This window comes from Scardinius erythrophthalmus, assembly GCF_964197995.2.
Source record: "Scardinius erythrophthalmus genome assembly, chromosome: 1".
Classification (NCBI taxonomy): Eukaryota; Metazoa; Chordata; class Actinopteri; order Cypriniformes; family Leuciscidae; genus Scardinius; species Scardinius erythrophthalmus.
The window spans coordinates 19,066,915-19,139,003 of record NC_138221.1 but is presented as its reverse complement, the minus strand read 5'-3'; the positions used below and the strand labels follow the sequence as shown (position 1 = coordinate 19,139,003).

Sequence of the window (72,089 nt, the reverse complement as noted above, 5' to 3'; positions counted from 1 at the left end):
ATAGATTTGTAATTGGTATTTGTTGTGTAATTGGTAATACATTTGGTAATGTTTACATTTTTCATTCCCTAGCCCTCTGCCACAGCTGCTGATATCCAGAGAGAGACCCTACCAAGCACACCTTGCTTAATTGTACAAGGTATATTCTTCCCTAAATGAAAATTACCCCATGATTTACTTACCTCCAAGCCATTCTTTCAGACAAATACAATCTGAGTTAAATACAAGCTTTATAAGCTATATAATATGTTTGAAGCTCAAAAAAGTGCATCTATCCATCATAAAAGAGCTCCACGCGGCTCTGAGGGGTTAAAATAGGCCTCCTGAAGCGAAGAGTTTGTGTAAGAAAAATATCCATATTTAACACGTCACAAAGTAAAATTCTAGCTAACGACCATACGCAGTCTACTTGCATTCAAAGTGCAACTTACGCAACTTATGACGTCAGAAGCAGAGTTGTATAGTCCAGGGGTCAGAAAGTAGAAGTCCTGCCATAGTTTATTCCACCCATGAACTCAGTCAGCTGATTTCACTAATTAGTTCTCTCTCCTGTCTGAATTAGCAAATCCAGGTGATTGGAACAAAATACTGAGGAGGACTTTTACTTTCTGAACCTGGACTTTACACCTCTGACTACATGTCAGCCAAGAGTAAAGAAATAAACCAGAACTGGACCTTATCTGAGCCACAAAATCTGTGTATATTAAATATGGAGTAATTTCAGCCTTAATAAGTCTGTTAACAAGCAGAATCACTGAAGGAATGAAGAGAACAGAAAAAGAGACGAGCAGAAACACAAGACCTACAACTGACTTCAGCCACAGCCTCAGATCAAATCAACTGAAGAGAAAAGAAGACATTAAATCTGTGAAGATCTCAGCAGAGGAGGATTAAACAACTCCACAAACAGCATTACCAGCTTCACTTATTACTAACCAGACTGACTTTATTTCTGTCAGACGTCTACAAAAGTTTTATTGAGAATTAACAGGGGTTTAACTCTAATGTGTTTCATTTAAAGTCACCATAACAGTGATTAGTGCTTCCATTAGTTGGACTATTAACTCTGATTATATCTTTTGTCTTTTCTGGCAGTTGTGACGGTGTGTTTGTTAAACACATTTGCAACAGCAAAGAAAGCTAAAGTGAAATGATATCAGGTGATGATGGTTATCTGATAATGGTTTTATAATCATCATGAAGTATTCTGCTCCACTGACCCTTTTCAAATCTAACAATTGTGTTCCATTAATATTTGCACATCACAAACCCTGAGTTACTTCAGTAAGAGATACATCAGTACTATAAGAATCAGTAAGAAGAATTTTATAAACTTAAGCACTAAATGATCATTTTCTATGACAAACATCAATAATCAGCGTATTAATCTCAACAATGGTGACAATCAAAAGTACCTTGCTGCAATGCATGCTGGGTACCAGCATAGTCCAAAACTCCCAGCATGCATTGCAACATGAATAAATTATGCAGCTGAATTGTCCTATTATTTTGTATAATTTTAAATATTTGCTTTTATTTTTTGCTGTTGTTTTTGTAGTGACATTTAGTAGCTTTTTTGTAATGTTCAGAGTTGATCAGTTTATCTGAATATTTTTGATTGTCACCATTGTTGAGACACACATGTTGATTGTTGATAAGTGTGTGTGTCACAATTTAGGTAAAACTTTTATTCTCAATGTTGTTTAAAATTCTTTGTTAAAATATTTTAACTGATAGGTATAATACTGCTTGATCTCATGCTGCAGTAACACAGGGTTTCTGATGTTATTTGAACAAAACAATTTTATTATGCAAATTACATCAGTGATTCAGGCTACAAAAGCCATCAGCAGGTAACCATCATCACCTGCCCTGGCATGAACAAATTTAGCTTTCTTTGCTGCTGCAAATGTGTTTGACAAACACACTGTCACAGCAGCCAAAAAAGACTAATTAATATATTAAGAGTTAAGAGTCCAACTAATGGAAACGCTAATCACTGTTATGGTGACTTCAAATTAAACATCTCAATAAAGAGTTCTAACAGAAATAAAGTCAGTCTGGTTAGTAATAAGTGAAGCTGGTAATGCTGTTTGTGGAGTTGTTTAATCCTCCTCTGCTGAGATCTTCACAGATTTAATGTCTTCTTTTCTCTTCAGTTGATTTCATCTAAGGCTGTGGCTGAAGTCAGTTGTAGTTCTTGTGTTTCTGCTCGTCTCTTTTTCTGTTCTCTTCAGAGGTGTAAAGTCCAGGTTCAGAAAGTAAAAGTCCTGCTCAGAATTTTGTTCCAGTCACCTGGATTTGCTAATTAGCAGTTTTTCAGCCAGGAGAGATAACTAATTAGTGAAATCAGCTGACTGAGTTCATGGGTGGAATAAACATATGGCAGGACTTCTACTTTCTGACCCCTGGACTATACAACTCTGGTCAGAAGTAGTGTAGTGCGTCATGGCGTAGTGTAAATATCAGCAGTACGTTGCATAAGTTGCGGCGCTTTAGAGTAAAATCTGTATGTTATTGTTCTTTTGGTCGGAAGCTAGTAATTTTACTTCATGTAAGAAAAATATTAATATTTAAAACTTTACAAACTCATTGCTTTGCTTCAGAAGGCCTTTATTAACCCCTCAGAACTGTGTGAAGCACTTTTATGATGGATAGATGGACTTTTTTGAGCTTCAAACTGATGTTGCAATAATGGTCAAGAGCCCAACTAAAGCAAACACCCATCACCTTAATGGTAACTTACAATTTGTGATTTTCTCCTTCAGTGATTCTGCTTGTTAACATCAGGTATTTTCAATAATGCTCAATAGTCACTTAATTAATCACTTAATTATCTCATTACCTTTAACACTCTTGAGTGTGGACTCATATACACTCCCAGCCCCAGGAGTGTTAATTTAACACCGCTCCATCTGAAAGCAGGTGAAGGCGATTTACTACTAATCAAGGGAACCGGCTTTACTGACGAGATGCGCATAACAATATCGTGCGATATATCGCCCATCCCTACAATTAAACCTTTGTAATTTATATAGTTCTAGACACAATTTTCTATGAAATACATAGGCCTACACTTTATTGGCTGAATAACTGGCGCGAAGATGACACACGAGCTCAGTCTGCAGGTAGAGATGGAGGCGGCAAGAGAAAAGGTGAAGACTGGGGAGTGGAAGCTCCGCAAATACACAAATAGAAAGAGCAAAGTGTGGGAGACATTTGCCGAAATAATGAAAGATGATGACCAAAGTGCTGGCTTTGTCATGTGTACTTCTTGCGATGCTATTTACACATGTGATAGCCACAAAACTGGCACGACCAACCAGGCACGGTGCCAAGATTCCAGTTTTGGATGGGCCAGACCAATTGTGGGTGGGCCTTAAATTAAAAACGTTACATTAAAACAAAAAACATTATCCAATCACTGCTTAACCTAATAAAAAATATTGACTAATATAGCCTACACAGTAAATTCCACAGTGTTAAATCAATACTGCTCAGAGCAAATATGGTCCCACTCTACAGAGTGTTAAAGTAACACTAAAGCGGTGTTAAAGTTAATGAGATAATTAAGTGATTAATTGAGTGATGATTGAGCATTATTGAAGACACCTGATGTTAACAAGCAGAATCACTGAAGGAGAAAATCATAAATTGTAAGTTACCATTATGGTGATGGGTGTTTGCTTTAGTTGGGCTCTTGACCCTTATACATTTACTTTAAATTTTGTTTGGCTGTTGTATCTTATAACTGCCAGATGAACAAAGGAAAAAAAGTGATCTGATGGTATTGGTTATATTATGACATTCATCATTTGAACCTGATCACTGACCTCATTATGATCCTTCTTTCTGACTTTGATTTATGCTGTTGGTTGCAGAATAACTGTGATTCTGCATAAATATCCAGAATTTTTTATATAATATAAAGGATTTCTTAAAAGTTATTTAAAAACAAAAAAATCTTTCTTTTAGGCACACACCGACGTCAAGATTCAGACTATGCATCTCAACAATGGTGAGGAGCAGAATATTCAATTAGGAAAAGTAAATTACATAGACAATTCAAATCATAATTTATTCATACCGCAATGCATGATGGGAGCCATTAATGAGTTGTGATTGGTGGCAGCCACTGCAACATGTTTTATTATTGTCACCATTGTTGAGATTCACAGGCTGATTATTGATGTCTGTGTTTCTAAATTAATTAATTTGAAAGTCTTTTGATCAGAACAATGTTTATGAAATATTTTAGTACTGATAATCATATGCTATTAAAATCACAAAGCTGCTGGTAACAAGTTAAACCAAACTATCTCAAAAAGTTTCATTTTTCAGATCGCAGCATGATTATGTCAAAACATAACCAACACTATCAGATCACACTTTACTTTGTTCATTTAACTGTCATAAATCAATAGCAGCAGACAAACAACAGTAAAATTTAAAATAAACATATAAGGGTCAAGAGCCCAACTAAAGCAAACACCCATCACCATAATGGTAACTTACAATTTATGATTTTCTCCTTCAGTGATTCTGCTTGTTAACATCAGGTGTCTTCAATAATGCTCAATCATCACTCAATTAATCACTTAATTATCTCATTAACTTTAACACCGCTTTAGTGTTACTTTAACACTCTGTAGAGTGGGACCATATTTGCTCTGAGCAGTGTTGATTTAACACTGTGGAATTTACTGTGTACTGTTATATTATCTGTGCGTATATAATATTTTAATAGCTTGATGCTCTTTAAATATTTTGTTGCATTTTTAAAAGTTTCGGTGCATAGGACGGACCTATCCGCGATCGCTCTCCATGGTTCTGGCCAAAGAAGAGCGCTTTGGAATCTCCATTACGCATCATACGCATCATGCGCTACGAAGACTAAGGTATAATTTAACTAAAGGTATACTACCACTAAAGGTATATCATTGCTAGGCGTCTTCAGGGCTATCATCCACTCCCGAGGCAGAGGCGCTGAAAGGCAGAGGCGCTGGCGCCCTCCTAGCAACGGCGCTGTTTTTGGTAAAACATGATTTTGACCACTTGATTAAGTTTTGTTTTATAGAAAACTCTTTTTAAAAGATTTTCGTTTTGTATAAATTGTATCTTAATTTTGATCAATGTTTTATCAATCAATTGCCTGTATTTAATAAATAAGAAGCAAATAGCAGACAATGTAATAAGGCGCTGGCACGATCACTTGCATTGCATGTGAACTGGAGGGCGCCGAAACTCAGCTTGTGCCTCACAGATTTGAGAAATATAGGCTATAAATTACAGAAAGCTTGAAATGTCTACTTTTAAATGAAAATATTCAAACCAAAATAAATAGGCTACTCTCTGATTATAATCCATATGAAATGTGCATTTCTCTCTGGCGTTCATGGTGAGTCCGCATCGTCAACTTCATCTTTGCAGCGACACAGAAAACACCAGTTTATTACTAAACAATTAAATGTCTCCTTACTAATTTAGACAAATTCATAATCATTAGTTTAACCGGTTCTTTGTGGCAAGCTTTATGCGTGCGGTCATAACGCTTATTATCCTGTAGGCCAGGGATAGGCAACTCCGGTCCTGGAGGGCCACTGTCCTGCAGAGTTTAGCTCCAACCCTAATTAAACACACCTGAACAAGGCAATCAGTGTTTTCAGGATTACTAGATAGATACAGGCAGGTGAGTTTTTATCAGGGCTGAAGCTAAACTCTGCAGGACAGTGGCCCTCCAGGACCGGAGTTGCCTATCCCTGCTGTAGGCTATAGCCTATTTAAGTAATTAAATTAATATAAAAGGGCGATTTGTCCATGAATGGCTTAAATGAACAACTACTAGTCGACTAGGAAAAAAAAAAAAAAATTTGTCAGAGGCAGCCCTTATTCCACATATTTTCGAACCAGCAGGCCATTCTGGGTTGGGCGAGCGACCCTGCGGAATGAGTGAGCGGAGCGGAATATTCAGAGATGCGCTCTCTGCTCACGAGCTCTGATCGGAGCTCACACACCCCTGCACCCCTAGTTACTACGTCTATGGCCCAATGACGCTACGATGAGCATTTACTACTTTTAAAAAATGCGGGTCAGGAAGCGGGTCGGGTACAATATTTTCTTTTTCTTTTTTTGCGGTCCGAGTTGCGGGCGGGTTAGTTGAAAACGTTGGTCGGGTGCGGGTTGTTTATACATTGACCCGCGCATCACTGGTATCGACAGAGAAACTAAGAAAAGAAAATGTAATGCCAAATGGCTGACGGGTCGTGAATGGCTAGTGTTTGATCACAATAATGTCATCATGTATTGTCAGGATTGCCACATGTAGCCTACTCAAAAAAATATATATTTTGGATATTCTGATTGGCTGGTAACTTTAGAAAGTTACCAGCCACATTGGCTGGTGATCAAAAAAGTTAATTTAGAATCCTGGTTTACTTTAGATTTTGTTTGTCTGCTGTTATTGATTTATAACAGTCAGATGAACATAGAACTAATGTGATCTGATGGTGTTGGTTATGTTTAGACATAATCATGTTGTGATCTGAAAAACTAAACTTATTGAGAAAGTTTGGTTTAACTTGATAATTACAGCAGCTCTGTGATTCTACAGTATATGATTTTCAGTATTTTTAATATAATCCAAAAGAATTAATAAACATCGGTCTGATCAAAAGATTTTAAAATAAATTTATTTAGAAACACAGACATCAATAATCAGCCTGTGAATCTCAGCAATGGTAACAATAACTTTTCCTCTGGCTGCCACCAATCACAACTCATTAATGGCTCCCATCATGCATTGCGGTATGAATAAATTATGAACTGAATTGTCTTAGTAATTTCCTTTTCCTAATTGAATATTCTGCTCGTCACCATTGTTGAGATGCATAGACTGAATCTTGATGTCTGTGTGAGCCTAAAAGAAAGATTTTTTTTTTTTCAAAACAGAAATCCTTTGTACTATATCTAAAATTCTAGATATGTGGAATCACGGTTATGCTGTAATCAACAACATAAATTTAAGTCAGAAATAAGGGTCTCAATGAGTTCAGTGATCGAGTTCAAATGATGATTGTCATAACATAACCAACAGATCAATTTTTTTTTTCTTTGTTCATCTGACTGTTATAACTCACTAACAGCAGCCAAACAAAATCTAAAGTAAATATATAAGGGTCAAGAGCCCAACTAAAGCAAACACCCATCACCATAATGGTGGCTTACAATTTAAGATTTTCTCCTTCAGTGATTCTGTTTGTTAACATCAGGTGTCTTCAATAATGGTCAATCATCACTCAATTAATCACTTAATTATCTCATTACCTTTAACACTCTTGAGTGTTAATTTAACACTCATATTTTAACACTTTACACTCTTGAGTGTGGACTCATATAAACTCCCAGGAGTGTTAATTTAACACTGGAGTGTTTGCTGTGCACCTCTGTTCAAATGTCCTCCACTCTTTTGTTTTTGTATCTCTGTTTTGGAGATTATTTACATCACATTGATCTGGTGCCCCTTTTCTCCATTTGGCCAACTGTCCCTTCAAATATTTGAGAACAGCATTTGTTGGTCCTGCAAACATGTTTATTGAATATACAGTGGGTTCAGGGTGATGGATTACGAAATCTGTCCCGGAATGCATGTGGGCAACAGACAGAGGTGGGAAATCCAGGGGCCAAAGAGTAAAAGTCCTGCCATATGTTTATTCCACCCATAAACTCAGTCAGCTGATTTCACTAATTAGTTCTCTCTCCTGTCTGAATTAGCAAATCCAGGTGATTGGAACAAAATACTGAGGAGGACTTTTACTTTCTGAACCTGGACTTTACACCTCTGCATAGCAATGCCACATGTCAGCCAAGAGCAAAGAAATAAATCAGAACTGGACCTTATCGTAGCCACAAAATCTGTGTATATTAAATATGGAGTAATTTCAGCCACAGCCTCAGATGAAATCAACTGAAAAGAAAAGAAGACATTAAATCTGTGAAGATCTCAGCAGAGGAGGATTAAACAACTCCACAAACAGCATTACCAGCTTCACTTATTACTAACCAGACTGACTTTATTTCTGTCAGACGTCTACAGAAGTTTTTTATTGAGAATTAACAGAGGTTTAACTCTAATGCGTTTAATTTGAAGTCACCATAACAGTGATTAGTGTTTCCATTAGTTGGGCTCTTAACCCTCTCGGTACAGATTGGGCGGTATCGCCCAAAATGGCATACTTTAACAAATGTGTAATTATCTTAAAAACTATTAATGATAGAGAGATGTGGTCTTTTTTGCCGTTTTCCTCAGATTCCGCTGAAAACAATGGCATATGGTATACACACTTCCTTGTTGCGTAATACCACTGCGTATAAGGCCAATGTAATCGATGTTGTTTGGTATATTCCACGTGCAAAGACCAATGGAAAAATTGCTGCTGGGGGGAATATTTTTCTTACCCAATCAGAGGAAGGTTACCATGACATATTCTAGCTAATCAGAGGACTAAGTAGCCTTGCAAAGGGTGGTATTATAGTAAGTGATATGACCCTAAACAGCGTAGAGTGGAGAAGGAGACAGAGAGAGAACGGAGCGGAGTATTATACACCGAGATTTATATGAGAGAGAGACAGAACGATTATAATATTTATATATATATTAGCAATATTTAATATTTATAGCATATTAGCAATTATAGCATTGTTTTTTTATTGTTTTAGCACTTGTATGATGGCAAGTAGTAAAAGATTTACCTTAGAACAAGCTCTGGAACAATTATTGGAAAGTGACGAGGAGAAATCCGAAGCTGACAGCTTTTTGAAAAAACGCTGTATATAAAGTTCATTATTTCATTGTTCTTTACACTTTTGATTGAACAATTACAAATATCTGTCTAGCAAAGGGTTTGAAAAATATACTTTTAGTTCAAAAACTGTTCACTATTGTTGTGTGAGGTGTGAGTTTCAGTAATAAATGACTAAAATAAAACTTTCGTTTTTGAAATTCTCTAGTTTATTGTAAATTTTTTACTCATACTTCCTTTATAAACACATTCTATGCATTCTTATGTTAGCTTACACTGTAAAAAAGAATACATTGATTTTATTGATATCTAATTAATAAAAATGAGGCAACAGATTACAAGCAATATTATTAATTAAATTTAACAAATTAGAATTGAGTAATAATTAATCAAATGAATTCCTTAAAAGTTAACCATTTAAAATGAGTAAAATTTACAAAATATATTTTATTGCCAACATTGAAGACACCTGGTGTTAACAAGCAGAATCACTGAAGGAGAAAACCATAATTAAAGTCACCATTGTGGAGATCAGTGTGTGTTTTAGTTGGGCTCTTGACCTTAAATTATTAACTTTAAGTTTCTTTTGGCTGCTGTACATGAGTTATAACAGTCAGATGAACAAATAGAAAAGATGATCTGATGGTGTTGGTTGTGTTTGAACATAATCATCGTTTCACAATCATTAGATCTGAATCACTGAACTCATATAGAGTCCAATTTATAAGTTAGGTTTACTTTATTAATTATAGCAGCACTGGCCTTGTACGGCATAGTATTTTTAACTTATTTGTAAGGCAAATAATTTCAAAAAAGTTTCTCTTACATAAAAAGGAGACACTAATCAGCCTGTGAATCTCAACAATGGTGACATTTATAAAGCATGTTGCAGTGCATTCTGGGTTCCACCAATCAAAACTCATTCATGGCTCCCATCATGCATTGCTGCATGAATAAATAATGAGCTTATGTTCAGAAGTGATCTGTTCGTCACCATTGCTGAGATTCATACGCAAAATCTTGATGTGTGTTTGTGCCAAAAAAAAAAAAAACAAAAAAAAAAAAAACACCATACATACATATTTATTTATTTTTTATTATTGATTTGATCATTTGGATTTCATTGAAACGGCTAAAAATATTATACTGCTGTAATTAATAAAGTTAACTTAACTCATAAATTGGACTCTATATGAGGTTCAGTGATTCTGGTCTAATAATTGTGAAATAATGATTATGTTAAAACACAACCAACGCCATTACATCACCTTTTCTCTTTGTTCATCTGGCTGTTATAACTCATGTACAGCAGCCGAACAAAACTTAAAGGTGCATTGCGCAACTTTTCATGTTAAAAATACCCGTTTTCTAACCCATACATGCTTAAACAATTGCCTGATGGTCTGAATGAGCCCTTCTCTGATCACTGCGATTGCCTCTATAATCCTGTACAGTAAAATAAATAAGAGGGATTCGGGTCGGAATCTGAGACTGGGCGTGACGTCATGCGCGTTCACGGCACGCTCATATGTCTGGCAGGTTTGTGTATGCGCCGACGCCGCCATTCTCCGTAGAAAATGGATTCTAAGAGATTATAAGAGACCGGCTTGTAGTTCATTTCAAACACCAACGCAAACTCCACGTAAGATAAAAAAAGAGAACTTTTGTCTAGTGCAACCAAAAGGTCCAAATTGGAGTCAGACAGGCGTCGGGGTAAGACGAGAGTAAACATAGGGAAGGCTTTCAACAAATGGAGAGATCTCCGGTCTGCTCTAGGGCTCAAACGGGATCCTCAGTTGGCTTTTTTCTTGATAAAAAGGTAAGATATATCCCATTCTCTAATGTCTGATACGGCCAATAATGACAATAAATGACGATCCATAAAATGTGTAATGCTTTAGCGTAAGCTAGATAAATGTACAATCGGAATAGGTTTTACTAACTTACCATTGTCAGTGATCAGGTTCAGAATGATTGTGATATAAAATGCTGATATATAAGTTAGATACTTAGACACAAATTTTGAGCAAATTACTGCTTAATTACGATGTATTGCTATTGGAATATGCTACTTAGCTGATCAATAAAACAGGCTAAACCCCCGCAAATCTTCGGCGGATTAGCCTGTTTGGCTTTTATGGTAACGTCATAGTGCCACTTGATTGTTTATTACCTTGAGACATTTGGGTGTACTTTGTTGACCGACTGTGTATGGTATGGTATCATGATTACTATTTTGAGCTTTTACAAAGTAATAACTTATATTGTTCATGAACGTGTTTCCATAATAATAGTCATAAGTGGATAGGCTACAGTAAACACATAAGACAGTTCAACATGGAGATAGATGGGAATTTTCTACTACCCCCATTTTTTCCCTCACACATAAGTGTGTTATTTACTCAATTGCCTTTCCTTTCACATATTTTAAATTAGTTTGCAGATTTAAAACTTTATTACCTCTGAAGACATTATGATTGTAAACAAAAGATTTGTGCGGCTGATGCTCCTTGGGTTATGACCAGCTCGTGCTCGTGCGTGTGCGTGTGGTCCGTGAGCGTGCACACCTCTGGTTGCAGTTTCGCTTGCCGCCAGAGGGGGCGTAGTTCTGCGAAAACTCAGACTCTTGCGCAATGCACCTTTAAAGTAAACAATTTAAGGTCAAGAGCCCAACTAAAACACACACTGATCTCCACAATGGTGACTTTAATTATGGTTTTCTCCTTCAGTGATTCTGCTTGTTAACATCAGGTGTCTTCAATGTTGGCAATAAAAGATATTTTGTAAATTTTACTCATTTTAAATGGTTAACTTTTAAGGAATTAATTTGATTAATTATTACTCAATTCTAATTAGTTAAATTTAATTAATAATATTGCTTGTAATCTGTTGCCTCATTTTTATTAATTAGATATTAATAAAATCAATGTATTCTTTTTTACAGTGTAGGGTCTTCTGAATCCATAGATACCAAACACATGGTGTTCCATCTCCATTATATGGTTTATAACCCCAAATGTAAAAATAGAGAAAACGGACCAAAAAGGGCTTAGTCCCCAGAGGGTTAACTCTTATTATATCTATTGTGTTTTTTTGGCCGCTGTGACAACCCTTTGTAAAGAGTTTTTAAAGGTGTTTGTTAATGACTAATAACTAATTTAAAGATGCATTAAACTTAGTCAATGCAGTTAAAACTGCATAAAAAGGTTGACTTTAACAGAATACCTGCCAAATAGTAAGCCATTATTAACTTACATTTTATAAATGCTTAATACATTTATTTATTCACCCTTATTTTACTCAGAGCCTATGGACACCTTGAACTGCAAGATGGGAAAAAAACAAAAAACAAACATATTTTGTTATTTCGTGATATTGAGTCTTTCTTTTGACATTATATTTCTATTAATGCAATATACATTACATGTCAAAACAGCAAAGATCTTCTCCTGGACTGAAGCACAGGCTCTACTTTTCAGCACAACGGTGACCCAAAAAACATTGTTCCAGTATATACCTGTTTTATAACTTACAGTTTATTACTTTTAAAATACATTTCGTGGGTGTGTCTTTTTATCGTACACTGTTAACCCTTTCAACCCCACAGGAAAATCCACACTAAAGAGTAAAAAGTAACATTGACGCAGTGTTGCAGTGAGATAATTAAGGGAATATGTAAGTGATTGTTGAGCATTAGTGATGAACACCTGCTGTTAACAAGCAGAATCACTGAAGAAAAGAGAAACACAAGAACAGAAAATAGAGAAACACAAGAAATACTAGGGATGGGCGATATATCGCACGATATTGTTATGCGCATCTCGTCAGTAAAGCCGGTTACTTGATTAGTAGTAAATCTCCTTCACCTGCTTTCAGATGGAGTGGCATTTACTACAAAGAGCCGTAGTTAACTGACAAGCTGAGCCATATCGCATTAATATCGCGGACGTATCGGCAGCAATAATTAATGCGATATGGCTCAGGTTGTCAGTTAACTACGGCTCTTTGTACACAGCAAAAACTCCAGTGTTAAATTAACACTCCTGGGAGTGTATGAGTCCACACTCAAGAGTGTTTAAGTTAATGAGATAATTAAGTGATTAATTTAGTGATGATTGAACATTATTGAAGACACCTGATGTTAACAAGTAGAATCACTGAAGGAGAAAATCACAAATTGTAAGTTACCATTAAGGTGATGGGTGTTTGCTTTAGTTGGGTTCTTGACCATTATATGTTTGCTTTAGATTTTGTTTGGTTGTTGTATCTGAATTGTAACTCCCAGTTGAACAAAGGAAAGAGTTGTCTGATGATGTTGGTTATATTATAACATTCTTAATTTGAACTTGATCACTGAACTCATTAAGATCCTTCTTTCTGACTTCGATTTATGTTGTTGGTTAAATTGAGAATTTTTGATATAATATAAAGGATTTCTTTAAAGTTTTTTTTTTTTTTTTTTTAAATCATTCTTTTAGGCACACACAGATGTCAAGATTCAGTCAATGCATCTCAACAATGGTGATGAGCAGAATATTCAATTAGGAAAAGTAAATTACATAGACAATTCAGATCATAATTTATTCATACCGCAATGCATGATGGGAGCCATTAATGAGTTGTGATTGGTGGCAGCCACTGCATCATGCTTTATTATTGTCACCATTGTTGAGATTCACAGGCTGATTATTAATGTCTATGTTTTAAATGAAGTAATCTGAATATCTATTGATCAGAACAATGTTTATTAAATATTTTGAATTATAAGTAAAGTACTGATAATCATAGGCTGAAGAATCACTAAACTGCTGCTAACAAGTTAAACCAAACTATCTCAATAAGTTTCCTTTTTCAGATCACAGCATGATTATGTCAAAACATAACCAACACTATCAGATCACATTTAACTTTGTTCATTTAACTGTTAGAAATCAATAACAGCAGACAAACAACAGTAAACATTAAAGTAAACATATAATGGTCTATAGCCCAACTAAAGCAAACACCCATTACCTTAATGGTAACTTACAATTTGTGATTTTCTCCTTCAGTGATTCTGCTTGTTAACATCAGGTGTCTTCAATAATGCTCAATAGTCACTTAATAATCACTTAATTATCTCATTAACTTTAACACTCTTGAGTGTGGACTCATATACACTCCCAGCCCCAGGAGTATTAATTTAACACCGCTCCATCTGAAAGCAGGTGATGGTGATTTACTACTAATCAAGGGAACCGGCTTTACTGACGAGATGCGCATAACAATATCGTGCGATATATCGCCCATCCCTAAGAAATACAACTGACTTCCAGCCATTACGCACTATTACACTTATTATTAACCAGTATGACTTTATATTTGTCATACATCTACAGAAGTTGTTATTGAGATGTTTAATTGAAAATGTTTGGTTTGAAGTTTCCATTTTAAAGATAAATGTTTGCTTTAGTTGGGTTCTGGACTCTTGACTCTTTACTCTTGACTTTTTAACATTAGGTTCTCTCTTGCTGCTTGAACTGTGTTTTTGCAGATCACACATGTGCATACACACATGGTTAGTGAATGATTGCAGTTATCTTGATTGCAATGCCCAAATCATCATATAGCCTGTTCAATCACTAACCTCATTCAGAGTTTAATTCTGTATTATAAGTGTTATATTTACCACCACTGTTAAACTACAGCAATGAGTCACAATGATGATTTTTTTTTTTTTTTTTTTACACATCATGAAACAAAGCTACACTGTATTGTAGAAACACAGAGATATCAAAAATTAGCACGTGAATCTCAACAATGGTGGCATTATTTTATTTATGCAGCAGTGCATGCTGGGAGTTTTATACTATCCTGAAACCCAGCATGCATTGCAGAAAGGTACTTTTGATTGTCACCATTGTTGAGATTCATATGCTGATTGTTGATGTCTGTGTGTGTCTGAATCCAGCAAGAGTTCTAAATGTTTTAATGCACTCTATGATTTCAATATCCTTCAAATTAACTGGTTACAGAAATATTACTGTATTTCATGTTGTATATTAACAGATAAACAATAAATATTAAATACCCATAAAGTCAAAGCTTATATACAGAATGTGATCAGAGAATCAGACATGTCCAGGATGATTATGGCATCATCACAACAGCCTAAAACACCTGATCATCTTCCTCTTGGCTTTTTCTTGCTATAACAAATGTGTTTTATAAACTCACAGTTACAGCATCTAGTGAGAAACTAATGTTATAAAGTCAAAGGTCAAGAGACCAACTAAATCAGGGGTGTCCAAACTCAGTCCTGCAGGACAGTGGCCCTCCAGGACTGAGTTTGGACATCCCTGAACTAAATCAAACACTGATCTACATCATGGTGACTACACACTTTATTATTTTCACTAAAATATCAACAACTAAATATCTGTTAATTCTCAACAAGAACTTTTGCACATGTATGAAATAAATAATGTTAAACAGGTTTGTAAACTGGTTTCACACTAGTTGGAAGTCACTTGTAGTTCTTGTGTTTCTCTTCTTGTTTCTCTGTCCTTCAGTGATTCTGCTTATCATGTGTTCATCAGTGTCTCAATTCACTCACTTCTTTTAATTCACTCTGTCAAGTGGACTGTATTAGTGAACTAATGTAGGGAATAGTGAATGAGGGTAAAGGGTGTGATTGGGAAAACAGCCTCTGAGTGTCGACTTTGAGCGCTGTTAATTTACAGTACATTCCTGTAGAAATCACTGGTGATCCCAGATTATTTTAGTTCAAAATATGTTTGAGCTTATATATCTCAATATTAATAACAGTCTGGTTAATTTTGAGTCTTGAACTATAAACTCTCAAGTGTTGGCTTTCTAAATGTATGTGTGTTATGTTTCTATTCAGAATTACTTATGAGCAGTAACCTTTTTATTTTGGGCATTTCATGTATGCAGCACTTGCCAAAATTGGGGGTGAAGGGGAAGGGGTTAAAGACACTAATCCCACAATGATGTGCTGGTGGTGACGTCAATCTAAAATATTAACCAACCTGCCCTGGGTCCATGAGGGCAAAGAGACAGTTTTTTTATATAAATATCACTGCCGAAATGAGCTATAGATTCAGTTGAAAATAATCAGAAGATTTAATCTATTAACATACCAGGGACACAAAGAAATAAGGTAAAATGTGATTTTAAAACAATATTAATATTACTGTTAAGAGCTTAAGTACAAGTCACTGGTGTCATTTCTAAACATTAAAATGCAGAAAAAAAAAGACTATTCAAAAGACTATTCAGAGACAAATGTCAGCTTAATTTGTTTAAATGCAACAACAGGTGATTTATAGACATTTAACTAAACTTAATAATTATAACTGGACTGTGAAGGAACTGAAGGTAAGAATTATGTATTTCATTTTCTAAATATGTTTTTTTTTTAATACTAAATAGCCAGTCAACTAATGAAATAACTGAATGTAAATTGTATTTTTTTTTTTTTTTTTATGTAAGTTTTCACACCTGTAGTAGGGTTAATGGGGGCCCCAAAAGGGAAATACTTTATTTTAAGGTTTCACGTTTAACTATTAACTACAACTTTTGCCTCAAGAAACTCCTAATTTGCTGCTTTTTAATAGTTAGTAATGTAGTTGTTAAGTGTAAGTATGGGGTCGGAATAAGGGATCTAAAATATGATCATTCAGAATAAGGCATTAATTATAAGGGGGGCATTTTACCCCAAGGGGGCATTTCCCCTCACTCTACCCTTATGCTTTAAAGCAGTGGTTCTCAACCCTGCCCCTGAAGGACCCCCAACACTGCACGTTTTCTTTGTCTCCCTTATCAAACACACCTGATTCAACTCATTAGCTCATTATCACATGGGTTAATGAGCTGATGAGTTGAATCAGGTGTGTTTGATTAGGGAGACAAATAAAATGTGCAGTGTTGGGGGTCCTTCAGGGGCAGGGTTGAGAACCACTGCTTTAAAGGGATCATGAACTGGATTATTTTATGATTTATAAAGTTTCCTGGGGTGCCCTTATATTGTTAGTACACAGCAAACACTCCAGTGTTAAATTAACACTCCTGGGAGTTTATATGAGTCCACACTCAAGAGTGTTAAAGTTAATGAGCTAATTAAGTGATTAATTGAGTGATGATTGAACATTATTGAAGACATCTGATGTTAACAAGCAGAATCACTGAAGGAGAAAATCACAAATTGTAAGCCACCGTTATGGTGATCAGTATTTGCTTTAGTTGGGCTCTTGACCCTTATATTATTAACTTTAGATTTTGTTTGGCTGCTGTTGGTGAGTTATAACAGCCAGATGAACAAAGAAAAAAGTGATGGTGCTGGTTAGTGTTGTAGTAGGGGGTGTCCTGCATGTTTTCAAACCGCCCATAGAGGGTGGGATCTCACTCACAGAATGTACACAGTGTCAGCCGTCTTTCTTTGGAAGCTAAGCTATCGGGTTCTTATTCTGTGGAGAAAGCTAAGTAGTAGGGGTTACCATACATCCTCTTTTTGCCGGACATGTCCAGCCATCGAGATTGTCCAAAATGTCCGGGATTCAGCTTTTGCTTTTGTGGTCGCCATTCATTGTTTACATGCACACCTTTTGTTTCAATCTAACTGAATTCATTCCGATTGGTGAATCTGATTGTAGTGTTTACATGAACGCTAAACAAGTGATCGGTTAATGTGCGTTTTAACATTGTTAAGAAAATTCCCGCTCCTCCGTGAGAGATACGAGACCGGTGCGTCTCACAGGTGTCGGTCATCAGTAATCACGCCGCCGGCCTCACGCCGTTCTCCCGCGCCCCTCAGCCTCGTCCTGCTCGCCACAGTAAACATAATGAATGGCGACAGAACGCAAAAGCCGAATCCCGGACATTTTGTGCGATCCCAAAAGCCCAGGCAGACACACGGAGACTAGTAGCTTAGCTTTATTGTTTACAACTGCTCTCTAACCGGTAGGCGTGGCTTGGGAGTGGCCTCCTTGTGCAGCGAATGCAGTGAAGTGCATTCTGGGAGTTGTTGTCTGTTGCCTACGAATGCAGTGAAGTGCATTCTGGGAGTTGTTGTCTTTCATCCATATAAGCCAAAAATACATTTCTGGCTTTTCTCATTCACATTTCTACGACATAAATGACCCAATTTAAATACACATTCATCTTTCCAGAGATGAAGTATCCCTTTAATCATGGCACAATGTTTCTCCTGGTTTCCACGGCAGCGCTGTTTGATCTAATAGAGATACACTGTCAGAAATAGGGGTACAGTAGGAGTCCATTTCTGTCCCCCAAGGTACAATCTACACTAACGTATCCCATAGGGCTTATTATTGGACCTCAAGGTATATACCTTTTTGAGGGTGAAAAAGGTACATATGTTCCCAAGCATTAAAAGGTACACATATGTACCGTTTCTTTTAAAGGTTAAGGTACAATATCAAAAGACAGCCTCTGCTAAGTAATTTTTTTTGTAAAAAAAAAAAAAGAAGTTTTTTTAAAGGTTTTAATGATACCTTAATTATTTAGAGGTAGATTTTAACTTATCACTATATTTGAGTAGCCTTGAAATAAAGGAAATTATTTTGTAAGTCAATTTGTTGATATTAAATCATTATAACATCAAAAAACAAAAATGGTGCACAGCAAAAACTCCAGTGTTAAATTAACTCTCCTGGGAGTTTATTTGACTCCTAACTCAAGCAGGGGCGATTCTAGGATTTTCATTTTAGGGGGGCTCAGCTCCCAATGAGGGTATGATGTAAAAAAAAAAAAAAAAAAAAGTTAGTTTATGGTCTAATGCTCACTATTAACTAGTTTCATTCATTCATCCAGTAACATGCATATGGCAGGGTTTTATAATCACTGAGGTCCTGAATGCAATGTATTTAGGGGGGTTCGGGGGCATGCTCCCCCGAGAAAATTTTGATTTCTCTGATCTACATGTGTGCATTTTAAGATGTTTTGAAGGCCAAAAAAAATTGGATGACAATAGCTTTAAAACCATGTGCGGGCAGCTGTTTTTTTTTTCTCACCTCATCAGCATCACACTCTTTTTCTCTTTGTTTTTATCTTGCTCTGTCTTTTCCCCTCCTAAAGCTGAGCTTTGACTGATATAGGCTTTTTATTTTTGTCTGTCAGTGAAGAAAGTAATTTCAAATCATTTAACTAACCAGCTAAATGTGTATTAATGTAATTGTCTATTGGCAATATGAATAATCTGTTCTATATTTATTTCTATTTATTAAAAATAACAACATGAATTATCAATTTGCCACTTCTATAAATCAAGTAGCCTACTTAAAAGAAAATCACAAATCCCTTTACTCTACACAGTAAATTCCCCAGTGTTAAATTAACACTGCTCAGAGCACATATGGTCCCACTCTACATGGTGTTAAAGTAACACTGAAGCAGTGTTAAAGTTAATGAGACAATTAAGTGATTAATTGAGTGATGATTGAGCATTATTGAAGACATCTGATGTTAACAAGCAGAATCATAAAAGGACGGCATTCATTTTCTAATATCCGTACTCTTTTTAATATTTTATACTCAGGACAAAACAATAGCTCCGCTGAGGTGATCATCTCGTTAGATGCCGAAAAGGCATTTGATAGGATAGAATGGGCTTATCTGTTTAGGACATTAGAGGAGTTCGGTTTTGGGGATCGATTGATTTCATGGATACGTTTATTATATGCTGGCCCTCAAGCTTCAGTTTATACTAATAATGCAAAATCTGAGTATTTTACTTTATCACGGGGTACGAGCCAGGGATGTCCTCTATCTCCAATACTTTTTGCCATAGCTATTGAACCCCTTTCAATAATGCTTAGAACACTTCCGATATTTCAGGGCATAATCCGCAAGGGAACTGAATATAAATTGGCTTTATATGCTGACGACTTGTTACTCTGTTACCAGCCCGACTGCATCTATCCCCGGGATAATACATCTATTAGATGATTTTGGGAAATTTTCTGGGTATAAATTGAACTTACAGAAGAGTGAATGTCTACCCATAAATCAGTCTGGCCAAAAACTAAAACAGAATGACATACCCTTCCACTTGGTGAATTCTAAATTTAAGTATCTTGGTGTTAAAGGTGAACTAAGTAACTTTTGTACCTTAACTGAACAGCTTCAGAGTCATTGGAATGGTTATATTACTTATTTCGGGTTGAATGGTGGTCGTTTCGCACCCCCCTGGTGCCTGTGAGCGGAAAATCCGCACTTGCAACTTTGAGCCGGCGGGCCGCGTCAGGAAGTATCGCGTGATATCAGGTCTCGCGATGTAAACAATTGCTTTAAGGCCAAAAGAAATCTGCTAAAATGCTGTCATTATTGCGCTCCCTCATGTTGTTCGAACCCGAATGAAGAAGACGTTTTAAAGAATGTCCCGTCTGCTTTGATGTCGTTGATCTATAGCCTCTGGTGTCTGAGAATCTCCAACAAGTTTTTACAACAGTGTTGTCAAATATCTATTCCGAAGCTGTGGGGGGTGCTCTAGAGAGAAACCTGCGATCAAAAAGCGAGAATACAGCGAAGAAATCCCGAAACTACTGAGCCCCGCTTTAATGTTACGCTTTCTTATTCCGCCTTAAAAGCAGCAAATTTTACACCTTTGGTTTCATACATGAAGTCCGCTTTTTTAAGATGGGCAACTCTCCCATTATCTCCACTAGGTAGGATAAACGCTGTTAAAATGAACATTCTGCCAAAATTTCTTTACCTCTTTCAAGCTATTCCTCTGTTTTTACCCAAATCTTTCTTCAAGAATATAGACAAACTAATAGAGTTTCCAAAATTTTGCTCCAAAAAAGTCGGCTAAGTGGAGGGCTTTCCCTGCCTAACTTTATGTATTATTACTGGGCGGCGAATATTCAGAAATTAGTGTTTTGGGTACAGACCCCCCTCTTTACCATGGCGCCGCTTAGAAGCTAAGTCTTGCATTTTAACATCTCTCCCTGCTATGGTATTCTCTTCTCTCCCTATGTCCCTTTCACATTACACGAAAAACCCAATAGTATGCTCTTCTCTCAAAATATTCTTTCAATTTCGGCGCCATTTTAAAGGGATAGTTCACTTTGAAAATAAATTTTGGTATGTTTTAGCTTACCTCAAGGGCATCCAAGATGTAGGTGTCTTTGTTTCCGCAGTCAGAGGTGGAGAGTCCAGGGGTCAGAAAGTAAAAGTCCTGCCATATGTTTATTCCACCCATGAACTCACACAGCAAAAACTCCAGTGTTAAATGAACTCTCCTGTGAGTTTATTTGGCTCCAGACTCAAGAGTGTTAAAGTTAATGAGATAATTAAGTGATTGTTTGAGCATTATTGAAAACAGTGTTAACAAGCAGAATTACTGAAGGAGAAAATCTCTTTTTTAAGTTGCCATTATGGTGATCAGTGTTTGCTTTGGTTGGGCTCTTGACCCTTAAACTAATAACTTTAGATTTTGTTTGGCTGTTGTATCTGGGTTATAACTCTCAGATGAACAAAGAGAAAAACAATTCTTAAAAATTATTTAGTTTTTGAATAGTTCTCTAAAAGACAGCAGTGCATAGGCTAATTATTGACAGCTTTCCCAAATCATAAGTCTGCTACGCTATTTCATATTTATAATTAGTGTACAGTATCTAGCAGTAATGTTAATCTAGTGCTAGTAATTTGTCCTGCATTAGTTATTAATTAGTTTTGCATGAATTGTGAATTTTTTTCATTATTTCTCTGGGAAGTATTGAAAAATAGTAGTTATTGATTAGTTATTAGTGAACTACCACTTAAATCTGTAAAAAAAATCAGTAGTTCTCTGGGAAGTATTAAAAAATAGTAGTTATTGATTAGTTAATAGTGAACTACCACTTAAATCTGTGTGCTATTACTTACTAATTCGTTAATCAGAGTTACTTGTTAGTTAATTGTAGTTACTAGATTGTTAATATTGTGTTACTCATTTGTTCCTGTGTAGTTATTCATTAACGAAGGATCCGTATTTTAAAGTGTTACCAGATTTTCTTTTTCTTTATCAGAACAACTTTTAAGAAATAATTTGAATTATATTGAAAAATCTGGAACTTAATCTGTAGAATTACTGTGATGTTGTAATGACCAATATACATTTAAGTCAGAGATTAGGCTCTAATTGAGTTCAGTGATTCAGATCAAATTATGATTATGTTCAAATATAACCAACACCACCTGATCAACTTTCTTTTTGTTCATCTGGCTGTAATAACTCAGATCAACAGCCAAACAAAATCTAAAGATAATCATTTGAGACTTCCGGTTAGCGAGTGGGATGGAGTAGCAGTGTTTTTCCAAGCTCCGACCACACAATCTCTATTTTTGGTATTATTCAGTCAGTTTAATCTTAACCTCGCTATATCTGCCTTTAAATAGTGTTTGGACAGTCCCAGCCGGCCACTATGTCTAAAGCCGCCAAACAATCGAAGAAAGAACTTGCATCACCGGACTCTGCTATCGACAATGTTACTTTGGCTAATATGCTAGCGGAACTGCGCGCAGACTTGTTAACTAAGCCTGACTCACTGTCCGCCAGATTTGAAAACAAACTCGCGGTCATCGACGCGAAATTAGACGGTGTACAGACCACGATCGCTAATCATGAACAACGTATTTCCGACCTGGAATCTGGGCTGAATCAAATGCAGTCACTGGAATCTCAGCTTTCCAACTTGGCTGATGACAACGCTAAACTAAAAGCCAAAATTACTGATCTGGAGGGGAGGAGCAGACGGTGCAACGTGCGTCTCATCGGGATACCCGAATCTGTGGAGGGAACACGACCAACAATATTCTTCTCTAATCTCCTGATGGACATACTGGGCCAAGATGTGCTGACTTCTCCACCGGAGCTTGATAGGGCTCATCGCGCGCTGAGACCCAAACCAGCAGAGGGGGGTAAACCTAGAGCCGTGATCATTTGCTTCCACAAATTTCAGACCAAGGACATGGTAATTCGTGCTGCCCGCAAGAAGCGAGACGACCTAAAATACGATGGCAAGTCAGTGTACTTATACGATGATTACTGTCCTGAGGTGATGGACCAACGAGCTGAGTACAAAGAAGTCATGCGTCAGCTGTTTACTCTCAAACTCAAGCCGTCACTGCTATACCCAGCGCGACTGTTTATTAAGGCTGATGACGGGGGGAGAGACGGCGCCTCTTTTCAGTGAAGGAAGCTCAACAGTTTTTGGCTTCATACCAGAAACCTGGATCTTTGATGGGAAGTGGTGACTGATCCCTACAGGAGGCGATTTGCTACTCATGGTACTCTTGTCTCTGAGTATTTATTTATTTATTTTTTTTTTTCTCTCTCTCTCTCTACTTTTTTTCTTTGTACTCACATGGACGGATATGACTGGTAGCCTAGTTAAACTATGTTCTCAGATGGTCTGATGGGTTTACAGGAAGGCCGTTTTATTTTTTTGTGTGATGTTTTTGTTGATATATACTTACATGCATATATTTAGTTTCACTCTAACCTACATTTTAATGTAACCCCTGTTTGAAATAAGTACGACCATGGGCTATGTAACCGTCAACACATGGACAATGAGTAATGTGGAGTATCTTGTGAGTGCAGGCCAGTGTGAGTTGCAGTAAAGTGTCGTCTTTTGTTTTGGACTGTATTAATAACTCAGCTGTCCATGCTGGCACGAAATGTATAGAGAGGGAGGGGGGAGGGGGGAGGGGAAAGAAGAAATAATCTGAGCGTTTATTCAGAGGTGTTTTGAAAGAAATATTAGTTAAATAATTTGTTCATACGATTGTGTGGTGGAGTGTGAGGTTTAAAGGGGAAGTAGCTCCGGAAGAATTTTGATAAGTAGATTACATGTTTGGGGGGAGTGGCGCTTGGGTGGGTGGGTGGGTGTGTGGAGGGGGGGGGGGGGGGGGCTTGGCATTTTTCCCTTTTTTTTCTTTTTCTTTTTTTTTCTTTTTTTTTTTTTTTTGTCAAGCATATCACTCATATATTACACTATAATTTTAACCTACTTTTGCCTCAATGGGAAGTAGACAAACAATGAATAACATTCGCTTCATATCATGGAATGTCAAAGGGGCAAACCAACCTACTAAAATAAATAAGATTATCTCCCACCTCCAAGATTTGAAAGGAGATATAGTATTTATGCAGGAGACCCACTTACCTACAGGTCAGATTATGCGCTTAAAAAGGAGTAGGTTTAGTCAGGTATATCACTCCAAATTCAGTGCAAGAGCCAGGGGTGCTGCCATTTTGATCCAAAATAATATTCCATTTGAAGCAGATGATGTTATTACAGACTTAAATGGCCGGTTCGTTATTGTATCAGGGACACTCTGTAACACTAAAGTTGTCTTGGCCAGCCTCTACGCACCAAATTGGGATGATGAACAATTTGTTTCAAAAATATTTACTTCTATTCCTAATATTGAAACACATCATATTATCATTGGGGGAGACTTTAACTTTGTGCAGGATGCCAATTTGGACAGATCGTCTCTTAGACCGCATTCCCTTACTAAGTCTGCCAAGCTACTAGCGTCCTTTGCAGAAGAGCTAGGCATGTCTGATCCATGGAGGTGTAAATACCCTGGAAAAAAATCCTTTTCTTTCTTCTCACATGTCCACCGCACCTACTCTCGAATAGATTTTTTTCTTATAGATAACAGACTGTTGTCGAATGTTCTATCATGCGATTACCATAGCATTGTGATCTCAGACCATGCTCCAACGTCACTAGACATAAACTTCCCTAATCACAACCGTTTTTTTAAACCATGGAGATTTAACTCAAATTTGCTTGCCGACGACCCTCTGGTGGATTCTTTAAGATCAAGCATTAAACTATTTCTTGAAATAAATGACAATCCAGACGTTGCGAGGGGTACCCTGTGGGAGTCCCTCAAAGCATATTTAAGAGGCCAGATAATTTCTTACACAGCCCACCTCAGAAAACTGCCATGTCTAGACAAAGTGAGCTAGCACAAAAAATTCTCGAAATTGACGATAGCTATGCAAATAACCCAGACCCCTCACTTTATAAGAAGCGTTTACAATATCAGACAGAATTCAACCTTTTAACGTCAAACGATGCAGAAATGCAACTGCTTAAGTCGAGACAAAGAATTTTTGAGTCGGGGGACAAGGCTGGTAAACTCCTTGCCCAGCAAGCTAGAGCTGCAGCAGCATCTAGGTTCATTCCTAGTATTATATCTTCATCAGGCACCATTACCACGGACCCAAAACTTATTAACGAAACGTTTTCTAAATTTTACTCTGATCTATATGCCTCTGATCACCCTAATACCAGTTCAACAAGTGGTTTAAGTTCTATCGAGTTCCCTAAAGTGGATCAGGGACTAGTAGATAATTTAGCTAAGCCAATCTGTACAGCGGAAATAATGGGAGCGATAACTACGCTGCAGAGTGGGAAATCACCCGGTCCAGACGGATTCACAGTAGAATTCTACAAGAAATTTGCCCCACTTCTCTCTAAAGTGCTAAGTGACATGTATAATGAAGCCCTATCACTTGGCAGACTTCCTCCAACCCTGACCAATGCCACAATTACTCTTCTCCTAAAAAAGGACAAAGATCCCTTACTTTGCAGTAGCTTCAGACCCATATCATTACTAAACGTGGATTACAAAATTCTTGCTAAGATCCTAGCCCTCCGCCTTCAGAAGGTGTTGCCAGGGATCATTTCAACAGACCAAACAGGTTTTATGCTGGGGAGGCACTCATTTCATAACACCAGAAGACTTCTAAACATTCTGAACATGCCCAGCTCCAGCACTCCTGAGATATTGGTGTCGCTGGATGCTGAGAAAGCTTTTGATAGGGTAGAGTGGAGGTTTCTTTTTGAAATGATGGATAGATTTGGTTTGGGTTCAGGTTTCATATCATGGGTGAAATTGTTATATTCATCCCCAGTAGCATCTGTACAAAAGAACAATGTGCTCTCACCATCTTTCCAGCTTCACCGTGGCACAAGACAAGGGTGCCCCCTGTCCCCTTTGCTGTTTGCCATAGCCATCGAGCCTTTGGCTATCTGGCTAAGATCTGAAGAAAAATTTGAGGGCATTTCACGTCAAGGGACGGTACATAAGCTATCACTGTACGCGGATGACTTGCTCTTGTATGTATCCAACCCGTCTTCCTCTCTTCCTGTAATTTTAGAAATTTTAAAACAATTTGGCCAACTGTCAGGATATAAACTAAATTTTGGGAAGAGTGAGTCATTCGCAATCAACAATCTAGTAGGTAAATTGCCAAACCATGTAGCCCCTTTTAAGTGGGTGGATCAAGGCTTCAAATATTTGGGTATTTTCATCACCGGGTCCTTGGCAAGCACTTTTAATAGTAATTTCAACCCTTTGCTTAAAAAAGTCGAGGAAGACTTCAACAGATGGTCTACTCTGCCCCTCTCCTTAGCTGGCAGGGTCAACCTAATCAAAATGACCATCCTCCCAAAGTTTCTTTATCTATTCCAACATATCCCCGTACTCATCTCAAAGAAATTTTTTGCCAAAGTAGATAAATCAGTCTCTCACTTTCTTTGGGGTAACAAACCAGTGCGCATGCGGAAAAACATATTGCAGCTCCCTAAAAGGTCCGGGGGTCTGGCCCTCCCCAATTTTCTACATTATTACTGGGCTGCTAACATTCAAAAACTCCTATACTGGACAGTCGAAACGGTTGCCATTCAGCCAGCCTGGGTCCAAGTAGAACTTTCCTCCTCTAAAACCCTATTACAATCATGGTTATGCTCCCAACTCCCAATGTCAACTACTGACATTAGTGTTAACCCTGTAGTCACTCAATCGCTTAAAATATGGATGCAATTTAGAAAGCATTTTGGCCTGAAGCATCCCTCTATCCTTGCCCCTGTAACCCACAATCACAGTTTCAAACCTTCTACACAGCAAAAACTCCAGTGTTAAATTAACACTCCTGGGAGTGTATATGAGTCCACACTCAAAAGTGTAAAGTGTTAAAATATGAGTGTTAAATTAACACTCAAGAGTGTTAAAGTTAATGAGATAATTAAGTGATTAATTTAGTGATGATTGAGCATTATTGAAGACACCTGATGTTAACAAGCAGAATCACTGAAGGAGGAAATCACTAATTGTAAGTTACCATTAAGGTGATGGGTGTTTGCTTTAGTTGGGCTCTTGACACTTATATGTTTACTTTAAATTTTGTTTGTCTGCTATTATTGATTTATAACAGTCAAATGAACAAAGAGACAATGTGATCTGATGGTGTTGGTTATGTTTTGACATAATCATGTTGTGATCCGTAAAACAAAACTTATTGAGATGGCTTAACTTGTTATTTACAGCAGCTCTGTGATTCTACAGCATATGATTTTCAGTATTTTTCATATAATCCAAAAATATTTCATTACCATTGTTCTGATCAAAAGAATTTCAAATAAATTCATTTAAAACACAGACATCAATAATCAGCCTGTGAATCTCAACAATGGTGACAATAATAAAGCATGTTGCAGTGGCTGCCACCAATCACAACTCATTAATGGCTCCCATCATGCATTGCGGTATGAATAAATTATGATCTGAATTGTCTATGTAATTTACTTTTCCTAATTGAATATTCTGCTCATCACCATTGTTGAGATGCATAGACTGAATCTTGACGTCTGTGTGTGCCTAAAAGAAAGATTTTTTTATTTTTTTTTAAAACAACTTTTAAGAAATCCTTTGTATTATATTTAAAATTCTGGATATTTATGCAGAATCACAGTTATGCTGTAATCAACAACATACATCTAAGTCAGAAACAAGGATCTTAATGAGTTCAGTGATCAATTTCAACTGATGATTATCATAATATAACCAACAACATCAGATCACTTTGTTCTTTGTTCATCTGGCAGTTATAAGATACAACAGCCAAACAAAATCTAAAATAAATGTATAATGGTCAAGAGCCCGACTAAAGCAAACACCCATCACCATAACGGTGGCTTACAATTTGTGATTTTCTCCTTCAGTGATTCGGCTTGTTAACATCAGGTGTCTTCAATAATGATCAATCATTACTAAATTAATAGCTTAATTATCTCATTAACTTTAACACTCTTGAGTGTTAATTTAACACTCATATTTTAACACTTTACACTCTTGAGTGTGGACTCATATACACTCCCAGGAGTGTTAATTTAACACTGGAGTTTTTGCTGTGTATTATGGACCCTGCCTTTCAACTCTGGAGCGACAGAGGTATCACCGCTATCAAAGTCTTCTATGACAATGGTACCTTCATGTCTTTCGCCGACCTATCAACCAAATTTCAACTACCTGCTTCTCACCTTTTTCGCTTCTTTCAAATTAGGCATTTTGTACAAAGAAATTACCCTGACTTCCCAAATCTACCACCAGAGACTTTGGTAGACACTCTTCTCCAAGTAAATCCCAATCAGAGAGGAGCTATTTCTCATATCTTTAAAGCCCTTGATTCCACTCTCTCTAATTTCCCCCAAAAAACCAGAGATCTATGGGAACAGGACTTGGGGCATATTGAGGAAGATCAATGGGACCAGATTCTAGAGCTAGTCCATAACTCTTCCATCTGTGCACGGCACGGACTGATTCAATGTAAACTAATACATAGGACTTACTACACCAACCACAGATTGTCTAAATTCTACCCCAATGTTATGGATGTCTGTAATCGGTGCAACCAATCTCCTGCAGATTTCATTCACATGTTTTGGTCATGTTCAAAGCTAACAGAGTTTTGGTTTAAAATTTTCAACACTCTTCACAAAGCCTACCATTGTATATCAAACCCAAATCCTTTGTCTGCGCTTTTTGGTATTTCACATGGCAGCACTCTAATAGCTGAAGCACAACATTCTTTGGCCTTCTGTACTCTGCTTGCTAGGCGATTGATCTTACTTAACTGGAAGCAAGCCTTACCTCCATCATATGACAGATGGATTAAGGAAGTTTTACATAACCTAAAACTTGAGAGGTTAAGGTTCTCCCTTAGAGGCTCCTTGAAGAGATTTGACAAAACTTGGAACCCCTTGCTTTCCATCATAGATTCTCTAAATATCATTCCTGATGAGTGAAATGTTTATGTCCTCTGGACACACAGCGTAACTAACCACAATGCTACTTCTTATTTTTTTTTTTTTTTTTTTTTTTTTTTTTTTTTATTTATTATTATTTTTTTTTTTCTCTTGTTTGTTGTTTAGGAGCGGGTGGCTTCAGGGTCTAGGACCCATGTAGGGGACAGGGATATTGTAATGTTGGAAGTGTGGGGGGGAGAAACTGGAAAAAATGTGAGCACTGTTGCATATTTATAATGTACTGTTTCTCATTGTGTGCATTTTGTATTTTGGTGCTCAATAAACATATAAAAAAAAAAAAAAAAAAAAAAGATAATCATTTGAAGGTCAACTGCCCAACTAAATCGAACACTAATCTCCATAACAGTGTCTAAAATTGTGATTTTTCTCCTTCAGTGATTCTGCTTGTTAACATCAGGTGTCTTCAATAATGGTCAATCATCACTCAATGAATCACTTAATTAGCTCATTAACTTTAGCACTCTTGAGTCTGGAGCCAAATAAACTCACAGGAGAGTTCATTTAACACAGGAGTTTTTGCTGTGTGAGTTCATGGGTGGAATAAACATATGGCAGGACTTTTACTTTCTGACCCCTGGAATCTCCACCTCTGGCTCTGAGCAGTGTTAATTTAACACTGGGGAATTTACTGTGTACTCTTACTCTAATATACACTGTTAGACCTTACCGGGTTTTTTTACAGTAAAATACTGGCAACACTGTTGCCAGTAATATACTGTTAATTGTACAGTTATTTACTGTAATCTAAAGTTTGTTTCTGTAAAAATGCACTAAATTAAAATTCAAGGTAACTAATTACACTTGCAGAAACCAACTGTCTTAAATTAACCAACTGTCATTTAAAAGTATGAACTAAAATTTATAATGCATAAATAACGTGAGCAAAGTATTACTGTGAACTTCTTTCATTTGAAACCACTAAAAAACTATTGCACACATAAAGATATTTCCACTGGATCAGCAACTACACAGTCACCGCCTGTTAAATAAAGCAACATGCAGCATATCATCAATGTTTCTAGGTCTTCTCCTGGACTGAAGCACAGGCTCTACTCTTCAGCACAACGGTGACCCAAAAAAATTATTTTACAGTAAACTACTGGCAACAGTGTTGCCAGTATAAACCTGTTTTATAACTTACAGTTTATTACTGTTAAAATACATTTTGTGGGTGTGACTTTTTTATCTTACACTGTTAACCCTTTCATCCCCACAGGGAAATCCACACTACAAAGAGTAAAAAGTAACATTGACGCAGTGTTACAGTGAGATAATTAAGAGAATATGTTGAATAATAAGTGAATAAGTGAAATAAGTGAATATTGAACATTAGTGAATAATGCCTGCTGTTAACAAGCAGAATCACTGAAGGAAAGAGAAACACAAGAACAGAAAATAGAGAAACACAAGAACTAAGACTGACTTCCAGCCATTACACATTATTACACTTATTATTAACCAGTATGACTTTATTTCTGTCATACATCTACAGAAGTTATCGAGATGTTTAATTGAAAATGTTTGGTTTGAAGTTACCATGATAGAGATCAGTGTTTGCTTTAGTTGGGATGCTGACCCTTTATAACATTAGTATTTCACCGGCCGAATGATCTGTGTCTTTGCACTTGTGCACACACACAGTTTGTGAATGATTGCAGTTATACTGATTATGATGAAAAAAAAAATCATTGTATAGCCTGTTCATACATTAAATCTCTTTCAGTTTTTAATTCTGTATCAAAAGTGTCATATTACCACCACTGTGAAACCATAGTAATAAATTACAATCATCATTTTTTTAACACATAATGCACAGCCTAAAAAAGAAACAGAGCTACAATGTCATGTAGAAACACAGAAATATCAAAAATCTGCATATGTCTCTCATCAATGGTGGCAATAATTTATGTGTATTTATTTATTCATGCAGGAGTGCATGCTGGGAGTTTTATACAATCCTGGAACCCAGCATGCATTGCGACATGCAAGTTTTTATTGTCACCATTGTTGAGATTCATGTGCTGATTGTTGATGTCTGTGTGTATCTAAGAGAAGCAGGAGCTCAAAATGTAATAAAGCATTATATTATTTCAATATTCTTCAGAATAACTAATTACAGAAACATTGCTGTATTTCATTATAGATTAACAGATATATGATTAATATGAAAAAGCCATAAATCCAAAGCTTTTACACTGGTTAAGATCAGAGAATCAGACATGTCCAGGATGACTATGCATTCATCACAACAGTCATAAACACCTTATCACCTTTCTCTTGACTTTTTCTTGCCATAACAAATGTGTTTTATAAACTCATAGTTAAAGCAGTCAGAGAAAAACTGGTATAATTAAGTTAATGGTTCAAGAGCCCAACTAAAACAAACACTGATCTCCATCATGGTGATAATAACTTTATTATTTTCAATAAAACATCAACAATTAAATATCTGTTAATTCTCAAGAATAACTTTTGTACAAAAAAAAAAAAATTATGTTAAACTGGTTTGTAAACTGGTTTCACCCTCAGTGTTGCTGGAAGTCAGTTGTAGTTCTTGTGTTTCTCTTTTTTCTGTTCTTATTTTTTCTGTCCTTCAGTGATTCTGCTTATCAGGCGTTCATCAGTGTCTCAATTCACTCACTTCTTTTCATTCACTCTGTCAAGTGGACTATATTAGTGAACTAATGTAGGGAATAGTGGATGAGGGTATAGGGTGTGATTGGGAAAACAGCCTCTGAGTGTCGATTTTGAGCACTGTTCATTTACAGTATATTCCTGTAGGCTATTTTTGTTTTCTACAGTATATTACTGTTTTAATGGAAAATGGTATGATACTGTCTGAATTAGGCCTTTTTTTACAGCAAGGGTTAACAGTGTATGTATCATGATACACTCCTCCTGATTCATTATTACTCAATACAAAACTATATTTATTAATACAAAACAAAATAACTCCACATGATGTTTCTCTCTGGGCCATCTAGTGCTTTCAGACAATGATGTGTGTCTTTAATCATTTCTGTGCATGGCTGCATAATGTAATGCCGAAATACAAAATAATATGTTTTAAAGTTTAAAAAGTAAATTAAAATAAATCATGATCGTTTTCTAAAGTATGTTTTCATGGGTGTTAATCGCTTCATTTTTGTAGGAATAAAAAACAACTATCACACTGTGATAAGGGCTGAAGGTGAACGCAGCGAAACGTATTGGTATTGGATGAGAAACCGAACCGTCCCATGTTGCTCCCAATGCTCCAGTAACATTACATTATGTAAATTGCAATGCATTTATGACAAAGAACTGCACCGATGCAGATGTAGACCTAATATCATAGCAATCTAACAATGAATGCACTCACGACAAACCTTGTACTCTCTGATGTTCGCTCTGCTCGGCGCCCCTGCAGATTGAAAAATGCGCTAACTCCAAGCAGACTCAGATAAGGGGAGGAGCCGAAACTTGACCGCCGTTTCAAATTAGTTTTTTTAAAGGGGACTGAAGCGATCAAAAATGTATTAATCAAATATTTTTAAGGGGGGCTGAAGCCCCCCTAAAAAGGGCCTAGTGACGCCCCTGAACTCAAGAGTGTTAAAGTGTTAAAATATGAGTGTTAAATTAACACTCAAGAGTGTTAAAGTTAATGAGATAATTAGGTGATTCATTGAGTGATGATTGACCATTATTGAAGACATTTGACATACTGTACCCCTATTTCTTAGCCTGGGAAAACCCAGACAACTTCCGGCAAATTTAGATTTGCTCTGCAAGTAGTCTGGCAAAGAGCTCATTCAAGTCCATTTCCCCATGCCGAGAAATCGCGGCACCAATCAGAAACGTTGAGGCGGGCTTTACAAGATGACGATCGCTCTGATTGGTTTTAGGTCTAACCTATCCAATTGTGCCCAGTAGGGCTGGGCGATTTAAATCGCGATATTGTTATGCGCATCTCGTCAGTAAAGCCGGTTCCTTGATTTAGTAGTAAATTACCATCACCTGCTTTCAGATGAAGCGGCATTTAGGGCTGATGAGATAATTAAGTGATTAATTTAGTGATGATTGAGCATTATTGAAGACACCTGATGTTAACAAGCAGAATCACTGAAGAAGAAAATCACAAATTGTAAGTTACCATTAAGGTGATGGGAGTTTGCTTAAGTTGGGCTCTAGACCATTATATGTTTCCTTTAATATTTACTGTTGTTTGTCTGCTGTTATTGATTTATAACAGTTAAATGAACAAAGTAAAATGTTATCTTATAGTGCTGGTTATGTTTTGACATAATCATACTGTGATCTGAAAAGTGAAACATATTAAGATAGTTTGGTTTAACTTGTTAGCAGCAGTTTTGTGATTCTTCAGCCTATAATTATCAGGACTTTACTTATTATTCAAAATATTTAATAAACATTGCTCTGATCAAAAAGACGTTCAGACATCAATAATCAGCCTGTGAATCTCAACAATGGTGGCAATAATAAAGCATGTTGCAGTGGCTACCACCAATCACAACTCATTAATGGCTCCCATCATGCATTGCGGTATGAATAAATTATGATCTGAATTGTCTATGTTAGGGCTGGGCGATTTAAATCGCGATATTGTTATGCGCATCTCATCAGTAATGCCGGTTCCTTTGATTAGTAGTAAATCGCCATCACCTGCTTTCAGATGAAGCGGCATTTACTACAAAGAGCCATAGTTAACTGACAAGCTGAGCCAAATCACATCAATATCGCGGACGTATCGCCAGCGATATTTAATGCGATATGGCTCCGCTTGTCAGTTAACTACGGCTCTTTGTACACAGCAAAACCTCCAGTGTTAAATTAACACCCCTGGGAGTGTATGAGTCCACACTCAAGAGTGTTTACGTTAATGAGATAACTAAGTGATTAATTTAGTGATGATTGAGCATTATTGAAGACACCTGATGTTAACAAGTAGAATCGCTGAAGGAGAAAATCGCAAATTGTAAGTTACCATTATTGTGATGGGTAGTTGCTTTAGTTGGTCTCTGACCCTTTCATGTGTACTTTAGATTTTGTTTGGTGGTTGTATCTGAATTAAAACTGCCAGTTGAACAAAGTAAAAAGTGATCTTTGTTGGTTATATTATGACAATCATCATTTGAACTTGATCACTGAGCTCATTAAGATCCTTCTTTCTGACTTCGATTTATGTTGTTGATTACAGCATAATTATGAATCTGAATAAATGGCCAGAATTTTTGATATAATATAAAGGATTCCTTAAAACTTGTTTTAAAAAAAATCATTCTTTTAGGCACACACAGATGTCAAGATTCAGTCTATGCATCTCAACAATGGTGAGGAGCAGAATATTCAATGAGGAAAAGTAAATTACATAGACAATTCAGATCATAATTTATTCATACCGCAATGCATGATGGGAGCCATTAATGAGTTGTGATTGGTGGCAGCCACTGCAACATGCTTTATTATTGTCACCACCATTGTTGAGATTCACAGGCTGATTATTGATGTCTGAACGTCTTTTTGGTCAGATCAATGTTTATTTTGAATAATAAGTAAAGTCCTGATAATTATAGGCTGAAGAATCACAAAACTGCTACTAACAAGTTAAACCAAACTATCTTAATATGTTTTACTTTTCAGATCACAGTTTGATTATGTCAAAACATAACCAACACTATAAGATAACATTTTACTTTGTTCATTTAACTGTTATAAATCAATAACAGCAGACAAACAACAGTAAATATTAAAGTAAACATATAATGGTCTAGAGCCCAACTTAAGCAAACTCCCATCACCTTAATGGTAACTTACAATTTGTGATTTTCTTCTTCAGTGATTCTGCTTGTTAACATCAGGTGTCTTCAATAATGCTCAATCATCACTAAATGAATCACTTAATTATCTTCTCAGCCCTAAATGCCGCTCCATCTGAAAGCAGGTGATGGTGATTTACTACTAAATCAAGGAACCGGCTTTACTGACGAGATGCGCATAACAATATCGCGATTTAAATCGCCCAGCCCTAGTCTATGTAATTTACTTTTCCTCATTGAATATTCTGCTCCTCACCATTGTTGAGATGCATAGACTGAATCTTGACATCTGTGTCTGCCTAAAATAATGATTTTTTTTTTTAAACAAGTTTTAAGAAATCCTTTATATTATATAAAAAATTCTGGTCATTTATTCAGATTCACAGTTATGCTGTAATCAACAACATAAATCGAAGTCAGAAAGAAGGATCTTGATGTGATTTGGCTCAGCTTGTCAGTTAACTACGGCTCTTTGTAGTAAATGCCGCTTCATCTGAAAGCAGGTGATGGCGATTTACTACTAATCAAGGAACCGGCATTACTGATGAGATGCACATAACAATATCGCGATTTAAATCGCCCAGCCCTAGTGCCCAGAGGCATTTGAGCAACGTCCACTCCGTTGGTGAAGCGCACCAACTTTTAAATGCAGCATTATTATATTCAGATCGCAAACACATGAGGACAGTCTCCATGAAAGACCCACTGGCAGATGAACGTGCTACTACATTTCTCTCCGAAACGGTAGGAAATTAAATTAGATTTAATAGAGGATTTTAACTGTGACAAGATGATTGACAGGGCAGTTTACGTGACAGGACGCACGCAACAGATCCGTCCGATAAAGATGACGAAGTAGTATGTCCCAAAGCTTGCCTACTTTTTTGCTACACATTCAAAAGTAAAAACCTTTTCTTCACAAAAAGAGTACATATTTTATGGCATAGTGTAACATAGGCGAATTGGGACGCAGCATATGGCTTTACACATGCCGATCGCTCTGATTGGTTTTAGGTTCTATCCAATTGCGCCCAGGGGCATTTGAGCGACATCCGTTGGTGACGCCCCTTTGGAAATGAGTTATTAAAGAAGCTTTGCCAGACTATAACTCAGTTACTACTGAGAATGGTCTGGTTTTAACCACACTGTTAACCCTTGCTGTAAAATTCTGACAATATTATACCATTTTCCATTAAAACAGTAATATACCGTAGAAAATAAAAGTAGCCTACAGGAATATACTGTGAATTAACAGTGCTCAAAGTCGACACTCAGAGGCTGTTTTCCCAATCACACCCTATACCCTCATTCACTATTCTCTACATTAGTTCACTAATATAGTCCACTTGAATGAAAATAAGTGAGTGAATTGAGACACTGATGAACACCTGATAAGCAGAATCACTGAAGGACAGAGAAAAAAGAACAGAAAAAAGAGAAACACAAAAACTACAACTGACTTCCAGCCACACTGAGTGTGAAACCAGTTTACAAACCAGTTTACGATTATTTCTTCCATACATGTACAAAAGTTCTTGTTGAGAATTAACAGAGATTTAGTTATTAATAAAATTTGTTGTCACCATGATGGAGATCAGTATTTGCTTTAGTTGGTCTCTTGTCCGTGGACTTCTTACCATTCATCTTCCTCTGACTGCTGTAACAGTGAGTTTATAAAACACATTTGTTATGGCACGAAAAAGTTAAGAGGAAGATGATCAGGTGTTTTTTTTTTTTTTTGAGATGATGTCACAATCATCCTGAACATGCCTGGTTTTCAGATTTCTCCTGTATATAGTCATTGAAATTATAGTTATCTCATATTTAGCATATATCTGTGAATCTACAAAATGAAATCAATATTTCTGTAATCAGGTCTTCTGAAGAATATTGTAATCATATAGTGCATTCAATTTTATTTTACTCCTGCTTGACTCAGACACACACAGATATCAACAATCAGCGTATGAATCTCAACAATGGTGAAAAGTTTCATGTCGCAATGCATGCTGGGTTCCAGGATAATATAAAACTCCCAGCATGCACTGCTGCATGAATAATAATAATAATAATAATAAAGAAATATTGCCACCATTGTTGAGATTCATGTGCTAAATTGTGATATCTCAGTTTTTCTAAAACACAGTGTAGCTCTGTTTCTCTGGCTATGCATCATGTGTTAAAAAAAGAGTCATTGTATCTTATTGCTGCGTTTTCACAGTGGTGCTAATGCAACACTTTTGATTGAGAATTAAACTCTGAATAAGTGAGAAAGAATTCCTTAGTGAATGAACAGGCAATATGATGATTTTGTCATCATAATCATTATAACTGCAGTCATTCATAAACTGTGTGTGCGCAAGTGTGACTTGCAAAAACACAGCTCAAGCAGCAAAAGAACAACTAACATTTTAGCATCAGCATCCCAACTAAAGCAAGCACTGATCTCTATAATGGTAACTTCAAACCAAACATTTTCAATTAAACATCTCAATAACAACTTCTGTATGACAGAAATAAAGTCATACTGGTTAATAATAAGTGTAATAATGTGTAATGGCTGGAAGTCAGTCGTAGTTATTGTGTTTCTCTATTTTCTGTTCTTGTGTTTCTCTTTTCTTCAGTGATTCTGCTTACAATCACTTACATATTCCCTTAATTATCTCACTGCATCGCTACTTTTTACTCGTAGTGTGGATTTCCCTGAGGGGTTGAAAGGGTTAACTGTGTAAGATAAAAAAGACACACCCACAAAATGTATTTTAACAGTAATAAACTGTAAGTTATAAAACAGGTTTATACTGGCAACACTGTTGCCAGTAGTTTACTGTAAAATTAATTTTTTGGGTCACCATTGTGCTGAAGAGTAGAGCCTGTGCTTCAGTCCAGGAGAAGATCTACAAACATTGATGATACGCTGCATGTTGCTTTATTTAACAGACAGTGACTGTGTAGTTGCTGATCCAGTAAAAATCTTTTTATGTACAATAGTTTTTTAGTGGTCTCAAATGAAAGAAGTTCACAGTAATACTTTGCTCACATTATTAATGCATTATAAATTTTAGTTAATACATTTAAATGACAGTTGGTCAATTTAAGGCAGTCGGTTTCTGCAAGTGTAATTAGTTAACTATAATTTAGTCAAGTCAAGTCAAGTCATCTTCATTTATATAGCGCTTTTAACAATGTAGATTGTCTCAAAGCAGCCTTACAGAGATAAGCGTATAATTTAAGGTAACAGAGATTGTTTCGGCTTTACAGCAGAGTTAAGTTATTTCCATCTAAACTTAGCCTTAATCGATCTGGTTCCGTCGCAATGATCATTTGTCACTAAATTTGGGGCCGCCAAGACGACACCATTCTCTCTACACAGACTTTAAACGCGAACCTGTGAGAAACGCTGACGGCAGTCACATGCGCATTTAGAATGGGTTCTATAGTTATGTGCGTTAGAATATACGCAGGTTTGGAATTCCCTACAAGCCAAGCCTAAACAAAATACTTGTCTTTCCTTATAAATTTTGATAAGGAATTTTATTTTATTTGTTGCTTTGGGGTAGGACCGCAAGACGAATTTTCCCGACAACGCCTTATCTGTAGAGTGGTAGTGGGATCCTCCATAGGGAGAGACTAGTTGGCACTTCAGCACTGCGTTGTCATCGGTCCAGGTGAAGGTCCTTCGTCAGATCTGGATACGGCCTGGATCCGGCAGGCTGCGGGAAAACCTTGGGATAAACACAGACACTAAAATTAGCGTAGATGCCATTCTTCTCATGATGTAACGAGTACATCAGGATTTTTGGGAAGTGTTCCCGGTTCCGGCTGGCCTAATCTATGCAGCATAACATTAAATTATAGAAGTCTATAATGTATTATGTGAAAGCTAGGTCAAAGAGATGTGTCTTTAATCTGGCTTTGAACTGACAGAGTGTGTCTGCTTCCCGGACAATGGTAGGAAGACTGTTCCAGAGTTTTAGTGCTAAATAGGAAAAGGATCTACCGCCAGCAGTGGATTTTGATATTCTAGGTATAATCAACTGGCCGGAATTTTGAGATCGTAATAGACGTGACGGACTATAATGCGTTAAGAGCTCGCTCAAGTACTGCGGAGCTAAACCATTCAGTGCTTTGTAAGTAATCAGCAATATTTTAAAATTTATGCGATGTTTAATAGGGAGCCAGTGCAGTTTTGACAGAACTGGGCTAATATGGTCATACTTCCTGGTTCTGGTAAGAACTCGAGCTGCTGCGTTTTGGACCAGCTGTAGTTTGTTTATTAAGCGTGCAGGGCAACCACCCAGTAGAGCATTACAATAATCTAGCCTTGAGGTCATGAACGCATGAACTAATTGTTCCGCATTTGTCAATGAGAGCATATGACGTAATTTAGATATATTTTTAAGATGGAAAAATGCAGTTTTACAGATACTAGACACGTGACTTTCAAATGAAAGATTGGTATCAAAGAGCACACCCAGGTTCCTAACCGACGACGAAGACTTAACAGAGCAGCCATCAAGTGTTAGACAGTATTCTAGATTATTACGTGAGGAAGTTTTTTGTCCAATAATTAGAAACTCTGTTTTTTCAGAATTTAGAAGTAGGAAATTACAAGTCATCCAATTTTTTATATCCGCTATGCATTCCGTTAATTTTGTGAATTGATAAGTTTCGTTAGGTTTTGAAGAAATATAGAGCTGAGTATCGTCAGCATAACAGTGAAAGCTAATTCCATGTTTCCTAATGATATCTCCTAATGGTAGCATGTACAGAGTGAACAGCAGCGGTCCTAATACTGAGCCTTGTGGTACGCCATACTTAACCTGTGATCGATGAGACATCTCATCATTTACTGCTACAAACTGATAACGGTCAGATAAGTATGATTTAAACCATGCTAGTGCATTTCCTGTAATGCCAACATAATGTTCTAATCTATTTAAAAGAACGTTGTGGTCGATGGTGTCAAATGCAGCGCTAAGATCGAGTAACACTAATAGAGAGATACAACCACGATCGGATGATAAGAGCAAATCATTTGTGACTCTAACGAGAGCTGTTTCGGTACTATGGTACGGTCTAAATCCGGACTGGAAATCCTCGCAGATATCATTTCTTTCAAGAAAGGAACACAGTTGTGAAGATACTGCCTTTTCTAATATCTTTGACAGAAAAGGTAGATTCGAGATCGGCCTGTAATTGACTAATTCTGAAGGATCAAGTTGCGTTTTTTTAACAAGCGGTTTAATCATAGCCAGCTTAAAGGTTTTTGGTACGTATCCTAGAGACAAAGACGAATTAATGATATTAAGAAGAGGATCTATGACCTCTGGAAGTATTTCTTTCAGTAGCTTAGTCGGTATAGGGTCTAACATACATGTTGTAGATTTAGATGATTTAATGAGTTTAGTAAATTCTTCCTCTCCTATAGCAACGAATGAATCAAATTTTTCCTCAGGGAGACTACAATGCACTGCCTGATGCGATACTGTAGTAGACGGTTGCATAGTTATAATTTTGTCCCTGATATTATCAATCTTATAAGTGAAGAAGTTCATAAAGTCATTACTGCTGTGTTGCTTGGAAACTTCGGTGCTTGAAGCTTTATTTTTCGTTAGTTTAGCCACCGTTTCAAATAAATACCTAGGATTATGTTTATTTTCTTCTAATAGGGTTGAAAAATAAGCAGATCTAGCAGCTTTTAAAGCCTCTCTGTAAGTAATTGAGCTCTCTTTCCATGAAATGCGAAATACCTCTAGTTTTGTTTTCTTCCAGTTGCGCTCCATTTTTCTGGCTGCTCTCTTAAGGGCCCGAGTGTGCTCGTTGTACCACGGCGTTGGACTATTTTCTTTAATCTTCTTTAAGCGCAACGGAGCAACTGTGTCTAAAGTGCTGGAAAAGAGAGAGTTAAACGTTTCTGTTGTAATATCTAGTTCTTCTAAGCTATCTGAGATGCTGAGATGATGAAACTGATTAGGAAGATTATTAATAAAGCAATCTTTAGTAGCAGAAGTGATAGGTCTCACATATTTGAAACACGGAGTCGGCTTTGCAGCCTTGGCTAAATGCAAATTACACGAGACTAGATAATGATCTGAGATGTCATCGCTCTGCTGCAGAATTTCAACGGCATCCACATCTATTCCGTGTGATAATATTAGATCTAGAGTATGATTACGACGATGAGTAGGTCCTGACACGTGTTGTCTAACTCCAATTGAATTTACAATGTCTTTAAATGCCAATCCCAATGCATCTTTTTCATTATCGATGTGTATATTAAAATCACCAACAATTAGTACTTTATCTGCAGTCAATATTAATTCTGATAGAAAGTCCGCAAATTCTTTGATAAAGTCTGTATGGTGCCCTGGTGGCCTGTATACAGTAGCCAGCACAAATCTCAAACGTGATTTATCGTTTACACTATATATTTTTACATTAAGCACCAATGCTTCAAAAGAATTATATTTAAAACTTGATTTCTTAGTGGTTTTGAAACTATTACTATAGATTACAGCAACACCACCCCCTTTGCGTTTCAGACGAGGCTCATGTTTATAACAGTAATCTTGCGGGGTTGATTCATTTAAAGTAATGTAATCGTTTGGTTTTAGCCAGGTTTCTGTCAAACACAGCACATCTAGGTTATTATCTGAAATCATATCATTAACAATGAGTGCTTTTGAAGTAAGCGATCGAATATTCAGCAACCCAAGCTTTAGCATTTGCTCATCTGTATTATAGCTGTTTTTTATTTGTTGAACATCAATTAAATTTTTAACCTTAGTTGGGTTTAAACGTTTTTTGGATTTCCAAATTCGGGGAACAGACACAGTCTCTATATGATGATAGCTAGGTGAAAGAGGCTCTATGTGATGGGATTTATCTGACCTTGGTGACGAGAGGCCGCTAGCAGACAGTCGGTTTAGCCAGTCTGTCTGCTTCCTGACCTGAGCCCCAGATTGTCATGTTTGAGCTCTAAGACTATGAGCCATATTACTAGAGAGAAGAGCAGCACCATCCCAGGAGGGATGAATACCATCTCTTTTCAACAGGTCAGGTTTGCCCCAAAAACTTTTCCAATTGTCTATGAATTCTATATTATTAAGCGGACACCACTTAGACAGCCAACCGTTAAGCGAACACAATCTACTAACTATCTCATCACTCCTGCGAACAGGAAGGGGGCCAGAGCAAATTACAGTCCTTGACATCGTACTTGCAAGTTCACACACCTCTTTAATATTAATTTTGGTGATCTCCGACTGGCGGAGTCGAACATCATTAGTGCCGACATGAATAATGATCTTAGAGAATTTACGATTAGCATTAGCCAGCACTTTTAAATTTGCTTTGATGTCAGGCGCTCTGGCTCCCGGCAAACATGTGACTATGGTGGTTGGTGTCTCTATTTTCACGTTCCGTGTAATAGAATCGCCAATAACTAGGGCACAATCATTCTCAGTGGGTGTTTCACTGAGCGGGGCAAATCGATTTGTTATGGTAATCGGAACGGAAGAGTGGTTTTTAGATCCGCGACTAGAGCGATCCCTCACTGTCACCCATTTGCCCGGCTGCACGGGCTCTACTTCAGCCAGAACCGACTCATGTAAAGTGTGCACTATTCTATGCGCATCCAAAACATCTAAAGCACTAGCACTCTTACTATCCTCAATTAAAGTTCGGATGCGTGTTTCTAATTCTGAAATCTTCTCTGTCAACCTAACTGTCTCCTTACATTTATCACATATAAATCCTATATTGTCGACAGAGAAGCCTATACTAAACATGTGACATGAAGTGCAAGTGACAATAACAGGACAAGACATTACTCACCGTGTTTGTTGAGTGATTCTTACTCACCTGAGCTTTTTATGAACTCAAAGGCGCGGACGCGCGAGAGAAAAATAAATAAATAAAATAGCTGAGCGCACGGGTGGCGCGTTAACAGGCTAGCGAATTACTAGCGTTTTGTGCTAGTAGTACTAATAACAAAAGCTAGCGATGTCAGGTTAATCTGAGATGTTGGGTAAAATGTAGTAGTATAAACAACTAGAAATGGTAGTAAAATGATGGTTCAGAACAAAGAAATATATGGCTAAGACGGAGCTTATCGCACCGAATCAAACAAACACACTCACAGCAGGCAGCGAGGCAGACAGGAGCAATCGATCAGCAGACAGGAGCAATTTCGTCAAACTTTCAGTACCGAAAGTACTGAAAGTAGTGCATTTTTACAGAAACAAACTAGATTACAGTAAAGAACTGTACAATTAACAGTATTTTACTGGCAACAGTGTTGCCAGTATTTTACTGTAAAAAAAACCGGTAAGGTCTAACAGTGCAGGCTACCTACACTGTAAAAAATGTTCGTAATTTTAACTGTAAAAAACTGTAAAAAAGCAACGAAAAAAAAAAGTTAATTCCTTAACGGTATGTACCCTTACTATATACAGTGAAAAACTGTAATAGCTCTCACGGGACATTTCATGTAATTTTACATTAATATACTGTTAAATGTACGGATTTTGGAAGTACACTGTAAAAAAAAAACGTAATGTTGCATTTACCGTACCTTACCGTAAAAAATACTGTAGCAAATGTTTACTAATTTTACAAAGTTTTACATCATCGAACTAAAAATTACGTTGAAAAACTGCCAGCTGGTTGCCAGTACTTTACCGTAAAAAATACGGTATAAATATTTATGTTTTACGGAATTGGACTAAAGTTTACGGTAAAAAACTGGCAGCTGGTTGAAAGCGATTTACCATAAAAAATATGGTTGTAATATTTTAGGTTTTACAGCAGTGATCTAAATATTACGGAAAAAAACTGGCAGCTGTGGTTGCCAGTACTGTACCGTAAAAAATACGGTAGAATTTTTTTTGCTTTTACGGCACTGAACTAAAGTTTACGGTAAAACACTAGCAGCTTGCAAGTGCTTTACCGTAAAAAATACGGTAGTAAAATTTTAGGTGTTATGGCATTGAACATTGAACTGAACTTTTATATAAAAAATAAAAAATAAAAACCTGCCAGCTGTGGTTTCCTGTAATCTAATTATTGAGAATTACCAGAGGTTTAGACGTTGATGTTTTATTGAAAATAATAAAGTTTGAAGTTACCATTATGGAGATGAGTGTTTGCTTTAGTTGGGCTCTTGACCCTTGACTTTTTAACTTTAGATTTAAGGCCATTGCACACTGAGTCCGAAATTTTCGTATGCATTTTTTCGTGTTCGTCAGCCTTAAAATTCGTCACGCACAGAAACCTTGTACACTGAGTCCGATGCGTATTTATTAAACCTTTGCGGAAAAAAACGCAAAAAAATACAAAATGGATTCGTCAAGCAGTGAGGATGATTTTGTTGCCCTCTTTCTTCTTAAAAAGAGAAAAAGAAAGAGGAAATATTGGGTCCATCCAATCCTGAGATTGTGCCGAGAGGAAGGAGAGTTTCACCTCCTTATCAAGGAGTTGCTAAATTATCCCGAGCGATTAAAAATTTACCTCAGAATGTCAGTGGAACAGTTTGATGCTTTGCTAGCGATACTGGAGCCACATATTAAAAAGAAGACCACCAATTTCCGTGAACCAATCGATCCTGAACAGAGACTGGCATGTCTATGGACGGACACACACACACGCGGCCGGCAGAAGCGCTGGGCAGACAGAACAGCTGTTTACAGGTTATATTTTATTCAGTGTCTTTGTAATCCGCATTTTGTTTTTCATACAGTACTTGTGCTGCGAGACGAAGTGTATCAACTTGTCAGACGTCATTCTGGATTTTGTCGTTCGCTTGTACGGTGGCTCTGAATTGTCAAAAAACCTCTCAAAATACTGGCTGTGGATGCGAAAAACGCAGAAAATCGAACCCGATCCGAATTTTTTTATTACAGACGAAAGTTTCGTAGACAGTGTGCAAGCATGATTGACATAACATGAGGTCGAATTTTTTTTTTTACGTGCGAAAATTTCGGATGCGAATTTCGGACTCAGTGTGCAATGGCCTTTACTCTGACTGCCTTAACTGTGTGGTTATATAACACAAACGTTATGGCATGAAAATCAGAGAGAAATTGTGACCAGGTGATGATGGCAGGTTAACCTGTTAAGCTGCAACGCCACTTTTGAAAAATCCCCAGAAATGACATACCCAAACTGAAACAGATACAGTTCATGAACCCTTTGTACTAAAACCACAAGTATGATCTCGTTTGAAAGCTGACACCTGGCAGTTTATTGTAAATGTAGAATTAATTATTGTCGTAATGACAAAAATTGTTATAAATAGCTTCAAAGTTTTGTAAAGTTATTAGAAATTATTTTTTATGAAACATCCTCATGAAAATAAAATTGAAATTGGCACTGGAGCAATCTAGAAATGCACTACAGCTAAAGCCACATGTCTAAACATTTTATGTTTAAAATCTGAAGATAATAAGCCCAAAACTCTGTATTTAGTTAAATGTTTTTCAAGACCATGTCATGTGACTAACAGTTAGGGCTAGCTAGCATGTTAGCTTAGCACACCATCAATACACGACAATATATGAGATTAAAACCATATTTATGCTCAAAACGTACTTTATAACTCAAGCCGAATGTTTTAAATAATCTTCTGTGATCTAATTTAGCTTCAGATAAAAAAATCAGGCAGAAAATATATTATTTGATAGTATTATGCACAATGATGAAGTCTATATAGATTAGCATTACATTATAAATATAATCTATTATTATAAAAATACCTGGCATGGCTTGAAGAACACAGGCAAATCAGATATCATTGCAATCATGTTTATTGTCTTCAAAACATCTTTTATCTGCATGATTACAGCCGATCTCTGTTAGCTGTGTGTGTGTTCGAGGCTTCCTGGAATGTCACATGATCATGGCTCTTCTTCATGTGCCATATATGGACTATATTACTGTGCATATAGCGCCCTCAGGCTATTGGTATGAATTGAAAACACTGTGAATTAGAATACCAAACGCTCATAAAGATTACATTGACGCATTTGGGTATAAATTCAATAAATATTATTCCTGTCTATAGAAATATGATGTGAATCTAAAAGAATCTATCAATATTTCTCCAAATCTGCACATTTTTGAGCTAAAGCCCTGAGGGACGTTGTTTTGTGTATCGCTGTCATGACGACAGCACGGGAGTTTTTTATGAATGGGAGCGGCTGACGCGCATAATTCATATTAAAGGTATCGACTCATTTTTTCATTTCATAACTCCTGACACAAATTAAGACATAACTGTCACTATGAGTTTCTCAGAATACAATAGTGGTCAAATACTGAAACTTGAGTCTTATATCTTTTTAATGATGTATAGTTTGTCAAGGTATAACATTAAATCTGATAGTAATTTTGAATTAAATAAATAAAAAACGCTTCAGTGCGCCGACGCACTGGTGAAGCTTAACAGGTTAATGATGAGATAATCGTCATATTGTGGCCTGAATCACTGATCTCATAAAGAGTCTTATCTCTCACTTTATGAGCAAATTGATAATATTAATTATAATATTAAAAATAAATATTTCATATTATTGAGTATAATATCTCTGTAAGTGAGCAACAGATAATCTGAAGAACTTTAAAAATACATGGTGTAGAAAAAAGTTTTGAACTATTATTTGATTTAAACCAACACAGAAATCAAGTTTCAGCGTATGAATCTCAACAACGGTGACAATCAACACAATAATCAGATAAAACTCTGAACATCACAAAACAAGCTACTAAAAAGCTGCAACAAAAACAACATCAAAAATAAAAGCAGATATAATAATGAAAGAAAATACTAAGGCAATTCAGCATAATGTATTCCTGCTGCAATGCATGCTGGGAGATACTGATGAGTTTTGATTTGGAGGCTCCATCAAGTGCACTGCACTTTTATCATCACCATTGTTGAGATTCATATGCTGATTCTTGATGTCTGTGTGTGTCTAAAAGATCCAACAATTCAAACAGTTATTGTACACAATGTTTTAAAAATTCTTCTGATTATCACAGCAATGATGGATCACATGCTGTAGAAGCATAGGGCTACTACAATCAATAATGTAAAATTAATAACACATATAATCAAAGATAAGAGCTCAGTGAATTAAACATGGTGATTGCCATCACTGATACACAACCATCATCACATGATTTATTTTCTCTCTGATTTCCTAGCCATAATCAACATGTCTTATAAACACAGAGTTACAGCAGGCAGAGAAAACCTAATGTCAGAAAGTCAAGGGTCAAGAGCCCAACTAAAGCAGTCACTGATCTCCATCATGGTGACTTCAAATGAAAGAATAAATCATCAACATCTAAACCTCTGTTAATTCTCAAACAGAACTGTAGATGTCAGACAGAAATAAAGTCAGTCTGGTTAGTAATAAGTGAAGCTGGTAATGCTGTTTGTGGAGTTGTTTAATCCTCCTCTGCTGAGATCTTCACAGATGTAATGTCTTCTTTTCTCTTCAGTTGATTTCATCTAAGGCTGTGGCTGAAGTCAGTTGTAGTTCTTGTGTTTCTGCTCGTCTCTTTTTTCTGTTCCTGTTGTTTCTCTAAATGGACATTCCCAGAATTCCCTGTGTGACACTTCACATTTGATACTATTTAATTTAAATAATTATGTTTCTTCTTGGTTTTTGTTATCAGTTTTATACATTTGGGGTTTATATTACATCATATATTGTTTAATGAATGTTTATGGCATTATTTGGAGTCATGTGTGTGTCACCATGATGGTGTTTTGTGTTTGTGTGTATGACACTGTGCACCTTCTAAATATTAACATTTGCCTCAGTTTGTGGAAAACTAATGGTATACTTAAATCATCGTGTGCTTTTCTTTTTTATCTCTTGTGTTATTATGATGGTTATCAGTATATTACAAAGATATAAAGCAGACTTTAATACTTTAGTGAAATTTAATGATAACATTTATCGGTTTATGTAATATAACGGTTGTCCCATGAAAACTAAAAGGTTCCTACTGTATTTTTTATGGTAAAGTACTGGGAACCACAGCTGATGTTTTTTTTTACCACACATTTAAATCCTGCTGTTTTTTTTAACAGTGTATTTCTGACAGTGTAGTTTCATAGCCCCTAAACCTCTGTTATCATGAAAAAAAAAACCAGGAAATTTCATTTTTGACAATATCGGACTTTTAAAGAGCAGATAATGCTTTTCACTTTTTATTTTGTTGTTTGATTATTATTAAGTGTACAGACACTATTAGGTTTATTGCGCACTGTCACTTTAAGACCGAGTGTGCAGATCCATTTGCAATGATGCACATCCGATATTCTCACAACTGTACATTCTGCAAAGACTGTGTTTGAAGTCAGTTGTAGTTCTTGTATTTCTGCTCGTCTCTTTTTCTGTTCTCTTCTTTCCTTCAGTGATTCTGCTTGTTAACAGGCTTATTAAGGCTGAGATGACTCCATATTTAATATACACAGACTTTGTGGCTCAGATAAGGTCCAGTTCTGGTTTATTTCTTTGCTCTTGGCTGACATGTGGCATTGCTATGGCCTGCTTGTGGCCCAGATCTGGCAAACAGGAGCGGTCTGCCCAAGTGCCATCATTCCACGCCGCATGTGGGCCAGATCAGTATTCCACAAGTGCCAGATGTGGGCCGGTTCAATGTTGCTATCTAGGAGTAGGTCTAAATGTTTAGTGTTTTTTTATTATACAGATTTTCTTATTAAAACACTGTTGTATTTCATGCTGTAGAAACATTACTGTAATCAATTATATTAAATAATAACACACATGACAGTCTAGAAGAGATCAGCTGATCAGAGCACTACATCTTATACACTTACATCGTTATCATCATCATCATCATCATCATCACATTGCTGATATCATCTGGTCACAAGACAAAAATAAGAAAACAAATTATCCAAAGGTACACCGCCACATTTGCGCCAGAAAACTACTTTTCGGAGAGCCTCTACTCTTCCCTGTGGATGACCTGTGAACTACTTTCTGAACGATCTAAATATCTGCGTTTTGAATTTTAGAAAACTGAATTTGAAGTTCTGAATTTCTTCTTCATCTTGAAAACTTGAATCTGTATTTTTTAAAACTGTATATTTGCAGTCTAAGAATTCAGAAAAAAAAACACACACAGCTGTTTGAAAATACATGTCTATAGAATTCAGCCATACAAAAAACATTTACATTCGTTACATTTAAAATGCTCAACATCTGTCTGAAGAAATCTAATTCAGAACTATTTAAAATTCCACATAATATTCAGTTTTGTTAGATTACACTTGTCTGTAGTTCAAATTTACACATTTCAAAATTCAAATCATTTTGTCATATTATAAGCTCCACAGTGTCGTCTGTATGCGGAAAACTCAAAGGAAAAATTTCTCCTTTTTAAGCGTATCGTTGTCGTGTAAACGTACCCTTACTCTTCACTTTTTTTCTCCTCTACACAGAAAGAATGGGACATCTACACACTTCTCTCGTTTTGCTTCTCCTCTTCTGTTCACCATGTGCTGGGAAAACTTTCTTTACTCATCTCAGAACAAAGTGTATAGAAGACTGCAAGCTCAATGGTGGCGAGTACAAGTGCAAGTCTATTGATAAAGATGGACAATGCCAAGAAATGTACTGTTCACCTCAGGAAAAGATGGACTACTGGGGTAGGCAATGCTGGGAAGACAGTAAGTGTGGAAAGCATGGTCAAGACTACTATTGGTGCGGAACTGGTACCTTTCATTGGGGATACTGTGGGCTGGTGATGGACGACAAGAACCACTATGGATCTAAGACAGGTTCACTGTGTTACGACCACTGTGACCAAAGATATCAAGACTACTATTGGTGCCATACTGCGGACGGATGGGATTACTGCTCGCCATCAGAAAACACAGATTACAATAATAAGCAGTGTAAAAAAGACAGTCCATGTGGAAAGCAGGGTAATAACTACAACTGGTGCTGGCTGACGGAGGGAAGCTGGGGTTACTGTGGGCTTGTGGAACCAAAGATGTTTCTTCACCTGTCTATAAGTCATTATAGTTGCATAGACGAGTGCCAGTATTATGAGAGTGGTGATTACTACTGGTGCCACACTGCCAACAGCTGGGACTACTGCTCTCCAGAGGTAGATGTAACCTATAAAGGCAAGCCCTGTCGCTCAGACCACTCATGTGACTTACATTATTATATGTACAACTGGTGCTGGACCTCAGAGTCAGATTATGATTACTGTGGACCCATTGAATCTGGAGAGTGCACTTACATCACCTCTCAACATCGCAAGAGGAGAGCCCCAGGTGGCAAGAAGAAAAAACAAAAAACTCCAAGTGACAAAAAACTGATATGCACACTTAAGGACGAGCCTAACAAGATAACATCCACCCTTACTGCAGTTCCAGCGCCTAAAGACATCGCTAATGGCAGTAAATGGAGTAACGAGGCGGAAAACTTAATCAGTCGCTGGGACAATGGCTATCTGGTGGACCAGGCAAAATCAGAACTGATCAAATCAGATCATCTCCGTATCGACATGCAGGGCACGTTTAACCGCAACAATCAGAGATACTACAACCTGCAGATCCAGATGAACACAAACCGGGGTCCTGGTCAAAGCACCACCGTGTCTCAGGTAATCGTGCCTAATGGAGTTCCAGAAGAACACATCCGTAGAGCCTTCCAGGAGAGCTTTGATCGCAGAGCTCGGATTCTTGTTGAGGTTTCAACCCTAAATCAGTGTTCACTGTAAACAATATGCTGTAAAAAAATGGCCAAATTTTGACAGTAACATGCTGTTTTCCATTAAAACAGCAACATACCATATAAAAAAATGCATTCTGGGTGATATTTGTCATTTTCGAGAAAGTAGCCTACAGGAATATACTGTGAATTAACAGCGCTCAAAGTCAACACTCAGAGGCTGTTTTCCCAATCAAACCCTATACCCTCATTCACTATTCCCTACATTAGTTCACTAATATAGTCCACTTGAATGAGTGAACAATTTCATAGTTAAATCAGTTAATTTGCTAAATTAATTAAAACCCAACAAGTTAAGCCAACTCATTTCATTTGAGGACACCGATAACATCAATTCAATTAAGTTTATAAAACACAATAGTTATAAGTACCCTGAACGTGAGTCCACTAAAACTAGGATATTTCTTAATACACAATTAAACTTTACACTGCATTTAAATATCGTATTACTGACAGTGAAAAACACTGAAATTACAAACTTTAAATGAACTTTTAAGCTCTTGCAGTTACTGTTAGCTCACAATATCACACACAATGTCAAATCCTATAAGTTAAGCTAACCTTCGTGAAAAAAGTGTGCTTAATTGTATTAAAAGCTGACTTTTTTTTGTGTGCTTCAAATCATAAAAGTATACTTTTTGAAAAGTGCACTTGCAGATAATATAATATAATTAAAATGAAAGACCACTTAAGTGTACTTAAAGGAATACACTTTTTTTTATTGTCACCATTGTTGTGAATCATATGCACAATCTTGATGTCTGTGTGTGACTATATGATACATTTGCTCAAAACATCATGTGCACATGCTTTTTATATACCTTCAAATAAGTCATAATTATAATGTTTTTGGCACCAATAATGCAGTTCCACAAGGTTGGTGGTTATTAATGCCAAATATAAACACAAATCTTTAAACACAATATTAGATGCCCATTTTGTGATGATTATGTCATCATCAACATTGAGCTGATAACACCTCAAACCTTTTCTAGGCTTTCGCTGCCACAACAATTGTGTTACACACTGTTACAGCAGCCAAAGAAAAGTTAAAGTAAAAAGAAAGGGGACCAAGAGCCCAACTAAAGCAAACACTGATCACCACAATGGTGACACTTCAAATGAAACAAATATCAACATCTAAACCTCTGTTAATTCTCACTAAGATCATCCGACAGCAATAGTCAAAGTAATTATGTCTAAATGAGACCATAAATGACGTTGAAATATGTCCACAATGGCCACATTTGAACTCGTTTTAACCTTGTACGAAGGTTCGATGAACGTCTATATCGGACGTGCAGAACACATCAAAAAAAGACGTCATATAAACTTTCATTCTGGCTCCTCAGTGGACGTCATTTCAACGTCCGATTTTTGTAACAAAGACATTGAAAAGACGTCTTTCGGACATCATTTTGCTTAGTGGGTCTGGCCTGGTTGTAAAGTAGTTGTAGAGTTTTTGACTGCATCAATAATAATGTATACGATGGGTTATATATTAAATGTTCTAGCATAAAATTGTTAGACGAGCTTTCTTCCAACTTGCCTTCTCCATCACGACGTGTGTGTTCGCGCGATGTTGTTGGTTACCTAGTAACGAACGTACGGTGGCCGAGAGTGTTCCGTCAACTTCCGTGTGTTCGCGCATCTATGTTGCCTTGTAACGAACGCAATCTGGCCGAGATAACGCGCTGGCGGCAGGAAACTTGTGCCTGCGCCTCGTTTACAATGTTATATATAAAGCTTGCAGGACAACTTGGTTGGCATTGCCTTTTCAGCGTGAGAAATGCACGGTGTGGCGTGTGAGCGTGTGAACTGGCTGAATTGCGTGTGTCTCACGGCCAATGCGTGAGACTTGAGAACCCTGGAGACACTGCGCGGAAGTGGGAGATGGCCGCTCCTCCGCGAATTGCTACGGGACACTACACGGTTTAATTTCGTGCTGTTTGTCTCTTTTACTGTTTTATCCACTCCTTGACATGTATGTTAAGAGTGTGCTTGTGCGAACTATCCATAAGGACTACCAGTCCTGTGCCTCGGGTTTTCCTTCTCGCCTCGATCCGTCTTTTACTTCACCTGGACAGAACACACACCCTCTGGCAGACGTTACAACAACAACCCTCTCCGTTTTCCACAACTGTTTTATTCAACCAGTTCTAACTGCAAAGATGTCACTCTCTCCATAACACTATGAAAGAAGAGTAAAAAAAAAAAAAAGTAAATAAACTTAATGTCATCCACATGAATTCCAAAGAGATCAGATACAATTAGGGCTGGGCGATTTAAATCGCGATATTGTTATGCGCATCTCATCAGTAATGCCGGTTCCTTGATTAGTAGTAAATCGCCATCACCTGCTTTCAGATGAAGCGGCATTTACTACAAAGAGCCGTAGTTAACTGACAAGCTGAGCCAAATCACATCAATATCGCGGACGTATCGCCAGCGATATTTAATGCGATATGGCTCCGCTTGTCAGTTAACTACGGCTCTTTGTACACAGCAAAACCTCCAGTGTTAAATTAACACCCCTGGGAGTGTATGAGTCCACACTCAAGAGAAGAGTGTTTATGTTAATGAGATAACTAAGTGATTAATTTAGTGATGATTGAGCATTATTGAAGACTCCTGATGTTAACAAGTAGAATCACTGAAGGAGAAAATCGCAAATTGTAAGTTACCATTATTGTGATGGGTAGTTGCTTTAGTTGGTCTCTGACCCTTTCATGTGTACTTTAGATTTTGTTTGGTGGTTGTATCTGAGTTAAAACTGCCAGTTGAACAAAGAAAAAAAAGTGATCTTTGTTGGTTATATTATGACAATCATCATTTGAGCTTGATCGCTGAGCTCATTAAGATCCTTCTTTATGACTTCGATTTATGTTGTTGGTTACAGCATAACTGTGAATCTGAATAAATGGCCAGAATTTTTGATATAATATAAAGGATTTCTTAAAACTTGTTTTAAAAAAAATCATTCTTTTAGGCACACACAGATGTCAAGATTCAGTCTATGCATCTCAACAATGGTGAGGAGCAGAATATTCAATGAGGAAAAGTAAATTACATAGACAATTCAGATCATAATTTATTCATACCGCAATGCATGATGGGAGCCATTTATGAGTTGTGATTGGTGGCAGCCACTGCAACATGCTTTATTATTGTCACCACCATTGTTGAGATTCACAGGCTGATTATTGATGTCTGAACGTCTTTTTGATCAGAGCAATGTTATTAAATATTTTGAATAAGTAAAGTCCTGATAATTATAGGCTGAAGAATCACAAAACTGCTGCTAACAAGTTAAACCAAACTATCTTAATATGTTTCACTTTTCAGATCACAGTATGATTATGTCAAAACATGACCAACACTATAAGATAACATTTTACTTTGTTCATTTAACTGTTATAAATCAATAACAGCAGACAAACAACAGTAAATATTAAAGTAAACATATAATGGTCTAGAGCCCAACTTAAGCAAACACCCATCACCTTAATGGTAACTTACAATTTGTGATTTTCTTCTTCAGTGATTCTGCTTGTTAACATCAGGTGTCTTCAATAATGCTCAATCATCACTAAATGAATCACTTAATTATCTTCTCAGCCCTAAATGCCGCTCCATCTGAAAGCAGGTGATGGTGATTTACTACTAAATCAAGGAACCGGCTTTACTGACGAGATGCGCATAACAATATCGCGATTTAAATCGCCCAGCCCTAGATACAATCAAGTGTTTTCTTACTGAAATGTGAGTATTACATTATTTACAAGGACGTTTGGGCAAAAGTAACCATTCAAAATACAACTACTGTACATATTAGCTAAGTATAACTTCACAAGCCTTTATATTCTTTATAACATTTAACACAACAACAAATCTCAGCTTGAACGAAAGCAGCAAAAGTATCACACTTTCTATTACCTGGCTGCGTCACTTCCGTGATCCACTTGTAACAGAAAGTTAACTTCAAAATTAACTCATGAGGTTAGTTAATGTAAATGCTCCACTGTCCCTGCCACACCGTGTACTACATAAAATTCCATTTACACCTGGTCACATAAATGTGTTTTTGCGAAACGGATTTAAATCCGATCTTCAATTCCCGCGCTATATGCAGATTTAATGAAGTGCACGTCACGAAAGCAACAGATATGAGTAATGAGCTGCATTTTATTGATCATCAGCTAAAATTTCTAAATCAGAGACCGCAATAAGAGAGAGCGGCAACAGCCCTGGTAAGATCATTTCGTTTCTTTACTTTTAATGATGATGATTGTGTGTTAAGAGTCTGCGATTTACTTTCACTTTGATTTGCGATAGTTTGCACGTTGGCTTAATGAATAGATGCTCATCTGCGGTGACGCGCGTGTTCCAGTAGCGTCGTCATATCTGACTATAACCTTACATATATAACACGCTCTCACACGTTTCTATTTCAGCATTTTTGGGAGGAGTACAATTTACATATGTGGTTTCAACAACCAGATGCATTTACACTTGTCCAGTTTCGTCTGGAATGCGTATCAGACCTCCTCCTGAAGTGGTTTGAGCGATCGGATTCAAATCCGTCTTGAATGCGTTTCGGAGGGCATTTACACCTGGTCTCTTCACGATCGGATAGCTATCCCATCTGAGAAAACGCATGAAGTGGCCAGGTGTAAACAGCCCCTAAGTTAGATTACACCTTATACCCAGTGGGCATTTGATGTCAATTTAACATCAATATGACATCAAATTGATGTCAAAATTACGTCAAGAAATAGGTCAAAAATGAAAGTCAAATTGACGTCAAAGTGTTGATGTCAATTTGATGTCAAGATTTTGACCTCTGCTGATGTCATTTTGCCAAACAAAAAGGTGAAATGCATGGCCGTACACTTATTACCAGCATCACTTTAAACTAACCAGATTTACTTTCTTTAATTTCCAGTTTAATGAAATCATATTTTGTATTTTAAAGTCACCATGATGGTGGTTAGCGTTTGCTTTAGTTGTGCTCTTGACCCTTTACTCTTTAACATAAAAATTTCTCTGGCTGCTTTAACTGTGTGTTTATAAAGCACAACTGTTGTAGCTAAAAAAGCCATCAGAAACTGAGATCAGGAGATGTTGGCGGTTTATTGATGATATCATCATGTAACTGCCTGAATCCCTGAGCTTATTCAGTGTCTAATGCTTTGATTATATAGGACTTGTGGTATAAAAGTGATTTTATTCATGATAAAAGTAATTTGATTCTACAGCATGTCTAGCAATGTTATCAAATATTATACTTGGTTTTTAATAACTATTTAGTGCACAAAAACGTTTCATCTATGGCAGTACTTAGACACACACAGACATCAAGAAACAGCATAGGAATCTCAACAATGGTGACAATCAAACAAAATATCCAGATAATCAGATCAACTCCAGCTGCATAATTTATTAAAGCCGCAATGCATGCTGGGAGATGTGGGTGAGTTTTGATTGGTGGTTCCCAGCATGCACTGCAGCATGAAGCATTTCACTGATTGTGACCATTGTTGAGAGTCACACACTGATTCTTGATAGCTAAGTAATAATGTTGAGTTTAATGCATTAAATGTTTTTAAAATCCTTTATTAATTAAAAAAAAATACTCATGCTGTAAAATTAAATGGCTTCTATTATAATACAACATTAAAATCACAAGTCCCATATAATCAAACATCAGACACTGAATAAGATCAGAGATTCAGGCAATTACATGATGATAATATCATCACTTTCAATAAATCGCCAACATCTCCTGATCTCATTTTTTCATGGCTTTTTTAGCTACAACAGTTGTGCTTTATAAACACACAATTACAGCAATCAGAGAAATTTTATTTTAAAGAGTCAAGGGTCAAGAGCACAACTAAAGCAAACGCTAACCACCATCATGGTGTCATCAAAATATGTTTAATAAATTTTAAACTATTTAAATATTATATTTATTTAAACCGGAAATTAAATAAAGTAAATCTGGTTAGTTTTAAGTGAAGCTGGTAATAAGTGTACGGCCATGCATTTCACCTTTTTGTTTGGCAAAATGACATCAGCAGAGGTCAAATCTTGACATCAAATTGACATCAACACTTTGACGTCAATTTGACTTTCATTTTTGACCTATTTCTTGACGTAATTTTGACATCAAGATGCCCGCTGGGTAGCTCTCTTCTGGCCTAATCAAACACAACACAAGATGATTCCTGGCTGCATTATGAGTCTGTGATTTCTGTTATTCAGAATTGTCTATACACCTCCTTCTGACTGGAGTCTGAAATACACCACAGAGAGGTTAAGTTCATTGCTGAGTCGTAGTCTGTCCGGCAGGTTGAAATTTTAAATTGGTAACTTAGCCAGGCTTGACTGTTTGCATTAAATGTGACTTAAAGGTGAACTAAGTAACTTTTTTACCTTAACTGAACAGCTTCGGAGTCATTGGAATGGTTATATTACTTATTTTGGGTTGAATGGTGGTCGTTTCGCACCCCCCTGGTGCCCGTGAGCGGAAAATTCGCACTTGCAACTTTGAGACGGCGGGCCGCCGGCAGCCGCGGCAGGAAGTATCGCGTGATATCAGGTCTCGCGATGTAAACAATTGCTTTACGGCCAAAATAAATCTGCTCAAATACTGTCATTATTGCGCTCCCTCACGCTGTCCGAACCCGAAGGAAGAAGACGTTTTAAAGAATGTCCCATCTGCTTTGATGTCGTTGATCTACTAGCCTCTGGTGTCTGAGAATCACCAAAGAGTTTTTACAACAGTGTTGTCAAATATCTATTCCGAAGCTGTGGGGGGAGCTCTAGAGAGAAACCTGCGAGCAAAAAGCGAGAATACAGCGAAGAAATCCCGAAGCTACTGAGTGCTGCTTTAAATGTGCAATGTGTCCCTATCTGATCCTGACGCATAATAAATAAAACTTGTGTTATTCACACACAGCAACAATGGCTCCACCCAGACGTCACCGACGCGGAAGCATGGATGAACCACTTACCATGTCGTGAGATATTGTTATTGTTGTAATATTTAATGTTAATGTTTGTTATGGCTTTCCCATTGATGCAGAGGATTAATAAAAACCCAACCCAGCTCATTGGAAGAACTTCCCAGCCAGCACAGCCATGTGGGGCCCAAATGGGTTTGACCTGGGCTATCTAACTGGGACCCAGCCAGTTTTGTCCTCGGTTTCCATGTTGGCCCCACATGGGTTTGCCCAGATGAAATGAACACTGCTTAGTGTGCACAGTACAGGCTGTTTAATGTAACACTGAATCAGTGTTGGAGGTAATGAGATAATTAAGTGATTGAATAATGATTGTGCATTAATGATGAACACCTGCTGTTAACAAGCATAATCACTGAAGGAAAGAGAAACACAAGAACTACTTCCAGCCACAGCCTTGGATGAAATCAACTGAAGATAAAATACATTAAATCTCTCAATGTAAAATTAGCTAAGAAGCTTGAAATGTCATTGATGATAATGAACCCCAAATGGACGCACAAAACGTAACGGAAAACATTGCAAGGTGTAATGAGACGCAATGTTTTTTGGTGACTAATGATAACTTTGCTAGAAGAGGTATTGCTAATGAAAATCAAACTTGATATATGCTGGTAAATAAGTATCAGGCGGACAGCATAGGCTACGTACCACTCGAAATAGATGTTGTCCCTAGTTTCACTTGTAATGTTATATGTGCAGCTAAGAATACTAAATAATTTTTAAGTAAACTACAACAGTTTTGACGATGTTAGGTAAAGTGATGGTGAAGTTATGCCGTGGCGATCGACTGACCAGCTGATTTTGTGATCTGAGACTATTTCTGGCATTAGGCATAACATTTGTACCTGCAGTGTTGAACTGTGTGTTTTTTTTGTTTTTTTTTAGGTATGAAGGACCACTGTCATCCACTCCCATGAAAAAACGCCCAGTACTGACAGATCTCACTCTAACGAGCATCGGCTCAAGTGATTCTGATAAGTGAGTGTGCCTGACTTGTTTCAGGTCCTACTTTTCCCATCACAGGCATGTTTTACTGTGAACTAGATGTCATTATCATGACTAATTAAAAAGTTCACATTTCTGCCGCAGAATGTTATGTCACATTACCTTTTTATTATTTAGTCCAGTCAATTTTTTGTGTTCAACCTGTTACAGAGACAAGCATACCTCTGAAAAGGCCCGCAAGGGCTCAGCAGGTGTGGAAGAATTGACCAGGCTTGAGTGCAGGTAGGTCATAATGTGCACTGTGATTGCAGCTTCTTCTAAGAGCTTTTCAGTGTTACTTCTTTCTGATTTTGTGTTAATTTAATGTTCTGTCTTATATAATGCTGTTTCTTAGCCTTGGTGAAATGAGCATTGGTGCGGATGAACATCTGGATGAACAAGCCATCAATGACTTGAGGAATAGCACGTGAGTATTTTGATCATCGCAGTTGATGTCACTGAAGAATGTTATCTCGGTGTATATTATGTTATTGACTGTTTTGTCTCATCAGGATTGACTGGGCAGTTAACCCTCCACCTGTAAATGCATCAGATACTGATGATGAGGAGCAGGACAGCTCTGATGAAGAGTACATCCCTCCACTTTCTCTTCGGTAAGTTTCCTAATGTCTCTTGTACTGCAACTTAATACTACCATCAAGTCACATATGTATAGCTTAGAATTCTTGGCTGTATTCGTACTGTTGAAAACAGCCTGGTTGTTCTGGTGACCTACTCTACAAACTTTTTTTATTATGGAGGCACAACTTTATAAAAAGACAACGTATATCAGACAGTTGAAACGACAACCATCACTAATTCATTCCAGTGCATTGCCCAATTGGATGTTCCGAGACAAAGTGTCATGTCAGCCCCCATGTTTGCATGCGGAATAAGGTGAATAGGTGAAATTTCAGGCTATGATGTTGATAAAATGACTCACATGCCAGTTCTCCTTCAGACACTGCCTTGCAATGAAAATGTTTGTTCATGTTTTTGGTAACATATCTATGTTTGTACTGTTTGACTGAAACAGGTTGGGTGGAGCTTTACCAAATGTTCCAAACTTTGATGCGCTGCCAGTTAGGGATGGGCGATATATCGCATGCGATTGTTATGCGCATCTCATCAGTAAAGCCGGTTCCTTGATTAGTAGTAAATCGCCATCACCTGCTTTCAGATGGAGCGGTGTTAAATTAACACTCCTGGGGCTGGGAGTGTATATGAGTCCACACTCAAGAGTGTTAAAGTTAATGAGATAATTAAGTGATTAATTAAGTGACTATTGAGCATTATTGAAGACACCTGATGTTAACAAGCAGAATCACTGAAGGAGAAAATCACAAATTGTAAGTTACCATTAAGGTGATGGGTGTTTGCTTTAGTTGGGCTCTAGACCATTATATGTTTACTTTAATATTTACTGTTGTTTGTCTGCTGTTATTGATTTATAACAGTTAAATGAACAAAGTAAAATGTTATCTTATAGTGTTGGTTATGTGTTGACATAATCATGCTGTGATCTGAAAAAGGAAACTTATTGAGATAGTTTGGTTTAACTTTTTAGCAGCAGTTTAGTGATTTTTCAGCCTATGATTATCAGTACTTTACTTATAATTTAAAATATTTAATAAATATTGTTCTGATCTAAAGACATTTAGATAAATTCATTTAAAACACAGACATCAATAATCAGCCTGTGAATCTCAACAATGGTGACAATAATAAAGCATGTTGCAGTGGCTGCCACCAATCACAACTCATTAATGGCTCCCATCATGCATTGCGGTATGAATAAATTATGATCTGAATTGTCTATGTAATTTACTTTTCCTAATTGAATATTCTGCTCGTCACCATTGTTGAGATGCATAGACTGAATCTTGACATCTGTGTGTGTCTAACGAACGATTTTTAAAAAAAAAAAAACAACTTTTAAGAAATTCTTTAAATTATATAAAAAATTCTGGCCATTTATGCAGATTCTCTAACCAACAACATAAATCGAAGTCAGAATGAAGGATCTTAATGAGTTCAGTGATCAAGGTCAAATGATGAATGTTATAATGTAACCAACAGCAACAGATCACTTTTTTCTTTGTTCAACTGGCAGTTACAATTCAGATACAACAGCCAAACAAAGTCTAAAGTACACACATAATGGTCTAGAGCCCAACTAAAGCAAACACCAATCACCACAATGGTATCTTACAATTTGAGATTTTCTCCTTCAGCGATTCTACTTGTTAACATCAGGTGTCTTCAATAATGCTCAATCATCACTAAATTAATCACTTAATTATCTCATTAACTTTAACACTCTTGAGTGTGGACTCATACACTCCCAGCAGTGTTAATTTACTGGAGTTTTTGCTGTGTACAAAGAGCCGTAGTTAACTGACAAGCTGAGCCATATCGCATTAATTATTGCTGCCGATACGTCCGCGATATTGATGTGATTTGGCTCAGCTTGTCAGTTAACTACGGCTCTTTGTAGTAAATGCCGCTCCATCTGAAAGCAGGTGATGGTGATTTACTACTAATCAAGGAACCGGCTTTACTGATGAGATGCGCATAACAATCGCATGCGATATATCGCCCATCCCTACTGCCAGTCATTGGTTTGGAAGAGACTGTACACGACCTCACTGCAGAATTTGAGTCTGAACCATCTACAGATCCTGACAGCTCCACTGCCTCACCAGCTGATTCAAATGTGCCAACTGTACAGAAGGCAGAGGACATTGTTGGTGCCAAGGCATCGATTGTGTATGATGACTGCTTGAAGTACCTTGCGGCCTTTGTTACACCACCGGTGAAACGGTGCACAGCAAAAAATGTGACCGGTGCAACATGCCAACACCATCCACCGTTCCTGGTGAACATCAAAGGGAAAGGCACTGCAAGCATGTTAGAATGGGTATGTGACACTTTTGTTATGACAATAAATATGTGAATGTACACTTCAAATGGACACAAACATGTACTCTTACCTCTAAATGTTTTTAAGAAAAAGTTAACTGGTACAAAAACTACTATAGCTGTTTTATAAGTCTATCTGTTCTTATCATTAGAGCTGTGCTGATGGACACATTGTGTGGCGATGGGTTTCACAGCCCTTGATGAAGTACGGACTCCAGGCTGGAGACTTTATGCTGAGCACCAACATCCTGCTATCAGGAAACAACTACGCTAAAATTGCACTGCTATTTAGATTTATGAACATGGGCATTCTTGGCCCAAACTATTTTTTCACCACCCAAGACACGTACTGTGTTGACTCCATCAAAAATTACTGGATGGAAAAAAGGGCAGATGTGATTGCAAGACTTCAGGACAAAGATGTTGTTGTCCTTGGTTAGTGATACACATACAGTTTATCTTTCTAGTTCTTTCTTTATTGTCCTACAACAACTGATGTTTACGTTGTCAAAAGTCAGAAATAAGTTGTTGTTTTTAGATGAAGGAAATTGATACTTTGTTGAATTCAGACGTTGAGGAGTAAGATTGTTTTTGCTCTGCATTTTATTATAGATGTCATTGTGTGTATATTATGTGCTTTATATTAATCACTTTCATAACAAAACATGTAATAAATTGTACACACAAATAAATGTATTTGAAATATAAAGTGAATGAAGAATTTTTTTAAAGGGTTAAACCCTTCTTAACCCTTTAACGTCCTCACCAAGAACAAACACAACTATGGAAAATCATTTTCTTGCAGTTTTTTATTTAGTTGGGGCGATAATAAAAAGAATCAATGTTTACTATTATACTGCTAGAAACGAATCTAAATGATTTCACTTTCATTCAGTGTCCAAACCTCAAGAAAAGCCAAATGGGTAACGCTTTAGATTATAGCCCGGAAAGTACTGCGTAATTAAGACAAATTTACAGCTTAGCTTTCAGTAATTATAGTGTACCTATTAAGTACTTGCATGTAAGTATAAGGGAACAATAATTATGCAAAGTTTGGGGAATAAATGGGTAACAACCAGGAGAATTAAAACAATATTTATACTGTAAGTATTATAGAACTAAGGGGTACTTATTCTACTATTATGATACGACAATCTTACACTCTTAAAATGGATGTGTTAAAAACAACACAATCTGTGTTATACAGTGAGGAAAATAAGTATTTGAACACCCTGCTATTTTGCAAGTTCTCCCACTTAGAAATCATGGAGGGGTCTGAAATTGTCATCGTAGGTGCATGTCCACTGTGTGAGACATAATCTAAAAAAAAACATCCAGAAATCACAATGTATGATTTTTTAACTATTTATTTGTATGATACAGCTGCAAATAAGTATTTGAACACCTGAGAAAATCAATGTTAATATTTGGTACAGTAGCCTTTGTTTGCAATGACAGAGGTCAAACGTTTCCTGTAGTTTTTCACCAGGTTTGCACACACTGCAGGAGGGATTTTGGCCCACTCCTCCACACAGATCTTCTCTAGATCAGTCAGGTATCTGGGCTGTCGCTGAGAAACACGGAGTTTGAGCTCCCTCCAAAGATTCTCTTTTGGGTTTAGGTCTGGAGACTGGCTAGGCCACGCCAGAACCTTGATATGCTTCTTATGGCGCTTTTCCACTGCATGGTACGGTACGGCTCGGTTCGGTACGGCACGCTTTGGCGCTTTTCAACTGCATGGTACAGTACGGCTCGGTTCGGTACGGCTCGCTTTAAATGGTACCACCTCTGTTGAGGTTCCAAGCGTACCGTACCGATACTAATATGTGACGTGAAAACACTGCAGATCACTGATTGGTCAGACAGAATCATCACTTGGTCAGCGTCATTGTATTTACGACACGAGACACTAAACCCGCTAGATTTAAATAGCCAGTAGACAACAGCCAACACCGTAGCGCCTGGTTAAAAGTATTTGCTTAAAAAAAAAAGAGTATAAACTTCAAAAAAAGAAATGGCTGAATCGTGGTCAGTGGACGAGGTGCAGACGTTCCTCTCGTTGGTTGCCGAGGAGTGGATGGGGAAACACGGAATGAAAAATTCGCATTTAATGTGATGATGTCATGGCAGTAGAGACGGTAATAACGATCAGTCCCACCCACTTTGAAGCGGTACTAACTGCAGTGGAAAAGCAACCGAGCTAAAGCGAACCGAACCGTGCCGTACCGTTTTAAGTCGTACCACGCAGTGGAAAAGCGAAGCGAGCCGAACCGTTCCGCGCCGAGTCGAACCGTACCGAGCCGAACCGAGCCGTACCATGCAGTGGAAAAGCGCCATTACAGAGCCACTCCTTGGTTATCCTGGCTGTATGCTTCGGGTCATTGTCATGTTGGAAGTCACATTTTTTCATTTTTCATTTTTCTTTTTTCCTGGTTTGTCATGGCCCCCTAGTATAAGCTTTAGATAGCTTCTTTGGGGACCAGTTCACATGCATGATTATTTCTTTGTTCTTTGTTTTATCTCAAGTGCATATGAATATATACGTGTATGTGAATAAAAACGTTCTTCTTCTAAAAAAAAAAAAAAAAGAAGACCCAGCCTCGACCCATCTTCAATGCTCTAACTGAGGGAAGGAGGTTGTTCCCCAAAATCTCGCAATACATGGCCCCAGTCATCCTCTCCTTAAAGGGGTCATGACATGAGAAACCAAATTTGCCTTGATCTTTTGGCATATAAGAGGTCTTTGTACCATTAAAACGTCCTGCAAGTTTCATACCTTAAGACGTCCTCCCCATTATAAACAAATCATTTATTTAATCAAGCTCTAAATACAGCTCGTTCTTGATCCATGGTATGAAGTGACGTCACGGTACGAAGTGACGTAGCAGTCGTTTGCATATGACCGCCTCCAGCGTAGACAACTACGCTTCAAGCGCAAGATAACTACCTCATTTCATCATCGCATCTGTTACGCGCTTCACATGTGTTCAGTCGACGTGCAGCGAGTGGGTCTGTTTACAAGAAGATTGCGATGTCATGACACGCAGATGTGCTGTTCCTGGCTGTGGACAAACAACATGTTTGAATAATATACACTGCTGAAAGATAGACGTCAGGGGAAAATGGATGCAGTTTATTTTTTGCGGACGTCCCAGTCACGGCAGAGTTAATAAGCGTGTGTTCTCCACATTTAAAGGATGAGTGACAGTTGAGAACAATCGCAGTTTGATGTTGGCTTTGCCAGAAAACTTTTGTACAAGATAAGGCCGTGTGGACTATTCTGGGCTCAACAACGACGCAAACTGTAAGTAATGTAGGCTATTTAAAACTTAAACTTTTTAAAAACAATTGTAGTTTAATCAGAGTTGTATAGTCCAGGGGTCAGAAAGTAGAAGTCCTGCCATATGTTTATTCCACCCATGAACTCAGTCAGCTGATTTCTATCTCCTGGCTGAAAAACTGCTAATTAGCAAATCCAGGTGACTGGAACAAAATTCTGAGCAGGACTTTTACTTTCTGAACCTGGACTTTACACCTCTGCAGAGAACAGAAAAAGAGACGAGCAGAAACACAAGAACTACAACTGACCTCAGAGACAGCCTTAGATGAAATCAACTGAAGAGAAAAGAAGACATTAAATCTGTGAAGATCTCAGCAGAGGAGGATTAAACAACTCCACAAACAGCATTACCAGCTTCACTTATTACTAACCAGACTGACTTTATTTCTGTTAGAACTCCTTATTGAGATGATTAATTTGAAGTTACCATAACAGTGATTAGCGTTTCCATTAGTTGGGCTTCTTAACTCTTAATATATATTTTTGTCTTTTTTGGCTGCTGTGACAGTGTGTTTGTCAAACACATTTGCAGCAGCAAAGAAAGCTAAATTTAATCAGGGCAGGTGATGATGGTTATCTGTTGATGGCTTTTGTAATCATAATGCTGTTGCCTAAATCACTGATGTAGTTTGTATAAAAAAATTGTTTTGTTGAAATAACATCAGAAACCCTGTGTTACTGTAGCATGAGATCAAGCAATATTACACCTATCAGTTAAAATATTTTAACAAAGAATTTTAAACAACATTGAGAATAAAAATGTTACCTATCAACAATCAGCGTATGTGTCTCAACAATGGTGACAATCAAAAATATTCAGATAAACTGATCAACTCTGAACATTACAAAAAAGCTACTAAATGTCACTACAAAAACAACAGCAACAAATAAAAGCAAATATTTAAAATTATACAAAATAATAGGACAATTCAGCTGCATAATTTATTCATGTTGCAATGCATGCTGGGAGTTTTGGACTATGCTGGTACCCAGCATGCATTGCAGCAAGGTACTTTTGATTGTCACCATTGTTGAGATTAATACGCTGATTATTGATGTTTGTCATAGTAGAGTAACATTTAGTGCTTAAGTTTATAAAATTCTTATAGTACTGCTGTATCTCATACTGCAGTATCTCAGGGTTTATGATGTGAAAATATTATTGGAACACAATTGTTAGATTTGAAAAGCGTCAGTGGAGCAGGATACTTCATGATGATTATAAAACCATCAACAGGTAACCATCATCACCTGATCTCATTTCACTTTAGCTTTCTTTGCTGCTGCAAATGTGTTTAACAAACACACTGTCACAACTGCTAGACAAAAGATATAATCAGAGTTAATAGTCCAACTAATGGAAGCACTAATCACTGTTATGGTGACTTCAAATGAAACACATTAGAGTTAAACACCTGTTAATTCTCAATAAAACTTTTGTAGACGTCTGACAGAAATAAAGTCAGTCTGGTTAGTAATAAGTGAAGCTGGTAATGCTGTTTGTGGAGTTGTTTAATCCTCCTCTGCTGAGATCTTCACAGATTTAATGTCTTCTTTTCTCTTCAGTTGATTTCATCTAAGGCTGTGTCTGAAGTCAGTTGTAGTTCTTGTGTTTCTGCTCGTCTCTTTTTCTGTTCTCTTCTTTCCTTCAGTGATTCTGCTTGTTAACAGGCTTATTAAGGCTGAAATGACTCCATATTTAATATACACAGATTTTGTGGCTCAGATAAGGTCCAGTTCTGGTTTATTTCTTTACTCTTGGCTGACATGTAGTCAGAGGTGTAAAGTCCAGGTTCAGAAAGTAAAAGTCCTCCTCAGTATTGTGTTCCAATCACCTGGATTTGCTAATTCAGACAGGAGAGAGAACTAATTAGTGAAATCAGCTGATTGAGTTCATGGGTGGAATAAACTATGGCAGGACTTCTACTTTCTGACCCCTGGACTATACAACTCTGAGTTTAATTCATTATGAATAATCACCTTGTTTTTACTTAGTTTAGCCTACTTATTGTTTTATGACCGTCATGTTCATGCCCCGTAGGCTATTAAAAGATGTAGGCTGTTAAACTGACAAAATAGTTTCACACTTTCTATGTGGACGGGCTGATGCATTCTTGTGTTGATGATTCATTTCCTCTGATTTCGACTCAAACATCATTGCAATCGCCATCGCCTCACACGCATCACCCATTACTATGGTAACGGTAAACACAGCTCCGCAAAACCCACACGTTTTGAAAAGGGGGCGTTAACAATTGATGCATAGGCACTGACATTATCTAATCATAACAGTGGGTGTTAACACTGAACTCTTAAAGGGGAAACACCCCCAAAACAGACTGTTTGAATCAGAGCATGAGAAACAGGGCGGGGAAAGGTCATAAATCACTCAATTTTAAACGTTTTTTTGTCCAAAAAACTATAGTAATACTATAATTGCACCTAAGGGAACACAATAAAAGAAAAGAAAAAAACATGTCATGACCCCTTTAATACAGTGCAGTCGCCCTGTCCCATGTGCAGAAAAACACCCCCAAAGCATGATGCTACCACCCCCATGCTTCACAGTAGGGATGGTGTTCCTGGGATGGTACTCATCATTCTTCTTCCTCCAAACACGTTTACTGGAATTATGACCAAAAAGTTCTATTTTGGTCTCATCTGACCACATGACTTTCTCCCATGACTCCTCTGGATCATCCAAATGGTCATTGGCAAACTTAAGACGGGCCTTGATATGTGCTGGTTTAAGCAGGGGAACCTTCCGTGCCATGCATAATTTCAAACCATGACGTCTTAGTGTATTACCAACAGTAACCTTGGAAACGGTGGTCCCAGCTCTTTTCAGGTCATTGACCAGCTCCTCCCGTGTAGTTCTGGGCTGATTTCTCACCTTTCTTAGGGGAAAGAGACGTAGAACTCTTAACTTCTGGAGTTCATCTTTGATCCATGTCCCCAGGGGAGGAGGACCTTCACCCACACTTGCCGAACCAATAGGACTCAGGCCGAGAAATCCCCTCATTCGAGATAAGCTGTTTGCGTTGGTGGAGCAAACACCAAGGGGTGAGGCATACTGCCTTGATGTTGCACAAATTGGCTGTCCCCCCAAAAAAACTGCTCAACTGCCAATTCCAACTGGAATGCCTTTTAGAAACTCTCATACCCACCAAGTCCCTTCTGTTTGTGGAGAAGGTCAAACAATGTACTGCTCAGGTAGGTGGATACTGGCTTCACAATGTGTCTTAAACTTAACCCATCATCGTTGTCTTTGAAGGGTGTGTTATTGTTCTTAACAATGTAATAAGAATTTGAAGAGCTCTGTAACATGAATCTGTAGTATGATAGAAAAACACAAAATATAATGACATTTTTCATGGCTGGTATAATGGCTGACTTTAAACTCTTTGAACTACTAAAACTAATGGTGTCCACTGAAAGAAAAAATAACATTTTGACAGAACGTGCAAAGTAGCCTACCTTCACTACCTTCATTATCAGTTGGCATGACCAGAGGATTAATCACTGTAGACATCTTTTGCAATTTTGGAACAATATTTCCTTCCCATTTTCGAAGAAAGAGGTCAGCCTTCCCAGGAAACATTTTTTTCAAACTCAGTGTCAAGCTACAACACAGGATAGAATACACAATTACAACACTACTGTGTTTCCTCAGTATGTTCACAAAATATTGAGTCTTTTCAAGTCAAGTCTATGCAATCTTTAGAGAGGCATTGTGGGTCATTCCAGGTTATGAATAACAGTAGAAAAAAAAAATTCAAGTAAGGCATGTCTACAAATCGAGGATATTTTTCAAAAATCTGTTGGGGACTTGTTTGCGACCCATAACCTGCGATTACTGTATGTTTTCTCCATGCCAGATTTGATGGTATTGAGGTTTTCTGGAGATGGTTTCATCCTTTTGATCACAGTCGTCCACTCCCGAGAGGACTCCTCCTCCACTTCAGCAGTTATTTCCAAAGTGATAGACACTCCAGAGGAATCACTGATTCGACTACGTTTGCGCTGGTAGCGACGCTGATCATCATGAAGTTTCCTCCGTAGATTCCGAAGTCTCATCTCAATAAATCCACTGTGGGAAACTGGGTCATAGAAATGTTCCTGGATGAAAGGGGGAGGATAACAATTGTAACTTTCACAAGAACCCATGATGTGTGACGGGCAAACCAGCAGACTGGATGTACTTTTGGTGTTATTGTAACTGTAATATTGGTAATTTAAAAAAATAAAATAAAACCAATTACAGTCACTAAATTTTCAATTGATTTGTAACCTGTTAACTAATTAACATCACACTTACTATTCCAATTTGCATTTATTTAAAGTGGGCTTTGTGTGTTTTAATAAGTGCAACTTACAAATCCTTCATTCTCTTCTCCCATCTTGATCTTCAGAGAAGAAAACAGTGTTACCACACTTTCTGCCAACATCCGTTTCTCTTCATTACAAGGGTAACTATAAGCAAAATAAAGACATAACATGGAAGAATTACCCAATTCAACACATACATAATACATTAAAATAAAATACAGGAACCAAAATCAGTCAGTTTTCTCTGCTGCTGATCAGCAGTTTGTTTTACAAGTTTTTTCCCCAATTATGTTCAAATTATTAAAAGTAATCAGTGTGTTTTCAAAGTATTCAACATCTTTATACGTTATCGCATTCACAGTTGTTTTAGTTAATTTCTCAACTGTAAACTTACAATCCACTTTGTTCCACCAACGCACTGACTCCTATCTTCATAAGGAGCTTTCTTGATGTCTCTGAAAGCATTCGTGAAGCTTCATAATCCTTATATATGTGACAGGTGGATAATCTGGAGTGTTTGTTTTGGTTCAGTGGAATGGGGTAACTCTAAGTGGTTGCGTATATTTTAATTGGCAAGGCACGCCCACTGGCGTTGAACTGCAGCCTGATAGTGAGAACACCTGTGCGGCACAATTATAGATGGTGCGTTAGGTTCTAGGGCATGATAAAAAGCCTGTTTAAGCGGAGCATTGTGATTCCTCTCTGTGTGGTGCCCAGTAATAGGATACCGGTGTATTTTGCTTTGCATCTTCTGGTGAGCGGTTTGCTTTATTGTCCTTTTCAGTCGCAGATTATTATGATCTAAATATAGCCCATGTTTGTCATCAGGATGGTGTGTGCGTGAAGTGGCAAGTGCAGGGAGTATAACGTTCGCTTTAACTTAATTCCCCTACGAGGTAAGAAACATTATGATCGGTTTCCTCTTCGGGGGTTAACTCAATTGAAAATAATGTAGCCTATTCATGTTTTTATTATAGGTGCGGCCCAGGAGCGCTAGCTGCTGTTCTCTTTTAATACTACCATTGGTGAAATTGATTCGCTGTCCCGTTCGCACGACTGACGCGGAGTGCTTTGGACTACGGTTCCGACCGCGCTCGTTGTGAGCTCTGCTCGCATATGAAAGGTCATGCTACTGCGCTCTGGGAGCTGTTATATCCAATTACTATGCTGGTAGCAGAGTCTATTTAGCGCCACTTGAACGATCTTAAATATTAGTTTTAATGAGGAAGTGCAATGTCATTGTGACCGTGTAATTTTCTTTTTCTTTTTTTCTTGTTTTGATTGTTTGTTTTTGGTAAATCTAATTGCCAGTAGCCCCTACTTAAGGTGAAATTTCATTGTGACTGTTTGTCATTTCTTTTCTTTTTGTTTTCTGGTTTGTTTGCTGTTTATAAATCTAATTGCCAGTTTGCCTCTATTTGACCACAGCAAGAACTGCGATAGTGAAGCTTAACCGAAGGGGGGAGTGTATTTTCCTTCTTTTTGTATTTGTTTTATTTTTGGGTGTCACCGGCTTTAAATATTGTTCTCTCACAGGTTTGCTGTGTGGGTTGTCCTTTCTGTGAAAGTGAGCTAATTGTGGTCTCTTGTTTAAGGTGGGTAACTAATTGGTAAACTGTGAATGAGACCTATTAGATGTTTTTAATTAAATAATTTTCCTGTGAGCAATAAATATTGTACTTTTGTAAGTCACGTCTCTGTCTTTGATGCAAACCGAACCAGCAGGGTCCTTCTCATTGTGGTAATTCATTTGGTTTAAATTTCCTTTTAGTGGTATTTTTTTTTATTATTTACTTTCCTGGGTTGAGAGGTAACCTAGGTGGCGTAGTCGGAGTTAATAATTTAGCCAAAGGTTACAAATATACTCAGACCTTTGCTTTCAATTAGTGCTCGCATTGTGTCTACATCAATTATACTATGTTGATGCTGGAAATGTTAAAAGCACAAAGTAGTTCTTATTAGATGAGTTGGTGATTCAGTTACTCAAAGTCACTCACTTATATTACCCCTGAATGAATCAGCAGTTTTGAATGAGCTGATGAATGATTCACTCATTAAGACATCACTTAAGACTTGTGGTGTAAATTATTGAATGATTTGACCATAACTCATTACTATCCTTGATATTCTAACATAGGTCATTTTTATGTGTGTGTAGACTCTAGTGTGTGTGGATTGAGTTGCTGCACTTCCCCCCACATGCACATATGTACATATAAATGCAGGAATTTAGTCCCCCCTTGGATAGGTAGACAGCGGTCAGAGAGTCCCCTCTTGGTGAGTGTAGAGCGATATTGGTCTGTTAGTAATTGTGGCGAGCACGACGAGGTCGAGGGCCGTGGGAGGACGGCGCGAGGCCGGTGGCGCGATTGATAATGAGCGACACGTGCGCGACGCACCGGTCTCGCAGCCCCTCACGGACGACTGCTGGCAACACAAAACAGAAACAACACATCAAATAAAATCCAGGCCTGTCCTCTCTCGCTCTTCACTGTCGTCGCTCCTCCTTTATGCTTCCGCTCCTCCGTGAGAGATGCGAGACCGGTGCGTCGCGCACGTGTCGCTCATTATCAATCGCGCCACCGGCCTCGCGCCGTCCTCCCACGGCCCTCGACCTCGTCGTGCTCGCCACAGTAATATAGACATGTATGTGTGTGTGTGTGTGCAATGGCACATAACAATGGCAAGTAAATTGTTAGGGACTGCATAACCAAGCATAGAAAGTATCTATAAGAGAGAGCGTTAAATAAGAAAAATAATATTATGAATGATAAGAGGAGTCTTCTCACCTCTGCTTTTGAACTGTTGCCGCTGGGCCGTCTGTATTTTTACACCGTTGTAGATTTAAATGGTCTTTCCTCAAGCAATTATTTTTTATGATAACTTCTTTTTTTTAAATTGTACATTGTATATGTTTATCTATGCACATTGTGATCTCTGATGCCT

The 72,089-nt window shown here is 37.3% G+C and overlaps 1 protein-coding gene across 2 annotated transcripts; it reads left to right on the top strand.

Annotated features, from left to right (window-relative positions):
- Positions 1–15,896: 15,896 nt before the first annotated feature.
- On the top strand, positions 15,897–52,743 carry LOC308692189 (uncharacterized protein). 2 transcript variants are annotated; one of them, XM_081367968.1, is made up of 3 exons: positions 15,897–15,960; positions 16,119–16,178; positions 49,235–52,737. In XM_081367968.1, the coding sequence occupies exon 3, from the start codon at positions 49,240–49,242 to the stop codon at positions 50,524–50,526; it is 1,287 nt and encodes a 428-aa protein (XP_081224094.1). In that variant the 5' UTR covers positions 15,897–15,960; positions 16,119–16,178; positions 49,235–49,239; the 3' UTR covers positions 50,527–52,737. The 2 variants fall into 2 exon arrangements, with proteins under 2 accessions (XP_081224094.1, XP_081224093.1); XM_081367967.1 differs by lacking the exon at positions 16,119–16,178 and having other exon boundaries at positions 49,235–52,743.
- The last annotated feature ends 19,346 nt before the right edge of the window (positions 52,744–72,089 follow it).

Coding starts and splice junctions, on each gene's coding strand:
- LOC308692189 (XM_081367967.1), top strand. CDS start 49,240: ATGGGACATCTACACACTTCTCTCGTTTTGCTTCTCCTCTTCTGTTCA.